Raw genomic sequence first — 60,948 nt, 5'->3', positions numbered from 1 at the left:
AAGCCATTTGTTTTCCTTCGAATGTTTAATTTGTTTATTCCTGTTTTCAAATAATCCCTAAGCAATATAGTTCCTGTAGCTGCGATCGTCATGAATTCAAGTTATTCACCTCCCACAGGGTCAGACCTTTCATCAGTATGCCATTGGCACGAAGCAGCGAGTGTTGCATATTCATCGTCCGAGACACCGGCTAGAGGGCCTCCAAAAAGCCTGACTTTTTTTTTGTTCTCAGAGCAAGGAAAACAATCCCTTCCCTTCTCCAGTCCCTTGATAAGGGTTTCTGTCCAATAACGGTGCTCTCTGCTCTGAGGCACATTTAACTGTGAAGTTTGCAGCGGGAGAGGCTTTCCTTCAAGCTGTTAGTGTTTTATCCTGGCAGGCTCCTCGAGGTTGTTGTGAGGAGTCTAGCCAGTTGGTGAGCTTTGTAATCTAAACCAGCTGTCCCAGGCTGAGGCCCCCATTTGCATTGTTTAACATACTTAGAAAATGAAGTGTTCATTTTTAACATTCCTCCTCCAATTGGTTTAATGCTGAATTACAGAAGAGAACTAAGCAAAACCAGGTGCTTTCTCTGTATTCTCTCCAGTGTCTGAGGAGGTACAGACGGCTCCCGATCTTCTCCATTACTTGCTATTTCATTCTTTGGACTATAAATGACTGAGGAACTGAAGTGTTAGCAGAGGGTAATGTTTGGAAAAACTTTCTAGTTATTCATCAGCACAGGCTCTGTTTTTTTTCCACCTTTCCCCAACGGTTTTGGACATGCAAGGATTAAAAAGGTAAGTGGTATGCATGAAACTTCTTTACTTACTGAAGGGAAACCTACTTGTGGAAAATATCTGTGGCAGGGATTCGGTATGCCAATCCACTTGCTAAAGCCATTTGCAAAGAGACAGGATCTCAATGGTCAGAGGTGGGGAAAGACGATCTGTCTGTTATTAAAGCTGTGCTGTCTCTGATGAGTTCCTTCTTGATCTGTGCTTATACTCTGCGCTTTAGGAACCCCGGCATCCGCAGGAGTGCTGAATTGCAACAGCAAACGATCCTGCTGGCTACAGTGACTGATTTGAAGCTAATTAGTTACTATTGCAGAAGTTAATTACTAGTTTAAAACATTTTGCCTGCTGGGCAAGCTACTATGACCAGCTGCATACAGTGTTGATAGGTTGTGCTGTATGTCTATTAATAATTCTTGAGGGGATTTGACATCTAAAGTAATGAGCAAATTGAGATGGTGGTTGCAGGCAGAACACGTATGAGGCAGTAAGGTCAGCCCCCCCCACCCCCCCGGCCGCAAAGGAAAGAATATATCATCTTGTAACAACGGAAACTAAAGACTGTCTAGAAACGTATGAGTTTTGTCTGACCAGTTTTATAGGGGATTTTGTTAGTGCGCGCTGCTCTGCAATAATGTAGAGTGTAGCCCAGTTGCTAGGTATGTTGACGTTCAGCTATAACCTGTTCTATTTCCTTCTAATGCTGTTCTTGCCATATGCAAAGTAAGTATGCAATCTTTATATCAGGACATGCTTTAAAATCTCTTCAAAAAGATTTGAGGAATCAATAAATGAAGTGCAAACCTAAAGGATATACATTGTACTTTCAGTTCTTTGCATCCAACTCTAAGGAAAAGTCTGTGCAGAATTTGCCTTCCCTTGTCACTCAAAACCTGCCAACAAACACAATTTGTCTCTGCAGCACTATGAACAACCATTTTAGGGTTTATATTTACTTTTCAGAACTTGTGTCTGTCTCCTCATTTAAAACAAATTTGTCCAAATGTGTCGGTCACTGTTTGTGTGTGGTTTTGTCTGATGCATTTGTAGGTCTTGTTCAGCAGCTCAGTTTGCACTGGAAATCAAAGACAGCTCTAAGAGAGAAAGTTGGCAGCTTGTTTGGGTAGCAGAACTAAGGCTACCTAAAATATCCCTTGCTTCCTGTACTGGCTTTGTGGGAATGTATTGTATACAATTGCCATTCAGAACTAGAATCCAAGATAAGCAAGAGGTGGGTCTAATTGTATTGAGAGGGAGTTTTATAAAAGGCAGTGGCAAAACACTGAAATCCATAGTACATAGAAAAAAATCATTTCTTACTGTCCTTTCCTGGTTTTCTGTCTGTTAGTAAATACTTAGATGGCCAGACTTTTTATGCTCCAGGTAAGGAGTTCCAAAAATAGCCACAAAGCTCTATTAGCAAGGGAACCTCTTCTTTCACTTGCAGTGAAGAGACACAGTAAGTCCCACTAGATGCTAAGATGATATAACTGGGGAAGGCTCCACTGAAGATAGCAACTTGTAGTAGCTGATGACACTCTGCAAGTGTGTCTACTTGCAGAGCAACGTATTACTCAAGATTGAGTAAAGGGACAGAATCTGGCCCTAAGAAAATGGATTAATCTCAGATAGAGTCTCCTGGGGATGAAATGCGGTTTAGCGGTTAGAGCAACTGGCTTGGATTCAGGACCTCCTGCATGACATGTCTGCAGCCCTGCCAATGCATTGCACTCTGAGCTTAGGCAGGGCCTGTGCTCTGGTTTACCCATCTGTAAAATGTGCATAATGTGCAAGTAAAACTTTTATATTCTCAAAAGCAATGTGTCAGAGAGGGGCAAAAATGCTTTATCGAATATTGCACACTTGTTCATTAAACAGCTGCTGCACGGGATGTCATAAAAAGTAGGTTAGTTAATAGACATGTACAGCCTGATTCTGATCCCAGTTGCATAAAACCATAGTAAAATTAGTGATTTTGAGTTCTGAATCTGGCCCGCAGTTGTATTATTTCTTCTCCAGAGGCCAAAACTCTGTGGAATACACTGAAGTGTCACTAGAAATTAGCTTCCCCATGTGTATTTAATGCTATGTAATGAGCCTGCATATCAGAAGGTTTTCAGCCTATTTTCTATGCACATTACAGGATACTGACTGCTTTCACACTGGCCGTCTGCCTTTCAAGCCCTGGAAAAGCACAGGTGAGAAGTGCACGCAGAGATCTATGTACTGTTTTGTACTGAAGCGCTATATGGCATGAGATTTAACTGGCTAGCAGGTGAATAGGAAGCTCTGTGGTCTGGGGTTTACATGAAAAGGAAGCTGTGTGGTCTAAGAGTTTAGAGGGGAGAACTTGGAGCCAGCAGGATTCTGGAGTTGAACATGGACTGAGCTTATTGACTCATCCTTGCCAGCTCAGCAAAATATCCCTGTAGAAACCTGGACCTCGCTGAAAACTTGATTCTGCCTCTGAACTGAACAATTCTGGAAAAGGAAATAAGAAAAGCCACCCCATGAGAGCAGGGACAGCTCAGTTCTGTGGTGGGGAACATCCCCTCTTGGAAAACTTATTCATATAAACAGGCATTTTCTGTGGATAGCAGGATCTTGTCTTAAGACTGTTTAATTTTGGACCGTGATCCTGAATGACTGTATCCTAGTTTTCATTTTAATTTATGCCCGAAACATTTTTGTTCAAGATGCAGGGCTTTTGAGGGTGGATGGAAGTAAAGCAGTCCAGTTCTTGAAATAGCAGAAGCATTAGTTCTTTGTGTTCTTGGGCTCCATTTGGACTTTAAATTAGGAAAAATGGTTCCCAAAGGCATGTTAAGTTTGGATTCCTAGTTGATACTCCAGATATACTTAGTGTGCAGAGCTGTGTTTCTAAATACCTTTGCCAAAAGTCTCTGAAATGTAGTTGGTTGTTTTTTTCTATTACATTGAAAATTTCCTGCACATGGCATGCTTATTGATATTTTTGTGAACATTGGATCTGTATGGGAAATGCTTTTCATGCCCCTGGAGAATTTTTGAGATGTGTTTAAGGGTTTGTTTTTATGATTTAAAAAATACTGTTTCCATTGTGATTTTTATAAAAACAACTTGTACCATAAATTGATTTTTGAAGTCTAAGCAAAAAGCAATTCTTTCTGAAGGTATTGAAACTGGTCAGTCTGACAATATTGGAAGCTTTTCTAGAATAAAGTTCTAGAAAGTTGTTGAAACCAGTTCTACGATAGTTTCAGTGCTTCTGAACGATTGCTTACTGTCCCCCCTCCAAAAATTTTGTTAAACACTATCTTAACTTTTCCTATTAACCTAGGTGTAGTCTACACACCACAGCACAGCAAAGAGAACAAAAGGTAGACTATGTACATTCTTTAAAACATGAGGCTGATTATACGTTTTCCCATCAGAATATTTTGGCTATCCACAACATGATACCAAAACATCTCAGAATGCCAAAATAAATGAAGGCAGAATTCCTTCATACTTGTTTGACACTTTTAGCAGTGGTTTTGTGTATTCATATGTGCAAGTGGCAGATGCAGTCCAAACAGTGCCATGTGTTTCACTTCATGTCCCCTCCCTAGCTCCTGCAATGGCCCACTTCCACTGCCTTAGTCCTCTAACCCCTTGTCTCCCATCTACAACTTACTGCTTTTCCAAACATGAACCAAGTACTCTACTGTTCCAGTGATTTCTTCCACAAAGTCCAAAAATAAGTGTCTTTATCATTTAACAACAACAAAAAAGGAAGAATCTTGAAGACACTCCATCCCTCTGCCCTCTGGTTACTTCAGTGGTTCCTGTTTTCTGGATATCTCTTGCTTACATTCCTTAGTATAACCTATTTACTGGCAGGATCCTGTGGTTGTGTCAACTGCTTGGCCCGTTCCTCAATAGCTGGAGGCCCAGTTAAAAACTAGGGAGAGCAGAGAATCATTTTAATGGGCTTTGACAGAATCATCACCAGGACTCTTACTGGTTTAGAAATACTGCAGGTCACCAATGAGGTGCTAAGACTCAAGGTTGAAACCCTGATAAAGACCAGCACCACAGGATAGGAAGGAACGAGGCTTCCAGTAACCTTGCATGCTTAGAACATGTGTCATCTAAAGATTTATCCTCTAAAAATCAAAATGTTTGGTGTAAACAAAAAGCCTTGCTTTTATTAAGCTAGTTATGTTTTAACTGCGGCTTCCGTTCAGTCAGATGCCTCACATGTTGAGACGTATTTACTGAATGGTCTATCTGCAGAGTTTTAGAGCCAGTTAGAGAGGTTAGCTAGTACCTTTCAACTGAACCCCCCTGTTCTGGCAAACACAAGACCCCCAAACAGAAGAATGTAACTTCTGTGTTAAAACCTGGTATGGAGCCCATCACACATTATGCGTTGGTTACACCCCAGGAGAGGAACAGCCTGACACTGTCACCACCTGAGGGAACCACCTTCTGAGTTAAGGTGCTGGCAGACGTGCTGAGGCCCCAGCTTCATGCTTTGCTGACTTTCTTTTGGGGAAGGGACTTTATCTTGGTGTACTGTAGAGTGCCGAACAACTGTACTAAGCATAATAATCCAGATGAGCATTTGACTCTTGCAACCCTCTCATTTCACAGTCACTGAGTGTCCTTTGTTTTCTCATTCTAGCAACAATGCACTAATGGGTTTGACCTGGATCGTGCCTCTGGGCAATGCTTAGGTAGGACTTTCATTAAATCAATACATTTCAATTGGGGTTCAGAAATCCTGACTTTATTGAGTTAACATTGTGCTGCTGTTAGTATGTTTTAGTTGAAAAGTTCTTGCTGTGTGACAAATATGTGTGTTTGTGTATATGTATATACAAAAATGTATATGTATATATATAAATATGTGTGTGTGTGTGTGTGTTTACATAGCGCAAGTATATACAGATCTTTGACATTGTTGAGATACTAACGGGGTGTCAGTGCTTCTCAAATAGCAGTGATGCATTTTGAAGGCAGCTCAGCCTAGTTGCCAAATGGCAAGGGTTGTTCACCCTCCTTCTCCTTCTCCTCCTCCTCCAAACTCTAGTATTTGCTGTCTTTGTTGGCAGCCTCCACCTGGAGGCTCAGATAAAGTCTACCACTGCTGAGCGTGTTGAAACTCCAAGTAAATTGTTGAGGCAATATAGGGAAATATGCACTTTGCCCTAGGGTATCTTTTTATCTAAGGCATTCAGTCTCCAGGGCAGCATCTTCTGCATGCATTAAAGTCACTCAAAAAATAAGGGAAAAATCAGCAAAAGATTGCTCTCTCTGTCATAGCAGTCCACTGCTTCCGTGCCGCGAGAACCAGGTGAATGCTCAGTTTGGCTAAACCATTTGTATCTTTCTAAATTTAATTCAGCAATGATCTCAATTGGAGCAAGAAAGAGGCCTGAACCATGTCCCCAGATCTGAATATCCCTAACTTTTTCTGTGGGAGGGACCTCGGGAGTTCCAAATCAGGATCCAAGTTTCACAGCTGGGCAAACCAAACCACCAATGTTTGAAATCCTGATCTGCGTGTTGTGGTTTGGACAGACCCTCTAGCAGGAACAGGCAGTAGCATGCTGTAGCCATGTGTAAATCAGTGTTTAAACTGAACATTTATGGAATAACAAAGCAGGCTTTCCCCTCTCCCTCTGCCCTCTAATAATGAAGCAAAACAAGTAGAACACAGGATATGTTGAATATATGGGATGTTTCCTGGTTTAGTATGTTCTAACTTCAAAGTGAGGCTCCACAAGGAAAGATTAGCTTTTCCGTTCAAAGACAGTATCAAATTTTTTAGTGAAGCCTTGAGACAAATGTGTTAACTATTTTTTGGATAGGTCCCATTAAGAAGCAATCACTCATTTAACTTTTGCAATTTCTTTCCAGATATTGATGAATGTCGGACTATTCCTGAGGCCTGCAGAGGAGATATGGTGTGTGTCAATCAGAATGGTGGCTATTTATGCGTACCCCGAACAAACCCAGTGTATCGATCACCATATCTGAATCCTTATTCAAATATTTATCCACCGCCCCCAGCACCAGGCCCCGTTCCTAACTACCCTACTGTTACAAGACCTCTGATCTGTCGATTTGGTTACCAGTTGGATGAAAACAATCAGTGTGCTGGTAAGTAGTAGAAATCTTTATTCTATATTTTTATTTGTATTAAATCTTGTCTGACATTGCAGAAACAAATGTCCTGCAATTGTCCTTTAGTTATTAAATCACTCAAGTCCAGTATTTTGAAGTTCAGCTGCTTTTTTTTTTGAAGGATGTGAGCTGTACGTTTCACATAGTCATTATTCAATGCAAGCTAAGATACGATTTAGTCCTATTATTTAATCAGGAAACCCACTTTTATGAGAGAAATAATGTTTTTATGAGATAAAGAACCATCTGATGGCAGGTGATTTGTTAGTGCATCAAAGGCATGCTTTTTATGCTTATGATTCTGTCCTTGAGAGAGAAGGTGGCCCTCCATTTGAAGTGTTAGATGGGGACTGAGGAAACCTTGATTCAGTTGTTGGCAGTATGTGACGTTGTTCAGATTTCTGGACCTCCATCTTCCTCCTGTAGATGGTATAAATAAGGATTGTTTCCTCCCATGCTTTGCGTTCTTCACTTAGACTATGAGCCCTTTGGAGCACATACATTTCTTATGTAGAGGCTAGTACACAACTGTTAGCACTACCATTGCTTTAATGACTATAGACTTCAGCTGAGACTGGAACTCCCTTGTTCAAGGCAGTGCACAAACACACAGGGAAAGAATCGCTGCCCTAGCAAAGCATTGACATTGTCTTAGCACCTTGATATTCCCCAATCTCCAACACAAAAACCAAATAACCCTATGAAAAATTTCTTGTGTTGGTAGTTTTTCTACTTTTGCATCTTTTGCTAGATTCTGATTCCACTTACTCCATTTTATACTGTGTTTAACTTAGATATAAGCTGCTCCTGTGTTACTCAAATTTAAGGGAGACTTAGATTATATCCCTTTGGTTGCTTGCTTTTGATACTGTCATCTTATGAAGGAATGGAGAGAAATTTTTTTAACTAAACAAAAGTAAATTCCACTGGCCAAAATATTTATTTTGATGCCAAACTTGGAATCAAGAGATCAGGATCAAACTGATCACTGGTGGCTGCTCAGGGTAAATGCTGGAGATGTAGTCCACAGGTCTACCACAAAGTTAATCTGTAACCACTACTTATTTCTGTGTCTCAGTTGTCCTTATCATAAAGTGAGGGGTTTATCTGTTATTACATGTAGCTAATTGTCTGAAGGTTTTCATCAAAATCTTTTTTTAAGTAGGACTGGTCTTTGACAAGGAAAAAAAAGCCCAAACCACAGAGATATGAGCCTTCAACAGAGAATTTTTCCTGCCTTTAGACTAAGGAACTGCATTTAACTCAGAACATTTTTTTTCTGAATGCTGCTCCAGAACAACACAAGAACTAAAACTGACTTGTCTTTTGGGCTGATTCTGCCCTATTGTCTGAAATTTCTGGCAGGACTTGGTTTCAGATTATGTACTTTGTTTGCTTCCCTAGTGAGGAGACCATAATGCTTCATGGGAGCCATGAGAGTCTAGATTTAAATTCAGCTACTTTGGGGCATATTTTTCTGTATTTGAATCATTGCCCTCATTACGTTCCAAGGTGGGAAAAATGTATTTTCTAACCAGCACTAGTACTAATACCTACTGGAAAATTAAAAAAACTGTTTTTTTTTAATTAGGAGTTTTGAAATCCTGGGATAACTGATGAGTCTGCTGTAGAAATAAGCATGTATATTATCCACTTCTTTGAAAATTGCAAGTAGTCCTCCTCATCTGTGCAAATTGATCAGGCTCAGTTATTTTATTTACTGATTTGTAGATTTTCAGGAGTGTTTTCATTTGCTAACTTTGATGTAGATGAATCAGGAAATGGGGCAGGTAGCAGGAAAGACATGCTGAAATCGAAGGGGAAATGAAACCCCTATATTTTACTGTGTCCGGCCTGCTGCATGCAAACCATACTAATTAAAACAGGTGGATTTTGAAACTTTTACAGTGGACCTTCCAGCCTGCAAAGGGCATATATGTTCATTCATATCCATGCTGGCAGAAATGTGAGGACTAATGTTTTCTTCAGTCAGGGCCGTTTGCTTCTGTCACTTTAACTTTCAAATATTGGACTTTAATTGTGAAGGAAAGTTTGATGAATAGAGACATTAACAAAAATAGATGGGAAAGGACAGACTGCCATTTGAGTACTGCAGTTAGCTGGGAGTAGTTTTTGAAAGTCTACATCAGGTTTGAATTTGGGCAGATGGTAGATCGTATTTGTGTTAAAGGAAGAAAAACAAAGAAAACAAGACCTGTCAGAGCGAAGGGGTCTCTGCTGGGGTTAGATTTCATTTTTCATTTAGCGAAATCCTCTGGAGACATTCACTGTCTTGATGCAGTATTTATTTTTGTATCTGTGTGCCCTAGGATGGAAAGTGTGGATACCAAGGGAAGTGGTACGAGTACATGTCTCACTGTAGTGGTGGTAGAAAGGCCTGATCCCCTGTTTCCAGGACTTCTGGTGCAGTTAAGAGGGTGATGTGCAGTTTCATGCTTGAAGGCATTGGAGACAAGACACCAGAGAAACTTGATAGGGTCCTCAGGAGCAACCAAAATTTTACCCAGGTCATTCAAGAAAGTCTGAAGCACGTGAATCATCGCTCCATCCTATTATAAGCTAATTATAAGCATTGCTGATGTTAATGGTATTTCAGTTGCTCTATGCTTTCCTGCTTGTCAGCATTCAGCATGCTTTTAGGATACGAAGCACTTCAAGGGTTAACTTTGTGGTGGAATGGTTGAAAAGAATACACTGGAAGCTGTTTTGCCCAGTAGCTGAGCCACTATATAACTTACAGGTTTGTTATATTGGTGTTCTGCCACCACCTTCCAGCACCTTCTTTCCAAATAAAATTAGTCACAGGTATTTCCATTAGAGATGATGAGACTTTTTTGCTACTGACTTCAGGGGAACCAGAACTATTTTAATGCCAATGTTTCTGAGAAATCTCCAGTTTTTAACAGAGTACACATTTTTGTCTGGTCAGATATGGGGTTACAGGTCTGGGCCACATTTTCTATTGCTAGGCCAACAGAAATCTTTACTTTCTCTTTGAATTCCAGTCAAAACAGCTTATTAAACACAGGAACCTTCCCTGGGAGATTTGCAGCCTCAGCTTTGAAGCACTGAGCTTGTTCAAAAGACTTCCAAAGTGAAACAGGATAAAAATTTGATCTGAAAGCTGTATGAGATTTAACAAGCTCTGGGGTTTTTTTTATCCCCTTCTTTGCTGGAGCTGACAGAAAACATCGGAAGGCTGCGAGAGGGTCCCTCTGTCCCAGCCGGGCATCTGGCCTGCCGGCCAGGGCTCCACGTTCCCTGGCTCTCAGAGGAATGTGCACCCCGGGTGGTTCAAATAACATTCTCCCTCGTGGGGCTGATATATTCCAACACAGCAAAAAAATAAATATAAGTCATTCTTCTCCCTTTCAGGCTTTTTTGGCATCATCCTTTCTGGCCTGGATGGTCATAGGCAGGGGTTAGGTGTCCACATTCTTTCCCCATCCTGTTCACCACTCACTCTTAACAAGACTCTTTTATCTCCAGACCTCGTCCTTTGTGAAAACAAAACCTTTCCTGGCAGAAGCGCCTCTCAAAGACACCTGTCAGTGACCACTTTGCCCACTCCAGTGTCCTCCGCATGGTGCAGAAGTAGCTGTAGCCATTTGTGGCAAGAAGCAGAGAAATATTTTAGTGATAATTACTTTTTAAATCTTCCGTAGGTTTGATTCCTGATACATGGTATTTTTACCCCTGGAGTTGCTGAATGCTTTATATCTTGTATGTATAAATGTACTATGTCTTCAACAGCATGAAGTCTGTGTAAATTCATTCCAAAGCAGGTTGGGAATGATTTATAACCACAATTAATGCTGAAATAAAAGACCACATACAGGAAAAAGCAAAGAACATCCAGCGCAAGAGCGCTGCTTGAACTGTTTGTCTTCTAATGCTACTTCTCTATAAATACAGACTGGTTAGTCATAATAATGACTTTTTGTTCAAGGAACTTGGTCTAGTAACTGTTGGCAAGATTAAACTGGAGTGAAGGCCCATGTTCTTGCATTATATGTTCATAAGCTGAGAGCTCTTTCCAGTTTCCCTTCACTCCACCTTGCTGTTTCCTGATTTACAATGACCTTTAAAACATGCCTCTAAGACAGATCCTTCTGGGCATTGTGGAAAGAACTATAATGGGTGGGGTCTTATTTTTGCTTTCTTTCCCATTAATGCACATGCACAATGTGAAGAGATGATGGGGGTGGGAAGGCATCTAAGAAGGTTGAATGGAAGGATCAGAGAAAGCAGACCACAAAGATAGAGAAGTAGGTATTAGGAAAGGCATAAGCATAAGGCAAGAGGAGTATGACCGAGAGACAGAAAGAAGGCAAAAGGCCAGAGGAGTTAATTTAAAAAAAAAAAAAAAAAAGACGACATAATCTTTACTTTTAAAGCAAAAGCTAAAAGGAAGAAGCACAAAAACAGAGGGAAATGGAAAGATGCTCTTTTCAAGTGTAAGAGAGAATTGTTCTTCAAGGCCTCATCTGTGGAATGGTCATTGCTACAGCTTTCTTCATTTCTCAGAGACTGCCAGGACCTCCTGCATTCCCCACCTCCAGGTCCCCAGTCCTACATTCGTGGAGTGAAACTCCTTTCTTCAAAACATTACCTTTGCACAGATGGGTTTTAGATCATTATCTTTTATATTGCAAGCATACGTAAAACCCACATCTAAGCCTGCAACTGTATTGACCTGCCCTGTGTGCAACCTCGTTAAGAACAGCCTATGTCTAGATGAGTTTTCAGGCAAAATAAAGGAACCAGATGTGTGTGTCGGGGGAGAGGGGAGGGAAATGAAGATACAGGGAACTGAAAGGAGGTGCCCAGGTCTTGTGGTAGGCCTATGGCTGTGCTGGGGATAGAACCCAGAATTCCTTATCCAATGGCTTAGCCACTAAGCCAGGGTGCCTCCTAATAGTGACTTTTCTAGTGACCTCTCCGGGCATATAGAAACAGGAGGAAGAAAAAGAGGGAAATGTAGCAAGGAAATTATGCCCTGGAAGGGGTTGTGTAAGGGAAAACCAAATGGAATCCATTCCTGCCATTGCCTTTTTTAACTCTATTTGGTTCAGCTCTGTGTCTTTCCCTTTCCTTCTTGGTCTGTGAGACAATCTCTTTTGCTATTCCAGAGGGCCAGTTCCTGAAGGCTATGTATGGTCCCTGTTAGGGCAGCACTGTGATCATGTCCAAATTAACTAGGAAAAAAAAGAAAGATTGCATGAGAACAGGTCCTATTGGATAAACCCGCATTCTACAGCTCCAGACAAACATAACTATAATTCTTCTGGGTCCAGCCTCAGTGCATCTGATCTGATGGCCAGTTCTATTCACAACCCCAACAATCTTCATAAAGGTAATCACGAGTTGACCATAAAATGGGTAAAAGGGTACATCTGAAAACACTCACAGCTCCTTCCTCCCTCAGGAAACCATTGCACCAGCATGGAGGATGGGCCAGGGCTGAGGAAAGGCAACATTCAGTACCCTACCCTACAGTAGGGTCCATCAGTAGGGTCATTCCTACAGAAATTTGATCACCAATAAATGTATCCTCCCTCAGCAGAATTTACCAAGGAGAATGAGGGTGGAAATGCTGCTTTTCACTGAAGTTAATCCATTTGTGGTGGAGGAGTTGGCTTGATAGAAAAGGTTGCTGTATGTATCTGTCTGTAGCAGGGTAAACTGAGCCTTCTGTGGCTTGGATTATTCCTTCTTTCATTCCTCACTAAGTGCAGTGTGGGAGGAGTATGGTCTGGTGGTTAAAGCACAGGCGAGTGGTTCGTTTATTTGTGAAGCTTCTACTACTCACAAAGAAATGAGTAAAACTGAACCAAGAAATATAACATGCAAGCCAAGAAGGCTGGCATGTTATTAAGAAAACTGGCATCTCTGTGTACTGGAATGAAAAATAACGGGCTCGTGCATATGGCAAAGTGTAACAGTAAGTGCAAGTCCATCATTCTGCATGGTCAGTGCCTTTAAAGTGTCACTGACTGACTGTATTTTTGTGTGATGATGTGAGAAGGGAAAATGAAATAAACACAACTACAGTATAGCCACAACTGAACCTGACTGAACTACAGTCATGGGTAGATAGCTGGATAGTCAACTGGAGACCAAAAACTCTTAGACCTCTGATTACGGTCCCAACTGACTTTGGTGAAGATTTTAGGATCTTGGAGCAGAAGTTCTTGCAATGAATTTATTAGGTTTGCATTAATCTGTCTTGAGCTCAAGGTCAGGGAGTTTGGTAACATATTTTCCTTCTGCCAGACTCCTGATACGATGATAAGGATTTCCTAGACATCGTGAGGGAAGAATAGACAGCTGGTCAGAAGATCACTTTACGGTTAAAAACTGTGGCCACCAGGAGCGTTTGAATTTGCTTTCATCTTTAGCTTGAGCTAAACTGATTCTGTTTGTGGAAGTGTCTTCACCTGTTATTTGGGGTGATTAGAAGTTTTCTGGTTTCTTCTGTACTGAGGCTGGGAGCCAGGAGGGAAGCACAGTGGCATATGGAGGGGGACAGCTGAGTGAGAAAGTGTCACCTTACAAAACGTAACTGGTTTGCATGCAGAGGAGGATCGTAAGCACAGAAGGGACAATGTCCATGTTTTGTTAGATGTGCAGGCCACAGTCCAGACACAGGAAGGTTAAAATCTCTCTAGACTGTGAACTCTCTGTTTCATGATGTGCTTCAGTTTTCCCTCTTTCTTGGAATTGTATACTTTGGTATACAAGGAGGCGAGAACCCAGGAATCCCATCTCCCTTGTGCTTTGTAGACTGCAGAGGGAAAGGGTATGCAAGGGAAAGAGGTTTAAATGATACTCTGGGTTTTGGTTGGTTTAATGGCCTTGGTTAAGCTCGGTCTCTGAACTGGGGGTTATTGGTCACTGGGCTCTGAGCCAGATAATACATAGACTTCAGTTGTCACCAAGAGCTAGTTGGCAGGAGGTTATATCTGACTCACTTCAGAGGAGCAGTAATCATGCCCAGCCTGCCATATCCTCAGGCATGTGCTGGCCAGGGCAGGGCTCTCACCCCTGCTGTTAATCTCTGAATGATGCCTTAGTCTTCACTGCTAACAGCAGTTTGCTAACAGCAGTTTGATACGTGGGGCTTTGTGGCCGCCTTGCCTTTATTATGTCTTACTTCCAGGGATTTCAGCAGTGCCAGATCAGTTAAAGCCACTATGTACCGATTAGCTCTGTCTGCTCTGGAGCAGATTTTGTGAGCTTTCCTTTGTGGGATAGCTGTCATGCGAGGCAGTCCCGCCAACTAGACAATTACAGGGCTTAAAAGAAAATTAAGAAGATTGACAGACTTCATGAGTACCCTTCCTCAATCCATTGGCTCTGTGGCATGTTCTCTCATTTTCTTATGGGTGTCTGTTTTGGTGGTGGATGACAGTCCATGACTAGTTTTCTGCGGGGACCCTCAAGGACTACGGCTGCATGAGTGATACCTTCTCTACCACCCTGTGGCATAACGTGCAGAGTTCAGTACATGATAGTGTTTCTCCTTACCTGGAAGGCTTATTTATTTTCAGTGTCCTTCATAGCACCAGCACTCTGCTCAGGCCTATGTTAATTTTTGGATATATTTGCAGCACCCACAGTGCCTAGAGATGGCAGTGTTCTCAATGACTTAAAAGTCACTGTTTTTCTTGGCCTCTCCCTTATATTTTTTGGGTCAGCTTTGTTTCTTTTCGCTTGGCTCCAGCCTGAAATTGGCCATGGTTACATGTCACAATCAAGATGTTAAGCCAAAATATATAGAAAATATTAATTGGCTCTTTTGCCAATATAAATCATCCAGATGGACCATATGTTTTGCCAGAGTCTATAGGCAGAGTGCTGGCATTGCTCCTTTGTGTTGTCCCCAAGACACCAGACCCATGACAGAGCTGCCACGCAGAAATGGAAGAGCTGCCTGATGTTGTGCAGAGTTTAACAGGCTCTGACCCCTTCATCTGCCAACTGACTGGCTTCCCATTCAATGAGATGAGATGATTTTTCAAAGAAAATAAACCTACCAGAAGATGAATGGGAGTTACACCTCACTAGCCCAGTTCAGGGGAGTAGTTTCAGTGTTCTGCCTCTTGGCTGGGACATGCTGCCTGTTGGGGATGACAAGATGCGCTGAAGTCTATCTTCAGTTTTAACACCAGCAAAACCCTTTCTGCTTTTAGTTCTTTTCAACCGTAACTCATGGTTGCAGGTTCCCTGTGGTATAAGACCATGCTGCAGTGTGAGGAGAAGGATGGTCCAGATGATTGGGCTGTAATATAGGTGAAAGGACAGCTGAAATGAAGGCCCAGATCCCCAAAGCTTGGTTAGGTTCCTTTCAGTGGAAGTTTTGCATGTAAATGCCCGTTGATCTGGCCTGCAGTCTGCCACAGGCTGCCAGTATGACCTCAGACCTCTTTGTTCAATATTGTTTTCCGAATTGACTACTTCTCTGAGGAATCTCAATATCTGAGCAACCAGCTGTAAACCCTTGAGGGGTCTAGGTTTTCAGGCAGAGGCATTCAGCACTTTCTGAAAGTCAGGGTGTCTTCATTTGGGCACCTGCAAGTGTGTATATACAAACTTATGATAAGTCCTTCTGGAAAATTTCCTTAGCTTTTCTATGGTTTAGCTCTACATCAATAACATGCCACTACAGTGAGAATAAATCTGTTTGTGTTCATGAGGGATTCAGACATTAAAAAAACAAGAAATGCTTCAGCTAAACAGGGAGAGCCTAGGAGGAGGGGGAGAAGAGAGCATCATAAACTTGCAGGGTCTGAATGAATCCATGATCTACTGCTCGGTCTGACACTAACTGTGTTGTTTGGTTTGGGTTTTGTTTTGGTTTTCCATGAAAAGAATAATTTTAATGTCTGCTTTGTTCCAATATTTAAGCTTGTTTCCATTTTCTAATTTTTTTGTGTGTGTGAAGTAAAATTCTTGTTTTCCAGCCAGCCCCCTATGTAAATTAGCTGTTGAGCTGGTAAATTGCTGGCTGGATCAAAGACATTAACTGGTTTTGTGGTACAACCCCAACATACCTATAGGTGATACTGAATGGGAAGATAGTACAAACAGTAATATACAGAGGTCTAGAAAAGCTACAGTTGTGGTCAGGAAATTAAGGGACTGGAAGCCCAGCAGTAGACAAAAAGATAACCTAATACATGGCCATCTGGTGGAAGATGAACAGTAGAAGGCAGTGATGTCAAGAGCAGTGTAGCATAGGGCAGTTTCTGACAGTGTTACTAAGACTTCTCATCCCAGAACAGAGAGGCAATAGACCTTCAGTATGTTCTGCTGAGAATGGATCCAACATACTGGCATTAAGTGTAAGTACTTCACTACCAGATAAATGTAGATAATCTCAGTATAGAGCAACAGTAAATTGGGGACATTATTGAGGCTGACTGATTTTAAAAGTATATTGTAAAGCTTAGGGTAAGATGACAGCAATGAACTGTAAATGTCAGAGAAGCAGAAGTTGTGTATGGTGGGTGGTACAAAAGAATGATTATTCCTGAATAGGGTGTAATTTGCTGAAATGAAGGAAAATTACTTTTTGACTGAACATAGTAAAGCCCTTTATGACAGTGCAGTGTATCAGCAGAAGACACTAGGTATGTTTTAGTAGAGGAATGGTACAAAACATATCAGCAGAAACATTTAAAAAGTGCCTGGAACAATTGTTAGCAAGAAAGAGTCTTGCACAAGTTGGGGGTGGGATAGATGTTATCTTTTAAGTATGGTATCTTTAAGTTGCTGTACTTTTGAGTCCTTTGGTGTATGTCCAGCTTCCAGTGTGCACAGAGGCACAAAAGAAAATTGGTTTATCTAACGCTGCAGAGAAAAGTTCATAGCATGGGTAGAGCCTCCACCCATTAAATAACAGTTATTGTCACTATGGTGGAGCAATGCAAAGCTGAGATAGCTTAAACAGGTAGCCTGACATCCCCTTTCCGAAGGAGGAATCCTGGAGCAGTTCAGAGTCAGTTTGCCAGACTGCCACGCCTTACTCTTGGAGCAGGAACCAGGCCAAGGAGAGGAGATGTGGTCCGAAAGCTATAGCACGCTGCTAATTTCCTGCTATTGCAAACCCTGTGGGGAATCCCAAAGCAGGCATAGGCTGGAGCAGCCTTGGATCATGCTCATGTATTTCAGAGGCAGACTGCAGCAATATATACAACACTTGTTGCCAGCAAATCACTAAGCACTGCATCTGGAGCTTTAATTCAGAAGCAGGCTGAAATTATGTTAATTAAAAGCAGGGCTGACTTTGTGATGGAATAGCCCAGAACTGTGCATTGACAGCTATCAGTTGGTTTCATGCAGTCATCCTAGAAGACTGTAGCATACCAGCTTTAGGGAGGAGGTGTTCTTCCCCGCTAAATCAGTGTTATTTGAAGATAAGGTTTTGTAAAACCTGTATTATGTTATTCAGGTAGTACATTTCATTTTGGGACAAAATTCTCAGTGAAATCAGTGATTTTCTTTTGGTTTTGGGTTGTTTGGGTTTTTTTGGCTTGCAACATGACTCTTTGGCTCATTGACATTTTCGAGACGTTTAACTAGTCATAGATGAAAAGTGGCATGAGAGAATAAGACTTTTTTTACAGGGTTATACATAAGACTTCCAACACTGCCTATGATTTTAATTGAATGTCCTGGTTTTGGCTGGGATAGAGTTAATTTTCTTCCTAGTAGCTGGTATAGTGCTGTGTTTTGGATTTAATATGAGAATAATGTTGATAACACACTGATGTTTTAGTTGTTGCTGAGCAGTGCTTACACTAAGTCAAGGACTTTTCAGTTTCTCATACTGCCCAGTCAGCAAGAAGGCTGGAGGGGCACAAGAAGGTGGGAGGGGACACAGCCAGGACAGCTGACCCAAACTGGCCAAAGGGGTATTCCATACCATGGGACATCATGCTGGAGAAAAAAACTGGGGAGTTGCCCAGGGGGTGGCGGCTGCTGCTTGGCGACTGGCTGAGCATCAGTCAGTATATGGTGAGCAACTGCATTGTGCATCACTTGTTTTGTATGTTCTTTTATCATTATTATTATTTTCCCTTCCTTTTCTGTCCTAGTAAACAGTCTTTATCTCAACCCACAACTTTTACCTTTTTTCCAATTCTCTCCCCCATCCCACTGGGGGGAAGTGAGCAAACAGCTGTGTGGTGTTTAGCTACCTGCTGGTTAAACTGCAACACTGAAAAAAGTGAAAATTTTATCTCCAGGTTTCCCAGGCAATTTTGAAAACCTGAGTGTAGATTTGAGCCTAGAGAGTTATAGCATAGATTGGAGAATAGCTCTAAATGTAATTAGCAGCTGACAATTTGCAGTATATCCATTAATGGCCCAGCAGGTCATGTGCATTCTGAAGCTGATAAAGGACGCATATTGTCACAAGATACGAAACAACATCACACTCTGCTCCACCAAAATTTCAAGCTGACATCTAGAAGCTTGGGACATGAAAGCATTTCAGAAATATATGATCCATCTGTGGTTCATTCCCTCTGACCTGCGGAGGGATGTGAAATGCTGAATTAAGCACTGTCTGCAGTAATTGACTGGAGATGATTAGAAAGACTACAGATGGTAAAATGCTAATCATGCTAAGGATTTGCTAGGCGTGCTTCTGTGCTGGAGATTGTGCCTTCTGAAATGTGATTGCTCTCTTGCATGACTGAGTATGACCAGAGACCTTGAAGTAATAAGGGGCTAATAAAGAAAAGAACTACGATAAAAGAAAAAATATCATTTAGCTTTTCACTAGAGCAGGCCTACATGATGGAAAATTCACTGGGATGTGCCTTCTGGAGAGTAAGAGCAGCAGTTCGCTCCAGGAATAACCACAGACATTAAATGTTCCTGCTGGTTGGAAACATTGCCTTTTTTGTTTATTTATTTACTTGGGGGTTTGTTGGTTTGTTTTTTTTTTCTTTTAATTACCTAAACAGAACGTGTTTTTTCAGGCCAGGCTACTTGGAATTGAACCATTTAGCTTGGGAATGCTCAATGTGAACATGTGTCTTTCTGAGCTTTCATGGATACTGTGAGAGCTGATGGGACTGCCTGTGACATTGGTAATATGACTGGCCACATGTTTGGCCTTTAGCGCTAGTCAGCAATTTCTGAATCCTAGTGCAAAGAAGGTAGACTTACCATGAAGCTTTGGGGACAAAAATGTGCAGATCTGTATGTGTGAGTAGGGCAGTCCTGGTTCTAGCTGTGTTTGTACAGCATCCAATGAAATAGTTCTCCCATCTCAGTAGTTTCTAGTAAATTAAGCAGAGATTCACAAAATATTGCCACTGTGATGAACTGCATTGATTGATAGCAAGGTTTACAACTAATCTGTAGATAGAAGCATTCTGAGTATTTTCTCTTAGCTACCTCCAGGAGAGAGTTCGGTGGATTCCTGTTGCCTTCACAGGCACCCAATTCTCCCAGTCATACTGTTTCCCTGGCATAAGAAAGACATGGGCATACTGAAGGGTATCCAGCAAAGGACTACTGTGGTGGTTAGAGGGTGGGAGCACATAACATACATGGACCAGTTGAGAGAAGAGGGTTTACTCCGCCTTAGGAAGATGAGGCTGGTGAGAGAATTGTATTGCTTGCAGTCTTCAACTGTCTAATGTGAGCGTGTAGTGAAGGTGAAGCCAGATTCATCTCAGAGGTGCACATGGACAGGAACGGGCAAAAGTTGCAACATTGGAAATGCTTATTAGATAAAGGAGAAATGTTATTACTGTGAAGGTGGTCAGACACTGGAACGGAGGTTCATAAAGTTTGTGGCTGAAGGTCGTGTCCATGGAGAAATTCAAACCTCAGCTGGGGAAGGCCCTGAGCAACCTGACTGAATTGCCCCTGCTTTCAGTGGGGGCTTGCACCGGCTGACTTCCAGAGGTCAGCTCCAGCATGGCTTGTGCAATGGTTCTGAGACTGCAGTGCCTGAAGTGCAGGAGCCTGTGTCTGATACTGGTTCTAGCCTTTAATTTATCTAAGACTCCCATAAAATGTAAGTGATATTTCTTTATCACATAGACTTTGAGTTTTAGCATTGATTTTGAAGTGCGGTAAGATCTTTGGATGGAAGCTGATATAGTGAAGTAGAAGCAATAACCAGAAGTGAGGGATTTTATTCTCAGCTTTTCAGTGAAGTGAATCTTGAGTTTCACAGAATGCAAATTCAGTCAAGACCATCCAGATCAACACATTCGTTTTACACCAGGATCAGTACCGGGGAAGAAGATCTGCCCTTATCTCAACTGATTTACTGATTGACAGGCAGGGGCCAGGACTCCTGCAAGTGTTAGTTAGCTTTTATTATAAATTTTCTTTGGTGCAGTTTCAGCCTCACATCTTGTCCTGCCTGGGAGTTTCACGACCATCCAGAACCTGTCGTGGTCCTGCTCAAAACTGGCTGTTCTTGGGGCTTAACAAAACACAACTTTCTGCTTCTAAAGGCTCAGCACATGTGCTTTGAGGGCTTGTTATCTCAGGATTTCACAAAGCTTGAAAGCTTCTGTCTTAATTTTTGCATTAAAGGTAGCTGAATGGGTTTAAAACACAGAGAGAGGGCGATGGTGGGGGAGGAGGTGGTGAAGGGAAAAAGCCCCTTGAGATGAAACACCTCTTTTTCCAGGGAGCCATGAACTGAGAGTAAGGAGAGCAGGAGAATTGCCAGTAGACTTCCACATCACACACTAATTGGAACAAAGTAAACCTCCCATATCCACACAGTTTTCATTTATCCAGGAAGGTTTGCAACCCAGTTGGCTGGCGGCAATTTTTGGAACATTGCAAGCGAATATGGCTCAATCATTATAAAACAGTGGATGCCAAATCTGAGTTAAAGCCAGTTATTTGAGCAGGGATTATAGGCATTTTCCAATGAACACCACCACAGAAATAAATAAATAGATGGCTTGCTATGTATACACTCAAAGACGAATGTTGCCCAACATGCATAGCTCTTTGCTATTAACAGTAATGAGGACACAGCTGTCTGAGCCTGGAAGCCAGTATTTGCAGAGGATAATTCTCAAAGATTTTTCTTCTCCACTGGCTTTCATCCACTACCGATTCTTTGCTTACAAAAGAGCCCAAAAGGCCCTAACATTTATATAAGAATTACCTTGGCTTTGTGGTGCTTTTGAGATTGTTATAAAGCATGCTGACACATGGACAGATTTGAAACTCAGATGAAATATGAAAAATCATTTTCTCCCCTGATAAGCTCCCCAGTGCCCTTAGTGCCAAGCATAACACTCTCTTTTTAGTCAATCACGACAGCTCCTAGAGCAGCTGGCAAGGATTGCTGCCATGGGCAGAGTTCTGAAGCTCTCCCTTCCTAAGAAGGACTTCTAATTCCCACTGCCTCCAGAGCTTGTGGCTGCACCTGGACAGACTAGTGATGTGAGTGTGGAGTCACATATAACTGGTCAGCAATACAGAGCCTCTAAAGCAAATACAGAACTGCCCCAATGTCCAGACACATGTTCTGCAAGCACTGTTGGTGCAGCCAGGCTCTTTTCCCTGGTTTTATCACCTAGGTTCAGGGAATAAGGTCTTAGATTCCTGGAGGAAGACAGCATAGTCTCCAGATTCCTGGAGGAAGACAGCGTAGTCTCCATTGCATGCGTGTTTGACTCACACAGTTCAAGTGACATGAAGCAACCTACAGCCATGCCACTTCTGGCTGGAGCCTCCTTGCATGCTCAAGCGAAGCAGCTTTGAATCCAGTCCATTCCTGAATGAGATGCTGGTGATGATTGCTGAAGCTTTGTGAGAGATTAGTTAGTGATGAATCTCACATTACTGTACCAGTTCCACATAATGGAGATCCCTTGTTTATATACATGCATGGGGGCCTCTTTTTTCATGTATGTTAAAGATTTCAAGGCACCTTGTGAGAGTGACTAGAGCATCCATACTGAATTCTCTCTGGGGGTATGTACATACTGCACACCTAGAAACTCTCTTGTATTATCAGGTCTCCAGTACTTCACTCCTTCAATTGTTTGCACAACATGCTTGAGCAACGGTTAAAGCTTTTGTCATGTCGCATATCCGAGGTGGCTGCATTTTAATGGAAGAAGCAACCCTTCCAATGAAAGTTGCTGTTAGATCCTGCAGGTGGATATTTGCATTCCTTTGTTTTCATTGTGGCTTTAATTGCTGGATCCATTTGGATCAATTTCTTCTGCTGTATTAAAAGTAGGGCTGTTCTCCCCTTTACTAGTTGTTGTGGTCTATTCACAGTCTCAGACCTCCTTAGCCTGCCAAAACACTTGGAAAAGGAGCTCTTAATGACTCAGTTAAAATGTACGGTCAAGAAGTTCACTTATTAGAGGAAATGTAAACTGACCACCAATTGGCTAAATCAGCTGGCTGGACTATTTGTGCTAGTGAATTCTCAAAGCTCCCTGGGGGGCAGAAGTGGGAATAGCAGTTCTCTTCTTTTAGTTCTCTCATGCTCTGTACCCAAACACAAAAGTCTTTGAAAGAATTCGTTGGAGGAGAAGCTGATAGGATTTCACAGACTTGTATAAAAGCTTTATAAATAGTGTTTTAAACTCCTGTATTTTTAACATATTCCTTCTTACAGGATCTTTTTAAACTATCCCATAGAATTGTAGAGAAAATACACAATTCAGCCATAGAAAATTCACTTTTTCAGTGCTAATGGTTCTACTCCTGTGAAATTTTATAAGCCTTCTCTAGAGGTTCTTGCATGAGACTATTTCATATCATGCAGCAAAGGGAGGACTGTAAGGACCTTTTGCTAGAAGTATGTTTTAATTTCTTAGTGTGCATTCCCTGGTTCTGTTTGCACGTCTTTTTTGTTTTTGTTGCAATAGAAAGTGTCACTTCCGTAACCTCCCAGCAGCTGGGAGAAGAGTAGTCTCAGTAAGTTCTCACTGGCTCCTCTCACCACCCTACCAGCAGACCTCGGTGTAGCATATGATCATACAAAATAGGTAATTTTGAGAAATGGGTAGTACAACAGTAATGTTCCATTTATTCAGCTGAAAAATATGTTTCCTACTGATGAAGATGAAACTATGTTGAGCAGCAACTGCTTAGTTAACTCCTAATTCTGCAAGTTCAGTGTCATCAGTGGGAAGCTAACACATCTTTACCCCACTCCAGCAGGGTACTTGGGTTACTCTTGTACCACAGCTACTTGGAATAGTGTAAGTGCAGTGGGGAAATAACTGAGATTCCCAAATCACATGCACTGACCGTGGATTTCATAAGTTGTGCAGAACCTGCAACAGGAAATGATGAATCCAGAGAGTACAGTTATGCTCCAGCCCATGGAGTTTCCATGTTTAGGCAAAGCCCTTAACTGAAATCAGTAGTTTGTCTCATTTCTGATCCCAGAATTAACATGCAGACCATGCATTTGTGCAAAAGCTCTCATGGGACACTGGGAATAGTCCACACAACCAGGTGTGACCTTGTACCAACAGGGAGCCCTGAGAATCAGTGGGAGTGAGGAGCTGTGGTCATGCAGGTGATGCCAAGTGTGTGAACCATGCACAGGTCTGTTCTGAGCAGAGGGGAGGAGGCTGCTGCCCCTTTTATCCTCTTGCTATGCACTTATCTGCATGGCTGTCCCATAAATCTCAATCACAAAAGCAGGACTAGAACTGTGCTCAGAGAGCAAAGTCCTTTCACAGTTTAGATGTTGTTTATCATCTTTGAGTAATGTCAAAAGTGTGCTAGCTAAGGAAAGGCTCAGAGAGCTGGCAGGAGATCTAGAACCTGTGACACATGTTGAGCAATTTTCATACCAGGCAGAAGGAGCAGCATTACAGATTAATGCCTCACACTATTAAGTATCCACTTCCAGGCTGACCATCTATGTGAAAAAACCCCCGACTTTAATCCTTGTTTAGCAATCAACCAATAACATAATGCATATGGGATGAAGATAGAAAATGAATTCAGCAATCATCAGCCAGTCCTCAGACAGTGAAATATGCAATTAAACAGGTGTTTAGGGAATTGATCTTGGATTGTGTCCAAGCTCAGCAGGGTCAGTTGTCCTTGGAAAAAAACGATGACCCCACACAGCAGCAGTCTGAATCTGGCTTCAGTCTGCACTTTAGGAATGTGGCATTGTTATTTCTCCCCTTTTCTTATCAAATGTAATTATCTTGAGAAAAAAAAGTTTTGAGAAAACATGTGATTTCACTGAGTAAAAATCTACTACTGAGGAAAATATTTCTCAGTGTCCAAATAAGGAGTGGAGGAGAAGTTTGGGGAAAGTACTCTGTTCCAAGTAATCTTGGAACTGATACCCATGTTACTGAGCTCGGATGTTTAGTCCTGGCCTGCAATTATTCCTATAAAAAATAGACATCCAATCTTTGTATTATTTTAAAATGGAGCCCTGAGGGTTATAAATGACTGAACGAGCTTCAGTGTTTGAACAGACAGAGATTCTGGAACGAGCTCGCAGCCTTGAGCCTCTCTGCAAGAACTTTGTATCTCGAGAGCAGGGTAAGCTCCTGGGGTTGTGATGGTACAACAGTGGGACTAAAATACAGACAGAATAAAATAAAGAAGTAGGGCCCCAAAATCACCCACACCTCCTAGTAGAATGGGGAAGAAGACTTTCCATGGCAAACTTTTTTTGATCTGCAAGACCCGTGCTCTCACAACTGTCAAATTAATCTTCAACTTTACTGTGCTGAACCTTGTGGTGCTAATGGCTCTCAAATAATCAAGATGGCAAAACCATACCCACTTTTGTCAATGGTTGATCAAAAGCAGGAAACACAGCCATAACTACTACTGTGACCCACAGAAATTTGTGGCATGATTATCAGAATTCATTACTTAAGAAAGGAAATCATGCATGCTAAATATGTTCCAAATAGAACAAAATGTAACAGTCCATCTGCGAAACAGCACACATTGCCAAAATCGTATCATCTTGGAAATCTGCTGTCCACATTGGCTTCCCTCTTGAATACAGAGTCCAAGCAAAGTTTCTCTTCTAATCACCAAAGTCTCCAAGAACGTCTTTCTAGCTCAGAGATAAGTCCACATCCTTCCATGATAGCTCTCTGCTAGGGGCTTTATCACCTTGCTAGCCAGCAGGGAAAGCAGCTCTCACGGCGGGAGTAGAACAGTCACAGCAGCCTGAGCATGGACCATGCCTGCGGAGGGGTAAGCGTAGTCACAGATCCCACCACTTTCAACAGCAGCAGATGGACTTAACAAGGCAGTAGTCTCCCTTGTTCCTGTAGTGGCAGGTACAAATCATCTCCTTAGGATGGAGCTTCTTTGGTAAGCTTTCCACATGCATTTACTCTGTCATGTAGTATGTAACCATATGCTCATAAGTACCAAAATGAAATTCATCAATATATTTATTTAACTTTTTCTTTTCTTTTAAAAGTAGCTTTTTGTTAAGAAGGTCTTTTCCTGAAGGACTCTGATATTGTCTCTAAACTGATGAGTTGATCTTAGGACTTTTTTTCCTTCTGTGTTCTTTAATGCATAAAGTCTTGTTTATGCACAAAGTCCTGGTTTTTTGAGCAGAAGAAAGGCAAACAGTGTCTTTGCTTACAGTTTTTGAGCCTCACCTTCCAGTGGGCAGGTGCTTCCAGCTCCTAAGCACGTCTGCTCCTTCTTCTTTTGTCTGCTGGCTTTCTGCCCTGGCTGTCCGCCTCTTAAAGTCACTTAGGTTGCCAAACAATCTCCTACTTCCTGCATGTCCACTTCCCCTAACCTGCAGTTTAGTCCCCTCTGGGCTCTTTGATTCAGCAAATTGTCTGTGGTAACAACTTGCGGTCTTCCTCTTTATCTTGCTTCATAAAGGTGCAATCATTCTATGTGTCCTGAAAGGAAGGTGGTTGGCATACCCAGCATCTTTAGGCTGATGACTCAACATCTTCTAGCCTAAGAATGTTATCAATATTTTCTAAGTTTTCCATATTTTTTCTGCAGTTACTACAAACATTAGAGGTACAATATCTCTCACTAAAAAATCAAATTTATTGATAAAAGTGCAAACAAAAGATGAAAAATTGTGCATGCGTACATTTAAATCTTTGCAAAGGAGAAATCACTTGGAAGAATTTTACAAATTCCTATCCCCATTTTCAGTAGTTTCACTGGCCAAGATAGATCTGCTAATAGCCTAGGAAATGAAAAAAGTGTAAAGTAAGCAGAAAATCTCAGCTGTGATGGTTATGGATGTAGATAAAAATAACTAAATGTTGAATGATGGTAAATCATTCAGTGAAGACTTTAAGACACTACTTTGACCACATAATCTCTATTTTTTGTGGCACAGGCCATAGAACCTTACCCAACAATTGGGGTTTCAAGCACAGAGCTTTTTGCTACAGCATATTTCAAAGGAGAAATACAGCTCAGGTACAAGGTCTTAAAGTAAGGGAAGATCTAACATGAGCTTTACTATGTTTTTCAGATGGTTAATCGGTAGTACTACTAAAGTTTGTGCCTTATTTTTATTTTGAATTTGTCTTCTAAACACTGAATTTCATCCCATTGTCTTTTGCTGGCTTTAGGGACCACCTTCAGCTAAAAACTTTGTTTCCATGGAGAAGTTTATAAATCGCAGGCAAATATACCTTGAACCTTTTCTTAAATAGATTATTAAATGGAGCATTATCTTGCTCTGAGGCAAATTTTCCTGACTTGGAATTACTCTTTGGAGATTTTCTGATCTCTCTGCAATATTGCTTTTCGAAGTGTTGATACCAGAAATGTATTTCAGTAATTATTTTACTAATGCAATATACAGTGGTAAGAACAATTTCCTGTGTCTACTCAGTGTTCTCATGTTTATGTGTGTCCTTTCAGCAACACTGTGTCAGGAAAAGTTCGTGTTCAAGTGATTAACTTTAATGACCCCAGAGTTATTTTCACAACCAACATTTTTTACTCTTGATATATGTCCTTGCGTTTGTCTGCCTTGAAATTCACTTTCAAATGTGCCCATCATACCTAGCAAATTACTTTTATATAAGAGTTCTGTTCACTTTTTAGTTCTTAACTCCACTAGCTTGTGATCCTCTGCATTTTATCCCAAATGTGGAAAACTGTGGACCAAAACCAGATCCTCAGAATCCTGTAGACACTCACAGCATGATTCCACATTTATGATTCTCTCTTGAGATTTCTGGTCTCCTAGCTACAGCCTCTTTCATTTGGGCAGTATTGAATATGTCTGGTCTTAATTCAGTGGATTAGAGTGTTGTTTTTCTTTTTATGCTGCTATTTCTTGTGATATTACTGATACAAGTGAGAGTGGCCTCAGTCCTGCATTTGTTGTGGACATGAATCAGTATAAAAGATTACTATGTCTTCTGATAATGATTAGCCTCCCTGGTGAAATGTGGTCGTGTGCTGCAGTTTGACATCTAGGTTTTCTTTCTGATTATATTAATATGCTGCCCCATTTTTTTGTATGCATAGCTTTTAAATTATTTCATTTTTTTTTAGTTTATGGACAATGAATTAAAAAAATTCATTCATTGTTCTATGATGTGGCTAAATTCTAAAGAATCCATGAAGACTACTGCTAGCTTTTAGAGGTAATAAAACACAAAGACAGTAATTTGCATGCTAAACACAATTAGTTCATTTCTTTATTTTTACATTGTAAATGATATCTATCCAGTCACCAGGCATCCTGCCATCCATTAAAAATACAATCTGTACCAATAAAAACAAATCATCAGCACATCACATCCCACAAAAGGCAGCCAGTCAGCCAGAAATATAAAAAACCACTTTCTCCACCCTTCCAGTCCCCAAACGAAACCCCACTACCCCAGCTACCTCACCTCTGTCAAAATGTCAAGTAAACAGAACATCACACCCCAGGGCTGCTAGACCAAACCACCACAGCCATAAATTTTTAAGGCAGACACACTGAGCTAAGAGAGAGGGATGTGGTTAATTTTGGAGCATTCAAGCTCAGACTCTTGCAGCAAGGGATTCCTGACAAAGGTATACGGAGATGCTGCCTACCTATTCTCTCGTTCAGTCAGTAAACCAAAGATCTTTAAATCCAAGAGGCTGTGTTTGTTCTAGGTGGTATTTCTTAGGAGGCAGAGAGGGGTGGTCTGGATGGGCCATCTGGTTGCTCTCAGTATTCAGTTGGGAAGTAACAAAGTGAACTGTTCCCACTTCAGGTCAAATTTTAATTTCACTCTGGACTTCTGCCTGAACTTCTGCCCTTGGAAGTAGCTGTGGGAGCAGTAATGTGAACACAACTGGAAGGATGGATGAGAGAATACAGATGACTGCTAATTTGATAGCACACAACATCATAATCAAGAGCCGGGACATCCAGGGCCAGTGTTGGCCAAGCACTCCTTGGCAAGAGAACTATTGAACAGAGATCTGTCCTGCCCTGTTTTGGTTCTTTAGTGTGGTTTTAAGTGCTGAACAGCTGCTCTCTCAAAATCAGGAACCTCCAAGGCATCACTCAGAGTCACTAGTCACTTGGGAAAATTTGGACTTATTCAAAATGATTAGGTATGACAGTCTTTAACATCCCCTTGTTTTCATATGTAATTTCCCAGCAACAGTCCCAGTCCTGCCTGTAAGGGTAAGAAGAGGTGTGGTAGCTAGAGAACTCTTTCAATTTGCCACTGACGGTGTCAGTAGTTCTCTCTCTCTTTCAGTAACTACTGAAAACTTTGAAGTTCAATGCACCATTGGGGTAGAACAATAACATTGTGAGTAGCATAGAGTTTAGCTGAAAGAGCCTTTGATGCCTCTGAGGTCTCCTAGTAGAACATAATGCTTTCAGAATGATGGTTAATCTTTTACTTTAGATCTCATTAGCCAATGTAGAGGCTGCACAAAATTTCTGAAAAAGGCGCATCTTTAAGCGTTCATATAATAGGAACAGGTTGTATTGGGCTACATGAAGGACTACAAGTCAGAAATGTCTGTGACTTGTTCTTGCTGCTGTCTTGTTCAGTGGTCACAGGTTAGTCCTTTAATTCCGTAGTCTTGAATTTCCTCGTTAAAAGCCAGGGGCACTGATATTTATCAGCAACTGGAACATTACAGGGTTTTGTAGTACAGTTTGATTTGTATTAGGATTGGAAGTCTTCAAATAAAAATGGACTAATTGTGAACTGGCTCTGTATATAAGAGGACAGGCCCTGCCCTGAATAGTTTTAGATACTAAACAGTGAGGGAGGCTGGACTACGACAGAGATTTTGTTATCCCCATTTTTCAGATAGGAAGCAGGGCTGTAGAAGATGAAGAGCAAGGATGAGTTCCCACAGGGTAAATTCGAGCACATGAGTTACAGCATGGTTACTGCTGCTGTGTCGGTTCCTTGTCCTGTATAGTAACTACCAGGTACCTTAGTCTGTTTTCACTGAGGACAGATCTAGTTCATATTTGCTTCCTAGTTCACCTCACGGCAATTCTTCTTGTAGCCACATACTGAGTAATCTAGCCAAAATCACAGAAGAGGTATTCAATAACACTATCTATTAGTAAAACCTAGACTTGTTCTCAGGATGCAAGTAATGCTTTCTAAGGATCTTGGTGATGAAAGGTACTAAAAGCGGGTTCAGTATAATGAAAACCATCCTTGGATATCAGTGATGGGTGACACCATCTGATACTTTCATGGTACTGATGCTGAAATCATCAAATATCACAGTCTATTAACACCTTGAATAAGGGGCAGTGGGGTTTCCAGGGTTTCTTGCTAGCTTGCTTCACTTCAGTAACTCTTCTGCTCTCTAGCTGGTTAGACTTTGTGGCTCAGACAGTTCATTGCGGTATTTCTTTCCATGGTGAAGACTGCAACACAAGTTATGCCGGGTCAGAGGCACACTTCCAGGCTCCAGAAAACTGCATTTCAGGGACTTTGTAGATACATGTGCTATCCTTGTATTGAGTAGTCCTTACTATTTTTTGTCTTATCTGCTTTGAACCTACAAAACCACTGACAACTTAGTATCATGTACACTTAGCATCACAGTTTTACTCTAGTATTGTGTATGACCCATCACAAGGGCAGAGGTGGTATGAATGAGCTTTGAAGTGATACTTCCAGGGCATGAATCCACATAAGATTTATGTTTGAATGGGCAGAAATAAACTGTGCAACCAGAATAAGAAATTATTTACACATTATTGACTAGCTGTCAGGTTGTTTCCACCTGCAATTTTCCACTCAACCAAAAATGCCCTGGGAGTGTTTTGATATAGTTTCTATGCTGGCACTTAAGTCTAGTGAATCCATTATAGGCAATCTCTCAAAGTTTTATGGCTAGTTTTCTCCCCAGTGGAATTAATTTGTGTTTGGGGTTTTTTTTCCTTTCTGGGTCAAATGTCTAGTTTTGTCTTTGTCAACCACACCAGTTCTCACTGTATGCTGCACTGTGTAAATGGATTGGGCAAGGCACCCTCTGTCTCCCAGCTCTGATACTCTTCAAGAGGATACCTAATGTTCAGCCAATCGTTGCACTGACAATTTTCTTAGTGTGCAAATATCAGCTTTCACTTAGTGAGCCCATGTAATGTAAATAACCCCTGGCAGACAGGCTGGGATTATACTACCTGTTTGAACTAAAAAGGCTGCTTGCCAAAAATAATTGATTTGATTGCATTGGCGGGGTCTGTCAGAGTTAAATGGCACATCATGGTAAGGGACAATCTTAAAGAAAGCTGGGGACATGTAATATAGAAATGTGTGTGTGTGCTCAGGCCCAAGCAAAAAGATTTGGTGTGACCAGTAAAGCTGTTTATACCTGTTGGTTGCATAAAACTTCATTAATGAAGTCAGTGTAAAATGCGGGGAGCCAAGGTGTTCTGCATAGACAACTTCAGGTTGATCAGGTTTTCTAGGGACAGCAGGAACTCCATAGGTAGCCTCCATTGTAAAAAATTTTGCATTCAAATGGAAATACATCTCCAGTACCACCACAAAGGCTGAAGACTGGGAGTAAGCAAAGAAATGTCCTCGATAGATAGCAAAGAAAGGAGGATCAATGTCTTACTTTTCTGGAGTGATTGTACTGCTTGCTGCTCGTTTAACTGCTACAAAGATGACTCGGGAACAAAACTGATTCTGTAGCTAGCCTTTGCTTTTGCTGAAGGATGCATGTTGTACCCCTGCAAGAAAGATGCACCACAGAAGAGTAGAGGATCTATAGTCTTCAAACAGGATTGTTACCATATGTGGTGGTAAGACCCTGATGTTCATTTTGTCTCCACTTTGCTTCACCTATTATTATCACTGGAAGCAGGGAGCATGGAAAATGAAAAATCTCCTTTTTAAGCTTGGGGTAGGCTAGAAACAGCAGAATTGGCCAGATCCCAAGGTTCCACTCCTAAAACAATAAGCAAACATGACAAATAGAAAGCTTTTTCATTTACAAAACATTAATGTCATTCTTATTAAATTTATGGTTAGATAAAATCTGTGTTCAAATACTACCAATTATGTGTGATATGTTGTATGAAGGAAGGAACCAGAATTTTTAGCCCAATCGCAGAAGCAATAGCTGAACTAACTGAACAACTTCTCTATCTACCTATATAGTCCAGACTTGTTACCCCTTTCCCACTTCCCCCACCATTTTGCCAACCTTCATCTGTCCAATAAATACGTGGGAACTGATTTCCGACAGAGTTGTTTACCTCTAACTGTGCCACTCTTGTTATCTTACCAGCTTTGACTCACCGTCAATTGCTCCAGTACAGATGTTGGCAAGATTAGGAACTCTAGACTCTCTCCATATATGTAATATGTGTGTAATTATTTATATATCTGAACACATTAGATATGCTGCTGTGGTAGATTGGATCAGTTATTTCATGACTGCTGGGATTTTACGGCCAACTGGCTGTGGTAGGTGCCTCAGGCGCAGATACTGAGATGTAATTCCTGCCCTCTGCTGCCTGCTCCAGCCCAGTGCATTTGTGAGATACTTTCAGTCATGACCCAACAAAGTCTGGGTTAATAAGAATCAGGGAGGATCAAGAGAGTAGCATTGCTTGGATGACATAGTACTTCAGCAAAGGCCAGTGCACAGTATGCTGGAATAAAAAATAGTTTAGGTATCAATAAATAAAACATAGAAATCTGAGTTGGCTGAAAAAATGACACAACTTATCTTCTGATATTTCCATTTCTGACATCTAGAGGCAAACCCAATGCCAGAAACATCAGGGAAGAGATTGAGCAAGGAGGGATTCAAATTGAACTTCTGACTCTGAAAGGCATTTTTAATCAGGTTCCAGGGTCCTGGCTTATATAAATGTAGGAATGCTATTCACCTCCTTTGAAAAAAAAAACCAAAACAAAACCAAAAAAAACCCAACAAAACACCCTAAGGGGTTGTAATAAAAACTCAAATACATTAAAAACAATAAAGATGGTAAAAAAAAAATTAAAAGAAAAGAGTTTTATTGTCAGGAAATTGATTCCAGGGAAGTATACATTTTTATTGTCAGGTTAAGGTTGATTTTAGTTGAACCTTCTCTCAGAAAAATTACAGTGAGATAATCTGCATTGGTGGGGGTAGGAAGTAATTTTTTTTATATGTCTGAGTGGTGTTTGTACATCTCTCAAACTCCCGTTCATCTCTTACTTGGCAGTGGGGTTATATAGCCCTTTCAGCAGCTTTTCCCTAGGGCTGAACACTGCCCTGTAGCATGGAAATCCCAGTTCAGTGACAAAGCAAATGTGGAAGTAGTAAAAAGCTCAAGGTAACACAATCCCTTTCCTGAGGAGCTCTGAGAAACACTGGTCATCTGCAGGAGAGATCTGATGAGCACCTTGAGTTTCTCACTGTCCCCAGACGTTTATTTTCACGAATTTTACTTCAGGTTATGGTCATTCTCTCTACTCCACCACACTTTGGTTCCTTGCATGGAGCTGGTGTACACATTGTGAGTGCAAGTCCCTGTACAGTGTGACCAATTTTTTGTTGTTGCCGTTTCTAATATTTTCTTGCTGTATTTCTGTGTTGCAGATGTGGATGAATGCGCTTCAGATTCCCACCAGTGTAACCCCACCCAGATCTGCATAAATACTGAGGGGGGCTATACCTGTTCCTGCACTGAAGGCTACTGGCTGTTAGAAGGCCAGTGTTTAGGTAAAAACCTCATGCGATATGGTATTTGAGCATCTGTGTATGTGTACCTGTGAATAGCTGAAACAATGTCACTGAGCATCTTTGTCAAGTACATGGTTAAACCTTCAGCTACATGGAAACTGTCTTTCATCTTTGTAAATGCCAATGGTATGCTTGGCAGAGAGACTCCCTCATGGAACAAAAATATACATGTAAATACCATATGACTATCCATGTAACATGTGGGATTTTCATATTCCCAGTCTGAAGGATTCCCTTTCATATAAGGTCAACCACAAGCATGTATACAAAAAGACTTATTCCCAAATAGACCTGTCCTTTCCACAATGTGGCAGTGTGGACCCAAAGGGATCAGTATTTGATACCAAGAAACAGGGAGCAAATCCCTAGATTTAACCAACCCTTTTGCTTGGGGGTGAGAAAAACATTATCTCTGAACTGGGTGCTGGTTTGGTGTCTTCCAAGCAGTTTTATTTCAATTTTGTTATTTTCCTTGCTGCAATGTCCTGTTCGTCCTTTTAGCTCAGCCCTGTTGAAAAAAACCACCCCTCAACAAACAGCATGGAAAAACCTTCCAGCTCCCCTCTCCTCCAGCCCATTCCCCTCACTTGACATGCCCATGGGATGATGAAGTAGATGTTAATTTTAGGTACAGAGGTAGGACCTAGGAGATAGGAGAAAACTTTTTTTTTTTTTTTTTTTTTTAGTTTGCTTATTATTATTTTTTTCCCCTCAGTGCAGGCTCTTTGCTTGCCAGCTCTGCAGAGCTGGACCGTCCTGTCACAACATCTCTGCTGGAAGGAGAATGGGCTTTCCCTGCCCATTCATCCCTGGAGCCTCTCCAGTTATTTTCCAACTTTCTCCTCCCAAGTACCAATTCCAGCGAAGGACTGACTCACGGCTGTTTTCCTAACTACTGCAAACAGCTGCTGTGTAACTCACCTGGCAGGGACAGAGCTGAGCCTCATCCAAGCTGGGCTCTGTGCAGCCATAGCTGCTTTGGGGAGTCACTGTCTTGTAGTTCCCCTGGGATATGAAGTCTCCAAGCCCCCTGCTCCTTAATCTCTGATAATTCTTCTAGGGGAAAAAAGCTTGTGCTGGGTGTTGTACACGTGTACGTGACGGGGTGGGGATGAGGAGAGCAGGGAGGGAGATTCTGCTCTGCATCACCTGTTTTGTCACCCATTTTCTTCTCCCAGGTACAGCCCAAATGAAAGGGTTGTGTGCAGCATTCAGTATTTGGACATGGATCTAAAGTACTTTACTGCTTGATGGATATACCAGAGAACTGAAATGGCTGCGTTGCTGAATTGATTCGAGTATCTGCTTATGCTATTTAAAATAGGCAATAACATCCCAGTCTTGCACACTTAAATTAATCATGGGGTAGATTATTATAAGGCAATGCAAAGAGCTAAAAGCAAATTGTGTTTAGAGTTGCTATATTTTTCCCTAAGTGTCAAAAAAGTCTCAGTTTTCTGTACTTTCCACTGGCCTTGGAGAAGTGATTTTTGCTGGCATAAAGCAGTAAAAACCATTCACCGTAACCAGGGAGCTGGGTTGGGTTTTAGAGATGGGCTTTTTTGGCACACTGGTAGTAAACCACAGTTACAAAGAGCTACACTTCTATCTGCTGTAATTATCCCAGTAAAGTTTATACAGCAGGAGCCAGTACAGCACTATCCACGTGACCCTCCCACAAGAAGCAGCCCTGTAAAAGTCCTTATCCTCAAAATGTAGCACTCTTGAGATAAGAGTTCTGCAAAAGCCAAAGCATGTATTTAAAATTGTGTCAGTGAAATGAGGTATTAATTTACTTAAAACCCATCTCACTCTGGGCCAAGCCTACTGCTGGGGTACATACCATAGCTGACCCTGGCCTTTAGGTTATCCTGCTATTTAGAATGCAGTGGGAAATAAAAGCTAGTAAGGGTAAAACTGAGTGTCAGTGTCCTTGTTATTTTACACAGAGAGAGTATTTCCAAGACTTTTGACATTTTCAGAATGGTTTCCTGAGACTTTCTATGGCAAAACTGTCCCAGTGAGGCCAACAACATAAACTTGAAGTGCAGGATGTAGCTACTTATACAGCAGATTCACAGCATTGTTGTCTTTATGGTATTACCACATCATGTAAATGTTCAAGTTGTTCAGGAATTCAGTTTCCCAACACATTCTTAGTATTTAACACTAAAACAGGAAGCAGCTAACAAATAATAAACTGCTGGAATTCATGCAGAGATATATATATAGATATATATATATATATACACACATACATGTGAACCATAGGGAGAATACCGTCATTTTGATTTTCACGTGTGTTGGAACCTCCGGTGGGTGTCATTTTACCAAAATCTGTGCCTTCCTGCTTTGGTCCTGGCACACTGACTGGAGATAATACACTTGGTTTTCTACTGAACAAACTTAACTTCAAAGCTTTGAGAGTAGCCATTTATAAAAATCTCCATAAATCAAAAGCTAGTTGATACCAAAAGAAATGTAGAGCCTTGGAAAGGTCAGCTACTCCAGGTGTTTCATTCCAGTTTTTAGTCCAGGGGCAAAATTCTTCTAGCACTTGCCATCATACATATCTTAGGGCATTTTCTTGTGCTTATAACAGTGAGTCGCATGTATTGCTAATGCTGCAATTCAGCCCAAACTTCGATTTTGGCACTAAATTTACTGTTTACATTTTAGAGTCTATAACTTGTCAGTTAAAAATTAATATAAAATGTGAATGTGACTATTCGGAAAAAAGTCTTTAAAGAATATCCTCTCTAAAAAAAAGAAGTATTTAGTAAGAAATACTTATTTCTTTTCTAGTGACTAGCTTTGTGGAGGTAAAAAATGTTTCTATCTTGATTCTGACAAAACTTTGCTACAACATTGGCTGTGCTTGAGCTGATGGGCTAGGCCAGCTATCAGGTATACTTCCAGTTAGCTGCTTAAAGGGACTGACTCTGGGCTTCCTGATGAGGTCACATTAAGCTGAAGATTACAGCAATGACAGACAGTCAGTTCACAGGACATACTGATAGATGTCAGCTGTGGGTAAAAACACATTACTACATTCTTCTGGGTAGAGATGTATGTTAACTATAACTCTGGGTCTGAACACCTGGAAGTTTGGCTGTTACATCTGTAACCAGTATGCTGGGTTATTTCTGTGTTATTGGTACTGTTGACTCAGTGTGTTTGCTGCTTTGCACCTGCACGTGAAAATGCAGACCACTCTACTTTTCATCTTTCCCATCTATAGATATAGATGAATGTCGCTACGGCTACTGCCAGCAACTGTGCGCCAATGTGCCCGGTTCCTACTCCTGTACGTGCAACCCAGGCTTTACGCTTAATGATGACGGAAGATCATGCCAAGGTACTGTGTATGGTATACTATGATTGAAACCTTTGGTCCCAGCCCAGCAACACCCTTAAAACTTGTTTAGTTTTTAGAATACAAGTAACATTCCCAACACTGCTTTTGAAAACCTTCATAGGTTTGTCAGCCTGAGATATTTCTGTAGTTTCACAGTACCTCGGAGGGGTACAGGTGCAACATGACCAGTGTATTAGGAGAAATATGCACAGAGGCCCAAGTTACTCAATTCACTGAAATACCAAGACTTTAGGCACTGAATTTACTTTTAAAATCGGAGGCTGTGTGACCCATGTGAGACAGGAAAACTCTGTCAGAGCAGTAAATTAGATCTGAGTCTCCCAAGTTCCAGACTAGGGCCCTGAGCATTAAACCACCTTTTGCTGTGATGTGCTACCTCTGTGAAAGTCAACACAACCTCTTCATAAAGCCTCTCCCAAGGTAAGCAAGGAGCATCTTCCCACATGCTGCAGGAAATGGTCTGTGCTAATGACGTCCAGAAGCTACTAATGTCCTAAAAGGAAAAAAAAAATTGCTTTTGTCTCAGCCCTAGGTTTCCATGAGGACTGTTCCTCCACTGCATTATCTTCCTCAGGAATATCCTGCTGCATTTTGTGTTCAGTCTGTTATGGCAAAATCAGTTCAATGGTTTTAAAATTGCAGGATAAAGACAGAAGCATTTGTCATAAATATTTCATCTCCCTCTTCCATGTTATTTTTTTGATTGAAGACATTCCCAAAATGCTTCATTTCCACGCATGTCATGTTTCCAACATGCTATTTCCAGGCATCAGCCTGAATCCTGATAAAGAATACTGACTTGCTTATATTTTTTCGGAACAAATCATTCTGACTGTACAGCTAATCTCTTTGAAATACTTTACAGTAATGAATTGAAAATAAGGTTTGGGGAGAAGTCACTGATGCATTGGGCATTGGTTTCCCGTAGATGTGAATGAATGTACAAACGAAAACCCTTGCACTCAGACCTGCGTCAATACCTACGGCTCTTTTCTCTGCCGCTGTGAACCTGGCTATGAACTGGAAGCTGATGGAGTAAACTGCAGTGGTAACTGTCTTTAGTTATTTATTGTCTTGGTTTCTTTCAGTTTTCTTTTTGGTTACTTTAAGTTTTCTTTTTCCAATGTATTGTTTTGTACATGCTTTTAAAAAGTTTTTTGCCTTGGTCCATGGTTAGCAGCAGGATAGCTTCAACTTATATGATCTTTTCAGTTAAAGCACACAGCAAATACCCAGAAAAGCACAATGGAGGAGGGCTGCAAACAGTTTTAAAGAAATAAGCTAAATATTAAAAAGCTCCAAGATAACAGCAAAACATAAGAAAACACTTTGTAATGCTGAACAGGAAGCTTTATTAGAGCAAATAAAGTAGGGATAGTCCTAGAACATTCTTCCATGATTAAAGAAATACTTTACATAAAGCACTTTTCCATTTGTCTGCTGAATGCATGTATTCCTCTTGCTCTTATTACTGCACTCTTCTGCCTGAAACCTTCCCGTTTCCCCTGTATAGCTCTGGCTACACTTCAGAAACAATATATGGTTTCTGAGTACAGCTATTGCTAATCTGTTCAGCACATAGCAGAAGAAACTATGCTTATGTCACTTTACTTTTTCCTGTTTTGTTTTTGTTTTTATTTTATTGCTTTATTTTAATTGAAGGCAAAACTTATTTCTGTGCTTAATGTTCCCACAGCCTGATAAAATTAGAAAATCCAGCCAATATTTCTTGGAAGGAAAAACACACTGGAAAATACTTGTTTTTTAATTTAGAGTAAACAGATGTAACATGCTGTTTCTGAGAGAGGAGACATACGATACGCAGTATGTGTATAGATTAGTGTTTCCAAAGCTGGTTTTCCCTGCAAACCTCCTTATTATAAGGGAAAGAACAAAGACTTAAATCTCTAAAGGGTCTCATGCATTTAACATTTAGAGCTGCAACACCTAACTTAAGTTGGTGCTTTCTAATGGAGTTTCTGCTTCTAAGTTAGACTCCTGCACCATTTTATGTGCTCCTGAGCTAGCTGGGGGCCTGAACCAGTTAAGTTCAACACAATGCCACATAAACACTGCCAGTACAAAATGGTGACAGAAGAGATGGTGCTTGAGCCTCATTCACATCTGAGTTAAGCCAGCAAAAGGGAATTTCCATCACCCAGATTTAGAGCAGAAAACCTTTTATTGGCAATTCTGTGCAAGAAAATGCTTGTCAAAGAAGGTCAAATTTCTCTGGATGAGCTTCTTTCACTTCACAAGCAATCACTACACATTGCTGAGGCTCACAAAGCGAATGCCAGGTTAGGAGGACACTCCTATGAGACACCCAGGATCCAGATGTACTTCAACAGCCACTGGATTAGTCCATGGCCTAACAGCCAGCTTACCTTGAAGATGGGAGGGATCCCTGCCCCAATTCAAGGAGAGAGGCAGAGATTTCAACCTGGCTTTCTCAACATCGGCATTATTTTCTGATCTCAGAGATTTTGCATGTGCATTAGATGTGCTCTGAAATGCCTACCATCTTGTCCTCCACAGGTAGTCAGCAGAATGCAAGAAGTCTTTAGGAACAGCAAAAATGTGTCTGTCCTGTGTGGGCTCAGCAGCAGAAATGTAGGACCATCAGGGCTTTAAATCCCTCCAGTACTTGACAACAGCTAAGCACAGGTTATATGAATCCAACGTGCTGGAGGTCTGGGCTAGGACACTTCGAGGGAGCGGGTGATATCTTGGTCCCTTTATGGAGTCAGCCCTCGGTCCATGTTTTGTCAGGAGGGTGGTTTTTTCAGTGAACTCACTGGGGCAAGTCACACAACAGGACTATGTAGGTGTAGAGTTCCTTTCATCTCCCTTTTAATGTGGTTGCAGCCATAAAGCCACTTTAACATATTTGGACTTCAAATACTTTCCAATCCATCTGCACAAAACACCAAAAGTGTATAAATGGACTGAGCCCAAATTAGAAGAAAGGGAAATTCAGTCTGAAGAGTAAAAGTGATCTGCCTGGGAGAGTCAACATGTCAGAGCTGGGAATAAAAACTTGGGAGTTCCTGGCTGGGCTCTGGCCTTTGTTTCTTTCTTCCCCTGAACAGGGAAATGAGGAAATGATTAACTGCAGCCTCCCTCAGTCTAGCGCCTTTGCATGTGTGTTCCCCTCCTCAGCTATGCCTCCACGCGCAGCTCTGAAGTTCGTCTCTCTTGCTTGAGCACAGTTCTGCAGAATACAATGACTGGTCAATTCATGAGTGCAAGGGGAAAAGAGCAAAATTTCTGCTTTCAGTCAGAGATTTGACAGACTGCTTAGCTTCCTGGGTATCTGGGAGATGGCTGGGCCTTCTAGTAGGTCTGACCCAAGCTGGGATGAGCTCTGTAGTCTTGCTGGAATGCCTTGGAAGTAACTGGCTAGAGGCTAAGAAAGATAAAACAGCCAGGGCTGGCTGCAGGAGTTCTGCTGGGACCCATGTGGCCCTGAGAAAGGGAAGTTTTCTCTCCAGAAGAAAAGGAAAATAAAGAAAAGAAAACCACTGCCAAGTCTCTCCTTTCAAATTATAGTTGCAGCTTTGTTGTTGGAGTAGCTCTATCTCTGACGTAAAACAGAACTGAAAACATGGCCAACTGGTGACAGGTATTCGAAAAGAAAAATAAATAAATAAAAGCCACACATTGTGTTCAGCAGCAGCTTTGGTTTCCCTAGGAGAAAAATGTTTAACCAAGAACTTGTTGTATAGCATTTTGCCAGGTTGCTGCAGAGCTCTAGGGAGCTGGAGGGTGCCAACCTCCAGCTGGGGTGATGGGCACATAGTCTGGATGGCCACCCGCCTGTGGGACTGCTATTTTGACTGTAAAGCCAAAGACACTAAACTTTTGTTTTACCACTGCAGACATGGATGAATGCAGCTTCTCAGAGTTCCTCTGCCAGCACGAATGTGTGAATGGGCCTGGTTCTTACTACTGTATCTGTCCTTCGGGCTATAACTTGCTTGACGATAGCAGAAGCTGCCAAGGTAAGAACATTCCTGTGCTGATTAAAACCCAAGGGGACCAGAAAATAGGTCCTGCATCTCAAAAGAGGTTTTCAAGAATTTAGAATGCTTGGTCTTGGCATTGCACAGTGAAATACTCGTAGGGGCCAATTATGTAATTCTGGTAAGAATGTCATCATGTGAATAGTCCCACTGAGGTGAATTGATGTAAGTAAGACTTTGCTGACTAGGAAACAGCTACACAGGAAAGCCCTCAGATGCTCTCCTCTCTGCTGCACATCTCTCTCTAGTTTTACCATTCTCTAAGGTCAGACAGCTTGAGCAGCCAATTTCTTCTCTATTTTTGCAGCACTTAGCATATGGGAGCTCTCCAATAAGCAGAAATGAATGGAGGAAAAACTGATCTTAAAAGAGAGGCCAGTTATCAAAAGGCCACTTCTTATAGTGCAAGAGTGTTACAAATTCTGGGGCAATTCCTCAAGATGGAAACCAGTTTGTAAGAGTGGTGTCTTGCACATGTTTCCCTGCTTTAACCTTTCTCTTGTTTCTTATGTTTTAGATATCAATGAATGTGAAACCAGAAACTTCACCTGCACTCTGCAGCAAACGTGTTTCAATATCCCAGGAGAATATAAATGTTTAGACCCAGTAAGATGCGAGGATCCTTATATCCAGATTAATGAAAAGTGAGTAACATACCCACAGCCACAAAAGCAAATTCTATCTGTGTGAAACGTACCTAAAGTGAACGAAATAAGCTGCATTTTTACAACAGAGACATGAAGTGTGTCTAGAGAGCTATACATACATGCTGTTGCTGCATTTACCATTGGTAAGCTTTATAAAAATAATAAATTGCAATTCCTTACCAGGTCACCAGGTGGGATATGATAAGATATGATATGATATGATATGATATGATATGATATGATACGATACTCAGGTGTGTGGGAAGTTAGACTGGAAAAACACTTATCAGTGAGTGGAGAAAACAGCAAGGTTTGTAATGTAATAAGAGACATTTACTTACATTACTAACTGACTTCATATATGCTCAAATGCAGCCTGTTTATTAGTATGAGTATTTTCTGTAAATATTAACTAGTTTATGTCTGGGAAGTACTTTAAAATATTAGATGATAGTTATAGCAGGATACAAATAGTTTCCTACTGCTTAAAGTTTAAAAGTGCTGAAAAGTCCACAGACTGATTTGCCTTGTCCAGAAATTGGGTATGTCTGGATGGGGCTGTTAGCACTGTTACTGTCTAAATTTGGCATTATTTGAGCAAGCAAAAAAATAAATCCCACATTTCTAAAAATTGACTGTTTCTTTTACGATATTGTAGGTATTTGCCTGAGGCTCAAAATATTTCAGCTCCAGACAGATCTCTATATATTCCAGCCCATAGTATTTCATCCATAGTGTTTGCACTAAAGCCAATTACTTGGGATTGCTTGGTATTTTATAGAAAGGCAAGAGATGAAGAATCAGCTTCTTTCCATTAGAATTTATTCATGTCTTTACATTGCTTTCTGAACAAGGGCAGCTGAGGAGTGGACATGTTCTGTTCTTCCCGTTCTGGGTTTACCTACCTTCAGAGGTGGTAGAGTCTTAAACTGGAATTTGAAATATCTGAAGCTTCTGTATCTAAATTCCTCGGAGCCCAACTATAAAGTCCTTGCAGATCAGCTTGCACCAGAACTCTTGATCTCTGAGCTTTGTGTTTGGTGGCTTTGGCTCATGTCTAGATGTGACTGCATTTAATTTGTGGCACATGTCTAGAAGTGGTCAGTATAAAAGCCAAGTGAATTCCTTGTGTCTGTGTTTTCTGTGGAAGGACCTGGGTGTTTGTAATGCCAGGAGCCTTTTTATGGGGGACATCCCAGATGGGGACATGCCCCACTATCTGAAATTGGTGTCAGTAGTGGAGGTTATAGAAAAAATAGGCAAAAAGACCCAACTCTTTTTCTAGTAAATTCCCCAATATGCCTTTTAGAAATGGACATCCTGCCTCACAACTTTATTAGAGTTCTCTGAAGAAATCAGCAGCGTGTGGCTAGGGCACATGGGCTGATGCAGTCTGTTTGGGTTTCCAAAGTCTTCTGAAAAGAACCTCACAAAATGTTAATACGGAAATGAAGCAGCCATAAGTAAGAGAGAAGTCCCTGGCATGCAAGAATAAGAGGTTGGAAGATAAAAAATAAACATAGTATTAAATTATCAGCTTTCACAGTGAAGTTCAGAAGTCTGAGCTGGACCTACTTGTCCAACATATTTGTAAGCAACCCGGGAAAAAGGATAAACCATGAGATGGGCAAAGTCTGCAACAGTATCTGGGAACAGTAGAGAAAAGGATGGGCAGAAAAGAATTACAGGAGCCCCAATGACTGCAATAAAAATGGCAGATGAAATTCAGTGTAGACAAATTTAAAGTAAAAACACAATCCCAAATTTACAAATTAAATAAAGAGCACCGATCTGATCATAATCTGTCCAAACTGAGATTTGAGGGTTGTTATAGGTAGTTCCATGATCTGCAGTACTCGCTAGAGGTCAGAAAAACAATCTGAATTTGAGGTGTTAATAGGTAGAGAATATCCTTAGAGCATGTGCGATTGTGCACCCATGTCTTCAAGACTGTGCAGTTCCTTCCCCTCCTCTCAAAATAAATATAACTGGACAAAGGTTCATAAAGAGCAGTGAGGATGATCAAAAGTATGGCATAGCTTCCTTGTGAGAAACAAAACTTAAGTTAGAACTCTTCAGCCATGAACAGAGTCAAATATGAAACCCTGAGTTGTGTGAGGAGAATGAGCAGGGATTGACTGGCTGCTCTCCTTTCAATAGAAGAGCTGGGAGCATCAGATGAAGTCAGCAAGGGGCAGTGCAGAGAGAGGTGAAGGGAGCTGCGGAGCTCCTCGCCACAGGGGGCTGTGGATGCCAAACATTCATGTGGGTGTAAAGGGAGGCTGGACAAGCTGATGGATAAGAATTGCATTAAGGCCTGATGAATACACAGAAGACATCTTGGTTTCAAGAATTTCCTGTGTCACAAACAGTTGGAGGCTGTTGGTGGAAGTGTCATATGCTTGGCTTGCTATCCTGATCTTCCTTAGGGCTCTGCATTTAATGCTAGAGCTTCAGTTTGATCCAGGATGTCTTGCTGTATGTTTTCATATAGTATATAAAAGATTGTTAAAAAAATAATACAACATTTATGTAGCACCATCAGTGAAATGATCCAATAATTAATATTATTTGGGGGACAGTTCAGTTTAAATTACTATCAGAACAAACATGTACCAGGTACCCTACACCTGCAGAGCTTCTTTAAAGAAAATACAGATCTTGAAGTGATCTAAGGAGACAAAGGATGCCATGATATTTTGGCCTAGAAGACAAGAAAAAGAAAGCAGGGATATAGACAGGACAGAATAGCAACACAGAGAATACTAAAAGTGAGAAAATTCATTACAAGTTTCATTGATTCTTTTAGCTGGTCAACAACATTATGTGTTCCTTTATTTATGCAGCTGTATTTGCATATAAAGAATCAAATATTACAGGAATTTGTAACCCCTGATGACAATCCTATCTCTGACAATTAGCCGCTGCATGTGTCCAGCTGAAAACACCGGTTGCAGAGATCAGCCTTTCACCATCTTGTACAGAGTGATGGATATGGTGTCCGGGCGTTCTGTGCCTTCTGACATTTTTCAGATGCAAGCAACAACTCGCTATCCTGGAGCCTATTACATCTTCCAAATCAAATCAGGGAACGAGGGCAGGGAATTCTACATGCGGGTAAGTCTGGTCCTCAGTGAGAGAAAACACAGAGTACCTTCTCGTTAGCTGACTATCCTTCTGATAGCAGAACTCAGTTTTTAATTAATATAATTTAAACCTTCAGTATGAGGCATTTTTACATGCAGACGTGCAGAGTGCTGTGCTGATCTGCAGGGGCTGCTGACTCTTTCAGGAAGGTAACCTACCCAAAGCAAACATGCTTGTTTTACAACAAGACACTAGTTTCAGGAAAGTCCAGGGCTGTACCCATGTCTGAGAATAGCTCAAGGTCTCCCATGCTCAAGAGAAACTATTGTGCCAAACTTTTTTTTCTTTGATGCACAATCAGTAATTGCCACTGAAAGAGTCAATGTTTCTCGTTTGTTGGATTAAACTCTTCATTGGAAATTGAAAAACCTGAAAACTAAAAAAGTAAGCAAAAAATGGCCCTTTATCCCAAGAATTGACTTTCTGGGTTCTTTGCTTTCATTTATTATATATATTTTTTCCACTGAGAACACACATTTTACGTGGACACTGTTAGAGAAAACACAACTGATTTTTATTTTTTTTATATCTGAGTTTTCCTCAGAAGACATCTGTGTTCCCCAGTCATCTTTTCTGCACCTCTGACATGCAAGGGTGATGGGAAGGGTCTGCACAGAATGAGGCATAGACACCAGGGTTGATGGCATTCAGGAGGTTGATTTTTAACCCTAGGCAAAACCTGGTTTTGACATTCACATTAAGTGATGTTCAGTGGCTATTGATGGCTCCCACACCTCACAGAAACCGGTGGTGTGATAGATTCCAATACACATTTCTCACAAGACCCTCAGATTCTTACCGTAAAAAAAAGGGAAAATGTTTCGAAATCCCGAAGTGACAAGCGGTCCGGGAACGATCATTTACATCTCACAAGAGCGTTCCCGTTGCACACTCACTCCTGATCCCACCGCCCTTTTCCCCTCATCTGGGTCGACCCACCAGACGCTAAGGCTCCAGCGACCAGCACCGTTCCTCGAGCCCGGTAGTTTTCTTTTACCTATTTATCACCCACCCAGCCCTACCCGCTCGTTCGTCACCCGAAGCCCTCGGCGGGCGGCAGCAGCGCCGTTCCCGCGTCAGGCTGGTAGCCAGCAGGTGGTGCCTGTTCGTTGCTTTGGGAAGAGCGGGAGCAGCGGGCGGGAAGGCAAAGGGCGCTGGGGAGGCGCGGGGCGGGGCTGCGCCCCGGGGTCTGAGGCGGGAAGGGGGCGGGGGGGGAGGGGGGTGCTGCGCCCCGGGGTCTGAGGCGCCAGGGCCCGCGGCCCGGGCACCCGCCCGGCTCCTCCTCATGCTCCAACGGGCTCCTATGGTCAGAGAGAAGGCAAACGCCCGGCTTCGTGGTAAACCAGGTCCCGCTTTGTGTACCGAAGTTTCTGCCGGAAAACAAATTGCGCTTGGTTTTAACGTCAGAAGCTCTGGTTTTTAAATGCTCATAATCCACTGTTCCGGCCCGACATTTCAAAGGCCTGCTTCCACTTACTAAAAGGAAGATTTTCTGAAGTGCTTTCACGTATCTAAAGCCCCCTTCAGAGGGTAAGGTTTTGCGACGTTAACATAGGCAAGTATACAACAAACCTTGATCCTTTTCACATAGGAACGTCTGTTGTCCCAGCTCTGTTAACGTAATCCCTTCTTGGTGTTTGCTGCTTCAAAGTAACAGCGTTCTTTACATCAAACAAAATTAAAAAAAGCGTCATGACTTGTTTTCGCCTTTTTCCATTTGGACAATAGCAAGTTTCTATGTTCAATAGCTCCTTTTATGTGCAGGGCTCCCAAAGGCTTTACAAACTGTAGAAGGTGGTAGCTCCCACAAAACACTGAAATGGAGCCAAATGCTGAAACAAAGCCATCTCTCCTATGAATTCCGGTGGTTTCAAACAATGCAACAGAAAACAGTTATTTTGGCTGCTTGAAGACCATAGTGAGACAATAGTTTTCAAGAGCCGTTTTTGAAAATCTCACCTGCTTTCTCTTGTTTTGTGCACAGCAAACGGGACCGATCAGTGCTACTCTGGTGATGACCCGCCCCGTGAAGGGGCCCCGTACTATTCAGTTGGACTTGGAAATGATCACTGTTAACACTGTTATCAACTTCAGAGGAAGCTCTGTCATCCGGCTGAGGATATATGTATCACAGTACTCCTTCTAAACCTTGAGTTTGTGCCCTGGAAACTAAAACAAAAGAGACGGTTCCTCCTCTGCAGAACTCTCTCCTCAGAAGCCAGTACGTATAGCAGCTCCAAACCAAATCAGTATTTCCACAGACCCAGTGACCTATGCCTGTCTGAGGAGGGAGGCCTCTTCATGCACAGTCCCTATCAGGATGCAGACATCTGAAGATGTATTGTCAGCAGATCCCATATGATTCTCTATGTGGTCATATATTTTAAGGACTCTTCTTTCCATTGTAAACACTTCTAGGGTATGAGTCTATGTTTGAAAGACTGTGAACCTTTGTAGCTCCAAGGCTGCTTAGCAAAAAGCACCAAAGAAACTGAGGAAAAAGCTGGCTTTTGCAATCTTGCCCTTTTTTTTTTTTTTTTTCATTATAAATGGAAAGCAGACAAACAAGCAGAAACAGAAACAAAAAGCCACCTATTGAAACAAGGGATCTCAGAAGTGCTAACTTACATTCCCAATTATCTCTGGAATTATCAGTCAGGCACTTTGTCTCAATTCACCCTGCATTTGTCTTAGTTTCACCCGTTTTTTTTCTTTGATTCTATTTTGTAGTTAAAATTCATTGTAAATTCATTCCAAAATACATGTTGTACTATGTAATCTTTTACTTTCTAACAAAGTGTCACATGTTTGGGTTCCTTCCTGTATTAAATCTTTCTATATAACAGAGTTCATAGAAATCTATCACTGGATGGTATGTTTTACAATATTTAGGATGTTATGCTTATTTACACCCAGGCTCTTTGACACAGGCCTCCACTGCCAGAATAGTGTCCAGGGACTTTAGAGCAGATAAAAATCAGAACTTTATTTTTCTGTGTTTTCCTGAGTGTGATAGTTGCAAACAGTTTGTAATGGTTATAAGGTAGTGATACTAACTCTGTAGTTAAGGCTGCAACTAATCTCCTGTTTAAAGACCACTCAGCTCAGACCTGTCCAAATTCCTTCAGAAAAAATTAATTGTTCTGTTCACGCGCAGTCTCTCTCCTACATTGCTAACATCGGGAAAAATAAGCTGAAAAGGACTTGGACCAGTCTTATCGTTCATGCCTCTGCCACAAAGCAGACCCCACTATACCAGTACCCAGCCCTCAAATGATGGGATCCTACAGTTTCCATAGGCAATGTCTTCTCAGGTATAACTGCTGTAACCAATAGAAAGTTTCTCCTGAAGTTTAATCTGACTCTCTGCTGTTGTAATTTAAATCCATTGCTTTTTACCGTACTTCCAGTAGAAATAGAGAACAGTTTGTCTCCCCCTTTGCAGCAGTCTTTAACATGTCTGAAGACTGTTGTCATGTCTCCCCTCAGACTGTTCCTTTCTAGTCTAAACAAACCCAATTCTTTTGGTCTTTCCTCATACATCACATTTTCTGGACCTTTGATCATTCTTGTTCCTCTCATCTGGATTCTCTCCAGTTGGTTCACATCTTTCTTGAAGTGCAGTGCCCAAAACTGTGAAAAGTATTCCAGCTGAGGCCTCACAGTGCAAAGCTAAATCTAAATATATATTTAGGAGTTTGAAAAAAAAAAAAAAAAAAAAAAGTATAGTTTGGAGGTATAATGCTTACCTTGTTGAAGCCACTGGCAGTTTGGTCTTTTATTTCAGTAGGGATGAGGGTTCGTATGCCTTGTTCTTAAATTTCTCTGAAGCAAGTTCTTTTGCTTCTTCCCCCACTTTTTCCTTATTGGCTTATTTGCTCTCCAGCATCGCTAGGGCAGGAAAGACAACCTTTGCTTCATCTTTTTGACAACTGGAAGTGCTTAATGCTACTTGGGAAAAGAAGTTTATGAAGATTATAATGCAAGCAGGCTGGAGCAGGGTAGAAGCATTATGTGAGGTCTTCATTAAAGTGAAGTATTAAATGGGAGATTACAGACTCAGAAAGTTATCACAACACAGACTGCATGACACAATCAGAAAATTGCCTCTCTTGTTCCTAATAAGCTTTGTGAGTTAGTCTAGAGTTGGTTTTCCCTAGCTTTAATAGAGACTCTGCTCTTTTTACTTGTACTCAGTTTGAAGGAAGTCCTGATGCAATGGCTCACAACAATGAAACGCTGAGTTGAGTGTGATGTAGCAGCTTTCATGTCTTAACGGTTTAAAGTTTTGTCCGTGCTGCTACAACGTCCTGGGATCCTGTGCCTCAGAGCTCTGTATGCAGGCTGTCCTTTATTGTAAAAACAAAAAGGCTGGAGCCTGACTCCAGGGTTTACTGGGCCAAGCTGAAGGCAGGGAGCCAACAAGTTTTGTGAGTAGCTGACTTGGAGGAGATAAATGTAGAGGAAATGTGCAGGGAAATATCAGAAACAAGAATGTGTTTCCTGAGTGTATCATGGCTCATCATATACCACAGTCTTGGAGGGGAAAATAGAGATGACCAGGAAGGAGGAATACTAGTTTATAACCATGGGGCTAAAAGTGCTCATGTGTCCCAGATAATGGAAATGAGACGTGGGAAACAAGCAGGCTTTGGTGGCCCAGAGAGGAGACAAGAGGCAGGCAGGGTCTTGCATTAAAGATGTTAAACTCTTAACATGCTGAAAATTTTGCCACTGCTTAAAAGCCCCCTTTTGCCCCTTTTGTGCCCCTGTGTTATGGCTTCTTCATGCCCAGTTGAGGAGTCCTCTCTCTTCTTGCCATCACATCACCTCCTGGAGAGGAAGTGCACCCTGTTAGACATCAGACAGTTTCTCACTTCTGGGCTATTCTCCCATGGCCCCCACATACCAACCTGATTTAACCCTAATTTAGAAACATCAAACCCCAGAGGAATTCCGTAACAAAACACTTTGTTAAAAGAATAAAGCTTGAATGCTTGGTTGTAACAGGGTCCAGCAAATACTCATAAAACAATATTACACTTTCTATATAAACATTCTGCGCCTTAAAAAAAAAAGTGAAAAGTCTGGAAACAAAGGAATTCAGCCACTTCTCAACCGCCATAACATCTTTCATCACTCACTATCACTCCAGCCAACTTTAACTTTGCCAAAATATATGCCAATCTCAAAATAATGAATTACTAGCAGTTTATAACATCTAAACTCTCCATTTCCTAGTCAGGGGTCTGTTTCCAATAGACCATCGCAGGCTCGTATAGTACAGCAGTTCTCACCAAATAAAAAAAAGGACTGTGCATGTCAGGTTTTTACAGCATGAAAGTTAAAAATGCAGTCTTGCAACTGCTGTATATGTTCATGTTCTCCTTTGAGGCCAGGCCTCCCTACAAGCAGACAGAATTCCAGGTCTGCTCAGAAAATGATTCTTTATTCTAACCTACTGCAGAGGATTTTCTAACACAAAGAGTTTTGCCGTATGGTTAGTAGACAATATTCTGGCCAGCACGAGATGAGGGCACTGACCATGGTCTGGGTACGTGTGGCTTCCCTCGGACTCTGCTCTGACGTGCTCCTCGGTCAGGGTGGCACAGCTGTTCCCGGGCCGAGCTGGGGAGGGACAGCTCTTTGCCTCTCCTGCATGTCGGCTGTCATGTCTGTTTAAATGAGGGCCCTCGGGACAAAGACTGCCTCTCACTATGTGTTTGTACAGCACCTATTGCCAGTGCAATAATTGGAATAAAAGTAAACAAAAGCAGAAATGGCAGTAATCTTTGATACAGATCGCAATGATTGGGAAGAAGAATCTATTCTGATAAATGAACCACGTGATTCATGCTAGTCGGGCTAGGTGCCAGAGGGAGAAGAATGGCAAGAGATGAATCATCCAGCACTGTAGAGCTGAATGGGTCCTATCATCTGGCTTATTTGATTTTAAGATATTTTTAGGGGATTGACTTTTTTTGACACAGACAACAAAATGTTATTTCACCTGAGTTTGCTGGATCCCACAGAATCTCTTTTCAACTAGTGCTTCTCTGACAACAATAAGTTTGTTGAGAATAACTAAGCTTCTTTGAGCACCTGGTCACCCACGATCACCAAGTGTTGTGTCCGGGGCCATTCACACAGAGCTTTCTCCTTTTCAGGTTGGGGGCCTGTACTCATATTTACCTTTTTTTGGCTCAGCTTTTAGAAGAGTCAACTTTCATTGTCTCATAAACATGGTATCAGCATCAGCAGAACTTACATATTAATTTTTCTCTGTCTAGATCAAGCAGAGCAATAGAATCAGTACAGTTTGTGGTCATTCAAGTTCTCCAGTCTTGCTTATTCATGGAACATGCTACTGAATATTTTCTGTAGCATGTAGCTGTATTAGAACCCAATGAAAATTTCATAGCACAAAGATGTTAAAAAAAAAAAAAAAAAAGGAATAGAAGTATGCCCTAACGTTATTCAAGCCTGACAGACATTATTATTAAAATAAATCTCTATCCTGGATGGACAAAACCCTCAGCTGGTGTTAATTTGCATGACTGCTGCTCTTTAATGAAAAGATTAAAAGTATCCTTAGGATTTTCCCTGTGTGTGTAAAGCACTGTGCATACACCCGTATACAAAGAGAATTTACAGAAGCTAAAACTAGTTGTGGTAGTGGAGCTCTGCATTTGGAAGTCAAAGAGTTGTAAGACAACACAAAGGCACAAATTGTGTTTCCTCATCTGACATGAGTGCAGACAAGTGAGTTTATATGCCTCACTTTTTGTTGTTTTAAGTCTTTGAACCAATTCTGAATAGCTCAGCCCCAAAGCAGGTGCCATGCATGAAGACTGAGGCTGATGGTCATAACTAGACTTTCGGGGATTCTGCAGAAAGCCTGCCCAGAAAGGTGACCTGTGCTGAAGGGTCAGTGCCGTAGGAAGTGTAATGGTCCAGAGGTATTTGTGCAGGGATGTCTCTGATCCTGCAGCTGCTTCTTTCCTTGCCTGTTTCAATGCAGAGTGCATCTGATGTTTATAAGTGTGCACATCAGAGGTAGAAATCTCACCTATACCAGTTCTTGGTTCAAATTTCTGAGATCCCTCTAGTGGTTTCCACTGGCCAAACTAACTCCCCCTGTAACTCCACTAATATTGTGGGTCACATGAAGGAGAGTTTGGGTACAAGGCAGGTACACTTTTACACCAGCAAGTGAATAATGATGCAGTAACCTTGATGTAAAAATTGAGGAATGTAGCTGGGTAGCAAAGGGATCTTTAGAAAACACTTCAGCAACCAAAAATTCCTGAAATATTCAATTTCTGTCAATTCCCTCCTGTATCCCAGAAGTCATTTATTCTCCCTTTTGAGTTTGTCCTGGACAAGTGATCTCATTATGGTCATGCACTGCAAGCACATGCTGAGTGAGCTCCACCTCGCCTCTGGCACTACGTAACATTTCTCACTTTGCTTTTTGGAGGTCAGTTGTAGGCTATGTGTGTCTTCAACGCTCTGACTGACCTCACTTGATTTTCTCATAGCCAAGGCAGGTCCGTTATTTCCCTGCCAGGTTCCTTTGCACCCACGGTCTGTACAACAAGCTCTTCACGTGTTTCACTGGAAATGCAGGCAGTGTTGTCGGCCCATTTGCTGCTTTTGTACCCCCCTCCCTCTGCAATGTTGGTAGGCACCCTCACAGCAAAGTATTAGGTCTGAATGGCTGAAGTGATTGCCCAGCCTGCTGGCAGTGCCTGGCTTCATGAAGCGGATTAAAAAAACCCCCACAACCTCCCAGTTTTGAAGGCAACAGATGCTCTTTTAGGTCCTGATGAATCACTTTTCCCCTGAAGTTGTGTCTATATCATGCTGGCTTGATAGTCGCAAAGCTTTTTAAGAAGCCTGATAAGGACATGCCTATGCAATACAGCCTTAGGCTCTTCATGCCTTGGATGAGGTTTCCCCAGTTTGCAAAGAGAGTATTATTTGGCCCAGTCAGAGAGAGTGCAATGTGATCACCACTATGCTGAAGTCAGTGATCGATAACTACCTTACATCAGGTCTGGATTTAGTCCAGTTTTAAGTCTTGAATTTCAGTGTCAGTGGAATAAATGTAAACAGATATGTATTATTTTTACAGTAGAGCTGAAAGATTGTTTCCAGTAAATAAACAGTAGTATGATTGCAGTATCTCTTTCTCTCTGGGCACAATCTTTGGGTATTTTAAGATTTCCTGAGATATCCTTTGAAACTTCAGAATTTCCTCTGGTATTTCAAGCTATTCATTGATGTGTTTCCATGAATGATTCCTCACCCCTGTTCTTCGAAGGCCAACCCAGGCACTTGACTCTACATATTGTTAAAACATCAAGCTACACCTAAGCCTTTGCAGAGTCACAGCTCATGGATCATTCATAGAAATTGTTCCTCTCTGTAACCTATAAGGGATTATGTTGACTTCCTTGAGATTCTGCAGTGTTCAAAGTAATGCATGCACATGTGTTTTTCAAGACTGGGACCTTAGTCTGGAGATTGTTCATCAGCAACTTGCTGCAAATGTTCTGTATTCTACATGTGAAATCATAGCTACAAAGGTTAGTTTTGACAAAATCCTCAAAACATATGGTGTTTCCTGGCTGCCTACACATAGTGTGAACACAATTCAAAATTCCAGCATCAGAGTTCTCCAGTATTCGTAAGAAATCACTGTTTTTATGAAACATTTTGGTCAGTAAACTAATTTTGTGGATTACGTGAAATGCAAACAGAGAGGCAGAAGGCCTGCCAAGATTACACAGATTTGTTATTCAAATCAGTATCCCCAAGAAAACCTGAATCTAGTTCATAATTTAAAAATATTCCTTTGGACTCTGACATCTGATGCCATTTAGGTAGGGGAGGGGGACAGAAAAACTGGCTGCTTCCAAAACAACAGCAGTTGCTCTATAGAGATCCTGGGAATCCTACAGCAATCAGAAACACCTGTCAGCCCAAGTTTGCACCCCAGGTCAGCGAGGAAGGCACAAAACTCATAGAGACATGTCCTCAGCTGGAAGAGAGATATCTTCATTGACTTTTTAATGATGTCAAGTGGAGTTTTACTTCATAAAGTGTATAAAATTTCTCATTGTGTTTATACATCTATGGAAAATTTAAAATGACAGGGCCAAGCTATTGCCTACCACATGCATACTACCTGCAGCAAGCTCTAGCATATCACTTTGCCATTCCCCAGGGTTGTGCTCACTTAGAATTACCCAGTCTGATTTGGTGTGAGTTACAATGGTATAAGTGACAGCACTCAGTTCACAGCAGTGTAAAGTTATTCCTATAGTTGAAAAAGAGAATTGTTGAGGGATAAAATTACAATTGAACCAGAAAGGTAATAAAAAAGAGCTTGCTCATTAGTTAACCTTCAGTGCTTTGGTTATGATGTCATTGCTATAGACAAAAATAATCAACCAGAAACCCAAAATATTAAAAATGAGATTACCTACTTAAAAAGATAAGTGCCCATGTAGCCTGTAAATAGCTCTGGAATTAAGACATCCCACGCAACATCTGGAAAAGGAAGAATTCACTCCTTGACCTCCAGCATCCCTGTCTCCCACTGGCAGGATTAAGCACAGTTGATGCTTACCAGGATACAGATGCAATGGCTGTCTGATGGATGTGTCAAGGAAGAGGCAGGCATGGTCAGAAACAAGGGAAGGACAAACCAAGATAATGTAAAAGTACTGAGGAACGTTCTCAGTATGCAGGATCTCTGAGACAAATCTCTCTCATTGAGGGCATTTTAACTTTGCTTGGGCCTTTGAAAGACAGACAAGTGCTAACAGTCACTTCAATAAAAATAGGAAGGCAGCATTCATGTGTTTGAATGCAGCATCAGTTTTCAAAAAGGTCACACTGCCCTGGCCAATCTGCCACCTAATGAGATGCACTGGACACCAGAAGCCTACAAGTACAATTTAAGGTATAGCACATATAGCTCCACCTTATATCAACAGTTTCTCCTGCAACCAGTACAGGTGCAGGGAGAAGGACTCACTCCCCAGCTCAACCGATGGTCCACAGAACTTCTGCTTCTGCTTAAACAGTCATTTCCCTAACTCTTACTTGCAGGATGTCCAGATTAATAAACATGTTATATTTTGTAGTCTTCATTCTTTTTGGAAGAGGAATACTGTAATTTAAAATGGATGGTTTCACTGTCCCTCATCCTGCCCCTTTAACCTATAACCTATAACCATTACTTCATTTGTAGCAGAAAATGAGCTTTTAATTCTTGTATTGTTTTACAAATTGTGAACAATTTACATTGAATACGCCAGTAGGGTCCATTTTAAAGCTTTTTTAAAATAAAAAAATATATTGCTAACAAAAATTGTAATTGAATCCTAGTTTATTTTGATCATTGCCTGGTTTAGTGGTGATCATATAGGATCACTGCAAGCATTCATGCCAGAATCATGTAACCCCTTTGCAAAGCAAGTTGAATGAGGATCTGTGATACTGGTACATCATCAACTGGTCATAAATGCTAGTAACATATATACAGTAGTGGAGAAAACTTCAAAGCAAAACACAATTAATTGTCAAGATGCTAATTTTCTTTCACACTTTTTATGTAGTAAACTTGCCCATACGTGGAGGTATATGTGTGTAATTTTACCTTCATTTCCTGCTGGGTTTACGCATGATAAGGCTCAAATTAACATTTTGTATAATACTACTTTATCTGTACCAGCAGCATGACGTATTAGAGGCATTTCTTTCCCCTGCAACTCCACTGAAGGTTGGAGCAGGTCATTGCTTCTGATAGTGGGATGGGTCCCTTGCCTGGTTCCCCCAGGCACCAGCCATGCTTTACCCAGCACGTGTTTGGAGGATGTATGGGAAGGTGGACAGGCTGCATCCTGCAGCCTTGGAGATGTTCCCAGCAGATCCCAGGAGATGAGCTCTCCTCCCAGCCTGACACAGTGTCACCCTCCTCTCCCAGTTGCTCTGGGTCTTGGAAGCACAACATGGACCAGTGAAGGCAGGGGTTTGTGCAGTGAAGATGAGGCTGTGGGCAGAATTTGGCTTAGCTCTGCAGAGTAAACCTATCCCCTTAACAAGTAGTGTTAATACAGTTTAGACTGAACTGGTTTCCTCATACATAAATCATTAACTAGTAGCTAGTTCTCACTCCCACCTGCACTACATAGCTTGTGACTTTAGTACAAGAAAGGCTTTTCCACCCACACCACACTCAATGACCCATGCCTAATGGGCTTTGGCCGTTTGTTGGTTGGGTTTGTGTTTTGCAAGTGGAATGTTCTTATTTCAGCAAATCGCAAGGGCAGCCAAGCCTAGCTCTGGTTTGCTTTGTGGGAAGTGAATGAACTTATATCACACAGTTGCTCTCTTGCATTCTCATCACTCAGATAACTCACTGCAGAAGTGAGGTAGGTAATACGCCATTCACTGGGCTTGTGATGATTTACAAGCCACTGAGAAAGCTGATACAGATCTTTATAGCTGTTCTGAACTCAAAGGAACTGCTGCTGCTCATTTACAGTATCACGAGGACACGTCAGTTCCCTCCACGACACTGCAAACTGCATTAATTCTGAATCACACACTCAAGAAAAATTACACTGAAATGGGCACACATGCAAAGCAATAGAGGAGAGGGCAAGTGCAGGAATGCTGGGCTGCAAAATTTCAGGAGAAGCAAACAACTCTCTAGAACTGCTCAAAGAAAGCGAGAAAGTAGGTCTGTGACCCATGATCAAAGACTCCTGGTTCTTCAATTCCCCACCAGTGTGCCTTAGTAAAAGTGGCCTGACCATTGAAGCCACCAGACAGCTGGGCTTTCCCCTCAATTTGGTGGAGAATGGACACTTGAGGAAACAAAGTTGCTCAGATTTAGTTGTTGGCATACAGCTCAAGCAGTCTAATCTGAGGTTTTCAGACCTGAGCCATTGCATCCTTCTTTCTCCAGCTGCTTACAGTCTGCTTTTCAGGTTGCTCTTATTATACATGCTGTCATGTTTGTCTTAGATGGGGTTGCACATGGGACTGAATAGCGTGACCCCCTCCCCTTTTATTGCTCTTTTCACAGCACAAGACCAATCTGCTCTGACAGTATCCTCCTAGCCAAGGGTCTCTCTGCTCACCAAGGGCTCTGTGGATAAGGCAACAGCATCTCTGGAGCTGACTCACAAGTGTGGACAGGAGAAGGAGGTTGTACCATCTCTTCTGTCAGTGCTGTCCAGCCAGCTGGTAAAGGATGCTGTGCTGCTGGAGAGATGGGGTTTGGCTGGGCTGTAAAATGGATATTCTGCAGGGATTTAACCTCCTGCTGCACTTCCTTAAGGGTGAGCTATAAATCACATTTCCTTGAGAAATCCTATGGGCTGTATTCTGTGTACCAGAACTCCTGCCTTCTCCTCCCCTCTCTGTTTTTGGTGGCACCCGTTACTCCTTGGGCCCACAGGTGCTGCTGAATGCTGTTAAACTGTCCTCGGTGTCAGCCTCCACATAGCCGCATCGGTGATGGAAAAAAATGAGCCCTACGTGGTTTTTCCAGGAAGCCAGACGGCAGCTCCCTGTCTCACACAGGTGAACATTTCCTCATACCGGTAGGTATGACATTAGGACAGCATGCATGAACTTGGCTCTTTCACACTGATGCAAGAGTTCATAGTCTGTGACACTGTTGATAAGGGGTGTCTCAAATGGCAGCTGATTGCTGATCTTTAATGGCACTTCTGCATTTCCATTTTTTCTCTTTCCAGCCTGTGCTATTTCTCCTTTTCTGGGCTCTTGCACAGTTCAGTCACCATACCATTACAGAATGATCAACAAGGCACCCTAAAATCCAGTACTGAAACACAGCATCTGTCTGCCTGCTATAATGAAAATCCTTGTCAGTCATGGGATCACCACATCAGCTTAGGCAAGGGAGCAGTCAGAGCGTTGGCTGAGAAACGTTTAGTTACATTTTCTAAGATCTTGAAGAACTAGTTCAATAAATCCTTGCTTGCTTGAATGAGTGCACCTTCCATCTCCCACCACATTTTTCATTATGTCACTTGGATACAAATGCACGTGGTTTTAATGTGAAGTTAATCCCCGAGCTGCAGTGAAATGATTAACCCTTCACCCTTGAATTCTTTGCTACCATATGATCTAGTTCTTATGAAGCTAAGAGCTAACGCAATAGTGACAGCTGAAAATACTTGAGGCAAGTGAATATTTGTTCACCATGGAAGGCCAGGCTCAGTCATACATATATAAACTTTTTAGGTTGGGGAGCACAGGTAAACAACATGGCAAAGCTACTATGTCCTGCAAACAAATATTTGTACCTACATTTATTAATGCTGACTCAGGATTCTTGAAAATAATCTGGTAACCCACTTCAGTCTCTTCAGCGGAGCGGTCTCTGAAAGGCTGTATATTCTCTCCTCTCTGGATATTTATGTGTATAACCAAACATGAGTTAAATATGCATAATCCTCTGCTTTGGGGTGAGAGTGCATCCTTATTCCTGCCCTAAACTCCCTAGTGATACTGGCAAGGGTTGTAACCATAGCACGTTTACTTCCCAGTGATTCTGGGTGCACTGGTGAGGAGCAGCCAATGCTGCTGGCGGGCCTGCAAAGTGAAGGCCAGGAGGGTGGGCAGCAGGTTGGCTTGCCTTATTTTGTGTACCTTAAGAGGGCTGGATATTGATGTGTTTGCCTGGGAATAGGGCCAAACACCCTGCAGCTGGATTAAAGTGTTAAAATTTGGGTAGAGTGGGCTGGTAACCTCTGTTTCTAGTTATGCTCTTTCTTAAATGGCTTTAAGTACCAAGCCAGACTGGCCTGGTTTTGCCTCCTTGCCTTTCCCTGAGGGACGTGCCCAGAGCTCCAGCTAGAAGGTCAGCGTGTGCTCGTGTTTGCTCTTGTTTTGAACTGAGCAATTTTAGATGGAAGAACAGCATTCCAGCTTCTGTGAGTGACCAGTTACTGGCCTCAATAGATTTTCTTCCCGGCTCCCTCATTTCCACAGGGCTGGCAGGCTTTAAAGTGTTGTGATTTCTGGGCTGGCTTTTTGCCCTCACCCCCTTTAAGCAAGGTAAATGAAGTTTGCTTCCACCTGAAAATAGAAGGGAAAAAAAAGAGTTTTACCACTGGAAACAATAAATTATTTTTCTGCTTCACAAGTTGGGCCTGTTTCTTAACTCAGTGCCTTTCAGGAAGGCCCTTTTGTGTGTTGCCCTTGCTCTGTGTGCGGGTGACAGCTGGCTGGCCCCTGTGTCCTGGGGAGAGGAACATCTGCTCGTCCTTGGGCAGGCCTGTGTCTTTTTTCAGAAGAGAGGCCAGCTCTGAGGCCCCGAGCAGACCCCAGAGAGATGATGGTGTGAAAACACAGGGCAGAGCAGCAGCACCTGGCCCTGAGGTCCCTAAAAAGGTAGGGGATGAAAGGGGCTGGGTAGGCATTTGAGCACCTCCTGTCCCTGGGTCAGCTGCCTGCTCTGCCCTTTGCTTGGGCAGGCAGGTATACCCAGGCCCCAAGGAGACTCAGAGGCCTGGAAAGCTGCCTCTCATCACCTCTTCCATGTTGAAAGAGGCATTTCTGGGCAGTGTCACAGGCACGTGGGACTGCAGCAGTGTTTGGGGAGACACCCCAGAGGCACCCCAGGAGGTGGCACCGTCCCAGCCCAGTGGAAGAGCACCTCCTTGGGGAGACTGGGCTTCACAAATAGCCCAGGGAGCATCCCCCGGGTGTTGGGAAAGGGCTGCTCCTATGAGGTTTTCACTGGCCTGGGTAAGAGAGGAGAGAGAGGGTTAAACTGCGGGAGTGATGGTCTCCAGCTCCCCACAGCCCTGGTGTCCTGCCCAGCCCTGTCCCAGCCCCAGCCCCACGGAGGTGCCTGGTGCCTGGGGCTGCCCTGATCCCTGGCTGGGGGTGTACAGGGGTGGCTGGCTTCCCCCTCAGTCCTTGGCTTCCCCAGCTACAGAGGTTCCCTGCCAATTCCCTCCTCACTCCCTTCGCAGAGCGGGGGCGTAGTGAAAATACAGACGTGCACTTAAGCAATTGCCTGCATTTGGACCTTTCTTTCCAGCCCATTTCTAACTGCAGTGCTTAAACCCCACAGATTTTCACTGCTAGCTGGTCACAGCTATCATTCCTTGATGTGCTTTTGAATCAGATGAGCTAACATAGTTCTGTGAGATCTGTAATGTCTCTGGTTTGTAAAATACAATAATTTCTTACTAGGTTACACTAATATTTCGTAATTCATTCTTAATATTATTCTTCAATAAAGCTCTGCGCAAACAATCTATCCCACAGGAGGAACTTCTGCCAGATCCCAGATGTCAAACACATTTGCTTCAAATACAGGAGTTCATGACCTTTTATGTTTGTTAATGTGACGCCATGGAAATTATTTATAATAAATAAGCATATTTCAGAGTCAGGTTCTCCATGGGTTTTTTTTCAGTGATACAACAGCACTTCCTGAAACAGGTCTTTCCTGTTTTGGGTTTTGGGGGGGGGGGGGGGTTCCCCCCTAACAGTGAAGGTTTGGGAACAATTTGAAACCCTGTTATTGAACTGAGTCCAACTACTGCACTAAAAGGAGACAGGAACTCAAAGATATCTCAGATTTCAAATCTTTCCTGAAATCAGCAACAGATAAGGTTCTTCCTTGCTCTTTCATCCTTTATCCTGAAAATGCAGTTTTCAAACAGCAGACTGTATGGATCCAGACAAAAACTAAATATATTGGCTTAAAGCACCAAATCAAACAGGAAACTACTGGAATTGTTTGGATCCAGATCACAGATTTGATATGCCAAGTGATTTTTGCATGTAGCATGCTCATTTTAAAGCTGGGGTACCCACAATCTTGTAGATATAAGAGCTCTAGAAAATATCTGAAGTGTCAATATGTTGATAACATTTAATCTTATCTTTTTTTCAGCAGGTGTGACAAAGTCCTCCCAAACCTGTGCTGGGATTAAGAGCAGCTGACTCTTAATGAAGCCAGGCAAGAAAAGGATGCAGTTGGAAAACACTGGAAGGAGCATGCCTTGGCTTTGTTTCATCCTTTTGTCAACTGTACATGAAGGTTTATAATGCCTCCTGAGTTTACTGGATTCATCACCTTGGATTCCTAGACAGTAGCAGCAGCATGAAATGTCTCCTGAGGAGGAAACCAAACCGTTTGTTCCTGCATAAGTATGTGCCCACAGTCACTCCTGTTTGTCACTCCAGGCTGAAGCTGATGGCCTGAAAACTCCAGTCCAGGCCCAGCATAGCACCCCTGTGCCTCAGTGGTTATCCACCCAGGAACCTCACTTTGCCTTGGGCTAGTTTGGGGCTGGCAGCCATTTAAGAGATTGAAGACTGCCAGGTAGCTCAGAAGCAATTGCTGCAGCCCACACAGATGTGGGACTGGCTGTAGAGAGACACGACCAAAGTGTTCTGCTGCACGAAGGATGAGCCCTCCTTGGATTTATTATCAGAATGTATCGATGTGTGTGTGTACAAAGAAAATCTGCCTCATAGCATAAGGCAAGACATAACAAGCCAGCAAATCTCTTTTCAAATTCACAGTACATCAAATCTAAATGAGTTGA

The 60,948-nt window shown here is 41.9% G+C and overlaps 1 protein-coding gene across 1 annotated transcript; it reads left to right on the top strand.

Annotated features, from left to right (window-relative positions):
• The first annotated feature begins 347 nt into the window (after positions 1 to 347).
• Positions 348 to 47,173, top strand: FBLN5 (fibulin 5). The gene is made up of 11 exons (XM_049828394.1): positions 348 to 779; positions 2,920 to 2,974; positions 5,425 to 5,476; positions 6,663 to 6,905; positions 32,985 to 33,107; positions 36,370 to 36,486; positions 37,436 to 37,555; positions 40,389 to 40,511; positions 41,050 to 41,176; positions 44,101 to 44,296; positions 46,311 to 47,173. Exons 1-11 carry the CDS (start codon positions 763 to 765, stop codon positions 46,470 to 46,472), a joined length of 1,335 nt encoding a protein of 444 aa, XP_049684351.1. The 5' UTR covers positions 348 to 762; the 3' UTR covers positions 46,473 to 47,173.
• The last annotated feature ends 13,775 nt before the right edge of the window (positions 47,174 to 60,948 follow it).

Source organism: Accipiter gentilis, chromosome 25 (assembly GCF_929443795.1).
Source record: "Accipiter gentilis chromosome 25, bAccGen1.1, whole genome shotgun sequence".
Classification (NCBI taxonomy): Eukaryota; Metazoa; Chordata; class Aves; order Accipitriformes; family Accipitridae; genus Astur; species Astur gentilis.
The sequence above is the reverse complement of the archived record's forward strand: the minus strand, read 5'-3'. Positions and strand labels throughout refer to the sequence as shown.

Coding starts and splice junctions, on each gene's coding strand:
- FBLN5 (XM_049828394.1), top strand. Junction 37,556..40,388: donor TGATGGAGTAAACTGCAGTG/GTAACTGTCTTT, acceptor TTACCACTGCAG/ACATGGATGAATGCAGCTTC. Junction 40,512..41,049: donor CGATAGCAGAAGCTGCCAAG/GTAAGAACATTC, acceptor CTTATGTTTTAG/ATATCAATGAATGTGAAACC.